Source organism: Lactuca serriola, chromosome 8 (genome assembly GCF_051521515.1).
Source record: "Lactuca serriola cultivar US96UC23 chromosome 8, Lser_US96UC23_V15, whole genome shotgun sequence".
Classification (NCBI taxonomy): domain Eukaryota; kingdom Viridiplantae; phylum Streptophyta; class Magnoliopsida; order Asterales; family Asteraceae; genus Lactuca; species Lactuca serriola.
In genome coordinates this window covers 144,520,558-144,592,646 of record NC_136415.1, presented here as the reverse complement: position 1 = coordinate 144,592,646, position 72,089 = coordinate 144,520,558, and the positions used below count along the sequence as shown (strand labels likewise).

General features: G+C 36.7%; 2 protein-coding genes, 1 long non-coding RNA gene and 8 other non-coding genes across 12 annotated transcripts; 10 read left to right on the top strand and 1 right to left on the bottom strand.

The window, feature by feature from the left end:
- Positions 1 to 34,238: 34,238 nt before the first annotated feature.
- Positions 34,239 to 35,675, top strand: LOC145070432 (uncharacterized). Its single transcript, XR_013689946.1, has 2 exons — positions 34,239 to 34,393; positions 35,391 to 35,675. It is a non-coding gene; the product is annotated as an uncharacterized LOC145070432 (long non-coding RNA).
- LOC145071747 (small nucleolar RNA Z43) lies at positions 34,504 to 34,604 on the top strand. Its single transcript, XR_013690756.1, has one exon. It is a non-coding gene; the product is annotated as a small nucleolar RNA Z43 (small nucleolar RNA).
- Positions 34,832 to 34,910, top strand: LOC145071769 (small nucleolar RNA U83). Its single transcript, XR_013690776.1, has one exon. It is a non-coding gene; the product is annotated as a small nucleolar RNA U83 (small nucleolar RNA).
- On the top strand, positions 34,947 to 35,033 carry LOC145071741 (small nucleolar RNA snR60/Z15/Z230/Z193/J17). The gene has a single exon (XR_013690749.1). It is a non-coding gene; the product is annotated as a small nucleolar RNA snR60/Z15/Z230/Z193/J17 (small nucleolar RNA).
- On the top strand, positions 35,083 to 35,184 carry LOC145071745 (small nucleolar RNA Z43). The gene has a single exon (XR_013690753.1). It is a non-coding gene; the product is annotated as a small nucleolar RNA Z43 (small nucleolar RNA).
- An 18,277-nt stretch (positions 35,676 to 53,952) lies between the features above and the next one.
- LOC145071746 (small nucleolar RNA Z43) lies at positions 53,953 to 54,053 on the top strand. Its single transcript, XR_013690755.1, has one exon. It is a non-coding gene; the product is annotated as a small nucleolar RNA Z43 (small nucleolar RNA).
- Positions 54,054 to 54,280: 227 nt separating this feature from the next.
- On the top strand, positions 54,281 to 54,359 carry LOC145071768 (small nucleolar RNA U83). The gene has a single exon (XR_013690775.1). It is a non-coding gene; the product is annotated as a small nucleolar RNA U83 (small nucleolar RNA).
- A 36-nt stretch (positions 54,360 to 54,395) lies between these two features.
- Positions 54,396 to 54,482, top strand: LOC145071739 (small nucleolar RNA snR60/Z15/Z230/Z193/J17). The gene has a single exon (XR_013690748.1). It is a non-coding gene; the product is annotated as a small nucleolar RNA snR60/Z15/Z230/Z193/J17 (small nucleolar RNA).
- A 49-nt stretch (positions 54,483 to 54,531) lies between these two features.
- Positions 54,532 to 54,633, top strand: LOC145071744 (small nucleolar RNA Z43). Its single transcript, XR_013690752.1, has one exon. It is a non-coding gene; the product is annotated as a small nucleolar RNA Z43 (small nucleolar RNA).
- A 517-nt stretch (positions 54,634 to 55,150) lies between these two features.
- LOC145069046 (uncharacterized) lies at positions 55,151 to 58,803 on the bottom strand. 2 transcript variants are annotated; one of them, XM_079016015.1, is made up of 4 exons: positions 58,649 to 58,803; positions 57,838 to 58,003; positions 56,729 to 57,646; positions 55,151 to 56,105 (listed from the first exon to the last, which is right to left on the bottom strand). In XM_079016015.1, the coding sequence occupies exons 2-4, from the start codon at positions 57,937 to 57,939 to the stop codon at positions 55,308 to 55,310; spliced, it is 1,818 nt and encodes a 605-aa protein (XP_078872141.1). In that variant the 5' UTR covers positions 57,940 to 58,003; positions 58,649 to 58,803; the 3' UTR covers positions 55,151 to 55,307. The 2 variants fall into 2 exon arrangements, with proteins under 2 accessions (XP_078872141.1, XP_078872142.1); XM_079016016.1 differs by having other exon boundaries at positions 56,729 to 57,625.
- A 259-nt stretch (positions 58,804 to 59,062) lies between these two features.
- LOC145069047 (uncharacterized) lies at positions 59,063 to 60,380 on the top strand. The gene is made up of 2 exons (XM_079016017.1): positions 59,063 to 59,470; positions 60,026 to 60,380. Exons 1-2 carry the CDS (start codon positions 59,228 to 59,230, stop codon positions 60,203 to 60,205), a joined length of 423 nt encoding a protein of 140 aa, XP_078872143.1. The 5' UTR covers positions 59,063 to 59,227; the 3' UTR covers positions 60,206 to 60,380.
- Positions 60,381 to 72,089: the final 11,709 nt, after the last annotated feature.

Here is a 72,089-nt window from a genome sequence, read left to right as displayed (position 1 = left end):
GAAGTGGGTAATTTTTTTGAATTTTGGTAAATTGGGTACACTCTTTCCCATCCTCTAGCCGTTATCAAGAAGGACCGAAGAGCTCAGCATGCTAAACTCACGGCCCGAGGTGCGTCGAGTCCACTTCAGCAATGTTGATGCCAAATTCCATAGCCCAAATGAATAACTTGATATCATCAAACATTTGATCATGTACATTAAGTACAAAGTTGCAATATAAAAAAGATATTTTGTCTTCAAATCGACCTTTGTTTAAAGACAATCAAACAAAGGTAATGTTTGATTATGTAAACTGGATGGAGAAAGAGCAAAAAGTTCTATGTTTTGTTATTTGATAAATTACAAATAATAAAATTGAAAAACGTGTAAATAAAACAAAACAAATAAATAATCAAGTTTTTTGGTAATTCGAGATCGTTTAAGGTCTAATAAAGATATTCATGTACTTTTAGTTTTTATGAAAAATTTGCATGCATCCATGATAATACAGTGGTGAAAACATGTCTTAAAAAACCTCCAAAACTTTGAAAAAAATATATGAAATGATTTTTATACTATATGAAAATCATTTTTTTCTAGGTTTCCTATCCGCTTTCAGCCAGCCAGTTCCAACCTTCCATATGCAGTCGACTTCAAATCAAATTGGTTTCTAACCCCCAAACAGTTTTTATGCATCTTTATATATAAGTGTTTATTAGGTCAACAATGGCCTTTGGTCTATTTACTTCAAATAAGTTTTAATCGACTTGTTATTTAAATGTCACTTGCATAACGCATACAATCTCAATATACTTTGTTACAAGTAACACCACATTTTGCCTTGCAGTATAAATGAATAATTACGTAAATAGACTTTCGATAGAGGACTATTTAGGATAGATAGCCTTTAGGATAGATAGCCTTGATAAAATTTATAATAGCTGTAAAGGCAAACTCGTACATACATAGAACGCCAAAATCTGACTTCGTATAAGAAAGTTATGATTTTTAGAAGTTTCAGCGTAGCAGTGTGCGACACACAAATTGAATTTAAGATCGGTTGATTGTTAACCAAAACAATCTAAACGAGAGTCGAAGATCTCGTGGATACCAATCTATCGATATAAGGAACATCGAGAACATTGTTCGTATGAAAAAGCTATGAATTTCGCAAGAATTCTAACAACCTAAACCGGTCTAAATATGGATGTTAGTTAGAGTAAGAATTAGTTGTTGAGACCTAAAGGAAAGTTGTAGATCTCGTCAAGAAGATTATGTGGATATAAAGAACGTAAAAAAACGTAGCTCGTATGCGAAAGTTATGGTTGTCCGACGATCTGCGAGAAATCGCCTATGTTGATGACGTGGCAGCACCGAAGTGTGCCATATGGCAAGGCCAGCCACTTGCTCCTCCAAGAGACAAGTCAGCATAGAAAGATACGGGTGTGACATGTGGCTCCATAAGAGTGTGACACGTGTCACATTCTAGAAGAAGGGGATGTTGGCTTATCGGATTGTGACATGTGGCGGCGTCTAAGTCGAGCCAACATAGCGGGGATGCATGACACACCTCTTACCATGTGTGGCACATACTGGGTGCAGGGCTATAAATAGTTTTCGAATCCCACTTTGTTTCTCACCCAAATTCCTCCAAAACACTCTCGAACCTCCAGATTTCTTTAGGTCCAATTTTAGGGGTTTTTATTGGTCGGTAGCGGGGTTCTAGTACGTCAGAGGGTCCGATGTGACATCCCCATTTTCTCTGCCAGAAAAGACCATTTTATGCTTATTTTAAAATCATAGTTTTTATTTGTAAATGCGGAATTCGTCCTATAAAATATTCCCGAATGAATGCTTCTCATTGATTTTTTAAAAACTCTGGACGTCACAACTAATACAAGAAGCATAAGCATAAACGAAGAATTATAACAAATATGGTTCCTCAAATGTCTCATTAGATCCAGGCATCATCAATAGTGTACTTTATTACTATTTCTTGTGATACAAAGATACTGAGTGGGTCAAGTTGGGAAACCTATGAGATACACAAGGTTTTCAACCCACAATAATACAATTAATATGTTTAATTATCAAACGATTAACCCAATTACCCAATCCATTTTTATGATCTATTCTTCCATAAGGTTTTATCCTAAGGGTTGTCTTAGTCTTTGTTACTGACAATATTGTTTATAGGGATTTATTTGCTACACGTATCAGTAGGTTATAGTACATTAAATGGACATGAAGTCCATCGTTGTCGGTGTGTATAGGCATGAAGTCCATAGCTGCCAGTGATTATCTAATAGGCACTAAGTCCATAGATGTCAGTGATTATCTAATAGTCACTAAGTCTATAGTTGTCACCAATTATCTAATATGCATGAAGTCCATCGCTACTAATGATTACCTAATAGGCACTAAGTCTATAGCTGCCAGTGATTACCTAGTAGGCACTAAGTCCATAGCTGTCAGTGATTACCTAATAGGCATTAAGTCCATAGCTGTCAGTGATTACCTAATAGGCATTAAGTCCATAGCTGCCAGTGATTACCTAATAGGCACTAAGTCCATAATTTCCAATTCATCTCAATTTATCATCACCTACTTGTCTTTACTTATCTATCATCATCTATTTATCATCTCTTATCTACCCTCTCCTGTCACTATCCAATGTATATTTATAAGCATATAATACTTATATGACTAAATCAATTTAAATATCATCTCCTATTATTTTGTCTAACACATGACATTCTCAACACAAATAATAAGCACATAAGCATGTAATTATCTGGATACTTCATATATATGTGTAAGATGAAAGTAACTATACACTCACTTGACTTAGGTAGGTGACTGGTGATCTGGGCAGAGTTTCGCCTAACACCTTAGATATTTCCCTTGAACGTCACACAAATGTGACTAAGACAAAGTTTTAGTCTAACAATCTTGGTGACTAACAATAGTCTAAATCCTCACTAATCCCAATTTCTACATCAAGATCTATCAAGTAAGTATAAACCATGCAAGACAGTTGGGAGGCAGAATCATTCCGGCATATAGTTTTTCTGAAATCTAACAACCAAGCCAAAGTGACCATTCTAGACACATCTCCCGTAAGTACATCAATCACTATAATGACATGGAATTATTGATAAATCTTATTTATAGGTTCATAATAACGAATATGACTTATAAATATAAATTACACTAAAATAAGGATGAGTGTAATTTAACTTACAGAGATTTCCTAGACAAAAGTTTGAAAACTGCACCGGCAAAGCTTCTACTTACTAAATACTACTACTTTAGGGATAGTTGGGCTTCGCCGCAGACTAGAACTAAGGGAAAATAAGGTAAAATCGAAAGCAACTCGAGAGAGAAGAACTTGGGAGGCGTGGGAAGATAATAAGCCAATATAGGCTATTTATAGGCGATTTTTTTGGGTGTGTGTTAGATGCATTTTATATGCATCTTTTAGCATAATTTCCTACGTATCTCATTATAAAAATCTAACTAATTCCCGATTATTCTTATGTATTTCGTGTTTCATGATTATTATGTAGAATGCTCATACTGCTCACGTTTGTTATGACTTTTCAGGGCTATTTGGAACACATGGATGATTGTGCAAGTTCGGGATGCGTTTGTGGATGCTTAGGAGCGTAATTGGAGTCTAGACCAAGGAAGGATGCCGGGAAATGATCGAGATCTACTTGGAAGGAGGAACGACAAACAAAAAGAGCCAAAAAGCCTCATTTGTGATCGCATGTTTGACCTTACGATTGCAGGTTGGGTCGTAGGTTGCCATCGAGGTTCCAACGAGTCACAAAATTCATCATATGAGAAAAAAGAGAACCTGTGATCGCAGGTTGGTCAAATTGCCTCAAAATAGCAACATACTTCATTAAAGAGTCTCGTGACACATTTTTGGTGATACATGCGATCGCATGTATACCCCTTTGCGATCGTAGGTACATCGTTTTGACAGCTAGACGTATAAATACTGCCCCATACTCTTCCAGTAACCCTAATTGGCGATTCCTGGTGATTCAGAGGCGATTTTCAGAGGTTTTCAAGTGAAGAACGCAGATCTAAAGGAGACGATTCGATTCAAATCCATAGTTTAGTAAGATTTATTGTTTAGATACTATTTCCACTATTTGTAATCCGTTTTTAGCCATGTCAGGCTAAAAACTCAGATTTCAATTTCGCAAGACGTAACTTTTTCATATGATTAATCATTAGGCACTATGTTTGACTATGATTACTGTTTAGTTTGATAAGTTTTGTGTTAAATTGAATGTTTGATGTTGATTTCAGTTTCTGTTGGCCACTTAAATTGTTTGTGATTTATTCTAGTCATCTAATTGTTTAGATCCGTAATTGTCTAGATTAATTAGTAAAAAGTGACAAGTATTAGATTAATTATGAGTTTAGGGCTAACTCTAATATGAACTGATCAAACAAGTTTTAACGCCTCCGAACTTATGAGAGGTATTGAACTTTACTGGGAATTACATTGTGTCTAATGCAACTTTTCTTTGTTAATCAAGAGCCTGTTTGGTTAATTTAGTAAAAAGTTAGGTTTAACTCAAAGATCTTATTTTGATTAAACAATTTTTGTAATATAGGTCATTAGAGCTTGTTAATGAACCTAAGTACCAGTTTGAACAAGTGCATAGTTAAATATTGTGTTGAGGGTTAATTATATGATTAGGGGTGTCAACGCGAAACTAGAATTCTTTTCTTTATTTGAATTTATGTCACTTTAATTTTAGTCATTTTCTTGTCATTTTCGATTTCTAATAGTTTAATTTTCCTAAACAATTCCCCCTTTTATGTTTATCGCATTCATCAAGAATTAGATCACATCTTACGCAAAGAGGTGTAAACATTAGGACGTGTCCCTGAGGATCTGACCCTGCTTACATGTACTACCTGTTAGTGCAATAAAGCAGTTTATTTATTATTTTTATTTGTTTAAATCGTGTACGACAACGGTATTAACAAAGTGGCGTCGTTGTCGGGGACACGGTAAAACACTAATAGTTTTATGCCAAGATCTTCACGTACATGTAATCTGATTTTTGATCCAGAGATTGAGAAGACTGTTAGGAAGCTAAAGAAGGAAGCAAAACTTCGAAAGCAACAAACAGGAACCTCAACCTCACCCATACCACAAGACACTCCCTTTGTGGAACGAACCTGAACACTCATTTCAACCTTTTCCGAAAGCACCACCTACCTCACCCGTTAACAGCCCGTTCAAAACATACTCATCATCATCTTCAAAAAAACCCGAACTCACAGATTCTTTTGAAACCGAATCAGAATTCATCATGAGCAAAAACGGAGATGAAGCTGAAAAAACTCTCCGTGAGTGGGCAACATAAGAGGTTACCCAGCAACCCTTGTGTATCACCTTTCCAGAAGCTCGAAATTTTAAGCTCAAATCCGGTTTAATCCATATGCTATCCCTATTTTGAGGCCTTGAGAATGAAGATCCTCATAAATTTCTCAAGGAATTCCATGTTGTCTGCTCTGGAATGAAACCCCATGGAGTTACTGAAGACCAGATCAAACTCAGGGTGTTTCCCTTCTCAGTTCAAGATGCAGCAAATGAGTGGTTATATGACCTTCCATATGGCTCAATAACAAGCTGGAATGAACTCGCCAAGCTCTTCCTAGAAAAATATTTTCCTGAGGTGAAAGTGTCAAATCTACGCAGAGAGATTTTTGGTATAAAGCAAGGCAAAAGAGAAGCTCTCCATACTTATTGGGAGCGATTCAAGAAGTTGTTAGTCCGATGCCCACAACATGGCATTGGTGATTATCAGTTGTATCAGTGTTTATGTGAAGGATTGATACCTATGGAGAGGCGACTAATAAATGCATCTAGTGGAGGGTCACTTTCACACATGACACCAACAGAGATCAGGGAATTAATAAAGAAGTTGGCCAATGAGTCAAAACATTCAACAACTGAGGAAGAGTGGTACCCAGACCATCCAAGAGGAGTCAAGGAGATGAGTAATGCCCACCTGAAATCTCAGATTTTAGAATTGACTAAAGTTGTCCTTTTGTTGACAAAAGAAAAATGTGTAGAGCCAAAGGTCAAACCTTGCGGGATCTGCAGCAAAACCGGTCACCCAACTGATATGTGCCCAATACTTCAAGAAGATAATGAATCTGTGCAAGCTATGTAAGGATTTCAGCAAAGGCCATTTGACCAACATCGCAAAAACCAAACTTGGGGAGGGACTCAAAATAACAATTTCCAGCCAAGAACTCAACAGAATTTTCAGCAAAGAAACCAATATCAAGCTCCACCCGGGTTTCAGCAATCTTTTCAGCAAAATCAGCACCAGAGTAATTTTCAACAACCACTTGTTCAGTCACAAGCTAGTAGTTCCGTCATGTCTGTAGAAGACATAGTTAAAAGTCTTGCTACCAGTACCCAAGCTTTCCAGAATGAAACAAAGTCCAACATCAAAAATCTGGAACAACAAGTATCACAACTCGCGAACTCCATGAGCAAACTAGAAGCACAAACCCAAGGAAAATTCCCATCTCAGACTGAGAAAAACTCAAAGCACAATGCTTGTGTTGTCACCCTTAGAAGTGATAAAAACTACAAAGGACCAGGTCAGCAAGAAGATGAGGAAGAAGAGATCGTAGTTGAGCAAGAATCTGAGGCAACTGAAGAGGTGCAAAAAAAAGATGGACCTGTTGAACCTGAAGTAAAAATTACCCCTCCTCCTTTTCCCTCAAGACTGAAAAACACGAAAAGGAAGATAAAGATATTATGGATTTCTTTAGAAAGGTTGAGGTAAATATTCCCCTTCTTGATGCAATTAAGCAACTACCTCGATATGCTAATTTTTTAAAAGATTTGTGTACTTCAAAAATCAAATTAAAAGGAAACGAAACAGTTAAAGTAAGCGAGAATGTTTCAGCTGTTTTACAAAAAAAGGCTACCCCCAAAATGTAAGGATCCAGGAGTATTTACTGTTTCTTGCAAGTTGGGGAACCTTTAAGTGCCAAGAGCTATGTTGGATTTAGGAGTTTCTATAAATGTTTTACCATATTCAATTTTCAAAACTATCGAGGTAGGGCCTTTAAAAAGAACAGGAGTCATCATTCAGTTAGCTGATCGCTCTCTGCTATACCCAAAAGGTGTACTGGAAGACGTTTTGGTTCAAGTGAATGAACTCATATTCCCAGCTGATTTATATGTTTTGGATATGGGAGATGACGACTCACCAAACTCAGGTTCCATTCTTTTGGGGAGACCATTTTTAAAAACTGTTAGAACCAAAATAAATGTTTATGATGGAACCCTTTCAATGGAATTTGATGGTGAAGTTATCAACTTCAATATTTATGATGTCATACGTTACTAGATGATGTTTCAGCCCTTAATTTCATCGATGTAATTGAACCATTATCTGCAAAATATTTTGAGATTGCTAACCGTGAGTCACTATCATTAGTGCTCCACAGAAATTTGCCTATTAATGCAGCTCATGTTATATCAGAAAATTATGTGGTTGGTAGAGAAGTTCAAGAGATGGCAACTCATATGGACCAGCAGAGAAAGTTGAGGTATGGTACCCAAACTCTTAAATTACCAATTTCTAACTCCAAAATTTTTCCTTCTGTAGTGCAAGCCCCCATCTTGGAGCTAAAGACACTTCCAGAGCACCTAAAATATGCATATCTTGGGGAAAAAGAAACATTACCAGTTATCATATCCAACAAACTGTCAGAAAAAGAAGAGTTAGAGCTGATTAAAATGCTGAAGGAGTATAAAATCGCAATTGGGTGAACTATTGCAGACATTAAAGGACTCAGCCCATCTCTATGCATGCACAAAATTCGGATGGAAGAAGATTATAAGTCATCGTGAGAAGCCCAACGCAGATAAAACCCACCAATGATGGAGGTGGTTAAAAAAGAAGTTATGAAGTTACTGGATGCTGGGATGATATACCCAATTTCTAACAGCAAATGGGTCAGCCCAGTTCAAGTTGTTTCTAAGAAGGCTGGAGTGACAGTGGTAGAGAACAAAGAAGGAGAGTTGGTTCCAACTCGGGTTCAGAACGGATGGCGCGTGTGTATTGACTACATAAAATTAAACGCAGCCACCCAGAAAGATCATTTTCCTCTCCCATTCATAGATCAGATGCTAGAGAGGCTTGCTGGAAAATCCCACTACTGCTGCTTGGATGGATTTTCAGGCTTCCATCAGATTCCAGTTTGTGACAACCTGAAATTTATTCTGTCACTGTAACCCATTTCCGCTAATAAAATAATTTTTTATTATTTTCGTTAACAATTGGGTTAGGCAAATAAATTAATATTTTATTTTGTTTCATAAGTGTTGAAAGGAAATAAAAACACGTGTAGCACCCTCAAAATTATTTGGGAAAAATTTTAGTTTACGACTAAGCCGAGTTACGACCATTTAATCGGGTAAAATTTTAAACTCCGTTTAACGTCGGTATGGGGTGGATCCCCACCTGGCCGCAACTCAAGCCCTATATAAGGGTTGAGTGCCTTTCAGTTGAACCTTTTCTCACTCCTAGAAGCTTTCTCTCTCTACTCTCTCTCTCTCTCTACAAGTGGGTTTTGGCAAAGAAACACCTCATTCAAGCTCCAAAACCGTAAGTAATCCTTCCTAGCTTGTTGTTTAGCTTTGCATCCATGAAAATTCGGGATTTAATCACCCAAATACCTTAAAAACTCGAGTTTACGGTTGGGGAACACCTCCCAAAACCGTGAACTCCCATAAGGGGGTTTTGAAGCCCCAAAATTCCTCCAAAACCTTTCTAATACTTATCTATGACTTAGGAACTTGCATGCATGAAATAAGAAACCCAAAATCGTGTCTTTAAGGGAGTAAACATGAGTTTATGGTCCATGAACATTCATGAACCATAAACACCAAAACCGTAAACACCATAAAGGGTGTTTTGGTGTCCCTAACTCCTTCCTTAGCATGTTTAATGGACTAGAAACTTATATGAATGAGCCTAGGACCACAAAATACAAAGGAAATGTTGTGCCCAAGGGTTTACGGCCGTAAACCCTAGTGTTTACGACCGTAAACTCCCAAGGAGTGGTCCAAGGACCGCAAACTCCAAGGGAGTACCCTTTTGAACCCTAATCACTTCCCAATACCTTTGTTTTGACCTTAGAGCCCTTCCTAGTGATGCAAGAGACCTTTAAACACACAAACTAACCATTCCCATGAGTTTACGACCGTAAACTCATGGGGGAGGTGGTCTCTTAACCGCAAACTCATGTTAGGATAGTCACTTGAAGTGTAAACTCCATAGTGAGGCCATACACTCTATGAAAGCAACCCCTAGCACTCCTTGCACTTGTAGCAAAGTGTTCTCATGCACTAAAGGGCTTTTACTTACTAAATTGATGATAAAATGACTAATTAGACACCATCATGTACCACTATATGTTACATAGGATTCGTGGGCGTGTTCAAGTCCTCACTTGACACCTAGCATCCTACCCGACATTCCATCCACTCCACTTGCTGCAGGTGAGTTCATACCCCTTAATTAACCTTTCAAATGTTTCAAAATGCTTTTATGGGGGGAATACAAGTGGAATCCAACAATTTATAGTATCAATCACACGTGATTTGTAGCTTACAATCATAAAGGATATGTATACTTTTAACCGTTTTGCCATCAAAACTGCTTTCAATGTTTTCAAATTCATTTACATGATAATTTGTTATAAAAACTATTTTCAAATTCTTTGAAAACTTCTTATGTTTCTAAAACATATTCACACCAATATATTTATATAAGTAAGACTTGAAGGACTCAGGACTGATAGCTCACCTTATTTCCTGTTCTTGTTTGATTGGGGTCTTAGGGTAATTTGTTATCTGTCCGACTGTCGTTGAATTCTTAGTTATATATTGTACGTATTTGTGTTGGATATGAATACCTTCACTCAGTTCAATACTTATGAGTATCCAAGAATGACTGCAACATGCTAGTTAACTATAATAGGTATAGTTAAGGTTTACCACTCCTCACTACCATTGCTATGATACTTACCACGGTTAGTGCTATTATGAGTCGCTACATGTTAAGTACTATACAGGAAGAATACTATATGTTATACAAAAGAACACTAAATACATTATACTGAGTAGCACACTATACACTAATACAAGAGAACATACTAAAACAGAATGTGAGACACTATCTCTCTATACGACACTTTACTGCGCCTTCACCGTGTAACCTTAGTCTCCTGGAGGGAGAGCGGGCTCTACGTGTATAGATCTATACAGGGCGGACACTCACACATCCCGACTTCTAGCTACAGTCTGAGCCGACTAGGCCCAGGGATGATAACATGCTACCACACTACGTATGACCTGGAGGGTCATGATACATTCAATCGCCTGTCCGCCTGGTTACATACAGATTCACATTCGGAACCCTAAATTAACAAATTATGAATTAAAGGTAAAGTAGACTCCCCGGGGTGTATTAAATACATATTGCTTCCTAGAGTCTGCGGTTAATTACCATCCAGTCGGCAGTAACACTGCTGGAATAATACATTATTTCCCCATTTACTTTGTTCTAACGAAGTCCAACTATATTCTTATAGTAATTAAGAGTCTAATTGGGAAAACTTTTACATACTCAAAGGATCAAACCTAAAAGTAACCAAGTCTTGGTAGAAGACTACATTTATTAGAAAATATAGGATTTTCTAGAGATTCACACTATTTTCAAACATGATAACAACTTTCATGTTACATGATTGTAAACACTTTTATAAAAGAAATGACACTAAGTCCTTATGAACTCACCAGCTTTATGTTGATACTCGTTTTCAAAATAACTTGTATTCTCAGACCAGCAATAGACAGGTACAGATACAGCTTTTGAGAAGACGGAGCGCATACAAGACTCCTCTTTATTTTTTATTATACTTTTTGGTGTCTACAAACTGCACAGAACACGCTTGTATTACAATTACTATATTAATGAAGTGGATGTTGTTGCTTGTTCTTACTATTATGCATTGTTATGATACTGTACATGACGTCCTCCACCCCAGAACGTATTCCGCCGTTCTCGGTTTTGGGGTGTGACAAATTGGTATCAAAGCATTGTTTATAGTGAATCAAGTATATCAACCCATAAAAGATATACGAACTATAAACACTCCGGGACTAAAACACTTTGACCAAGAACATATACTTTTAAATACTAAAATATTTAACTAAGTATATATATATATATATATATATATATATATATATACATATCCATTAATACAAAGGATCAATATCATACTAGAACAGAACAAAAGTATTAAGATTGTTGGACAACACAATTAGGCTTAGAGACATAGAATCACATCAGGGCAGATGTAGCCTGATCAACTACATTTTCCTAGGAGTGACTAGCATGTGCCTAAGAGTGATTGTGATGTTGCAACAAGTCTAAAAACTTACCCACACTACCACAAGAACGTTAGAACAAGAATACTATAGGAGTATTCTGCATTCTATTAACTGCATACGTGAGAACTAAAAGGGTCGTTACTAGTAGGGCAATAGTTGCTAAGTGGGTACACCATGGTTAGATGTGACTAAGGCGCTATAGACTTAGAATTTGTGATCTTTGCTCCATTTCCTGTTCTTGTTTGATTGTGGACTTAGAGTTAGGGTCACTTATTCGAAGGTCTATCCTGCTACGGTTACATGTAATTGGTATGCACTATGCAAGTATTGGGTCGGCTAATAACGATCATCTTATAAGTAATCTAGATTAGTACGTCTATTAACCTTTCTTTCCCCCATTCTCGCGTAAATAGCATGGTTGGCTTCCACCATCCCGACGATCCATACTATCCAAACCAAGGCATTAGAGGATGGCTCGAGGAAGAGTTAGAAGATGATCACCCGATCCCTTTGGATGATCACTGTGCAGAAGGCTTTCCGGATAGCTTCGACTCCGAACCAGAAGTCAGCAACCTGCTCCCAATAGCTCCGAACCCTAACCCCCGTCCAGCATTTCGAGGTCCCACTCCCATGTGGGCAATAACCTTGAACCGATGGAGCGATGAACAGGGTCAGCCTTTACCTTTCAACGGAGACCGAAGCTTCTACAACATAAGAGATGGAGGTTCGGCGGACCGAGTCTTGCCCATCATGGTCTGAAGAATTGCCAGGAACATCGAGCAAGGTCAAGCAGCCATTGGCAGAGTTGTGGAGGTTGATGCCTACTCTAACCTTAACACTATCCGTATCCGACAGCTGGAAGAAGCTATAGATAGGACTAGAATGACCAATGAGGCTCTGCAACAGCAGCTAGCTGCATCCCAAGCCGAAGTCAGGGAACTCCGGGCGCGTCAGAGAGCACAGGAATGACATCTTCAAGAAGTTGTGCACCAACTGGCTGATCTGAGGGTTCGCCCCATGGATACCCGTCGCCAGTAAAAGATGTCCACTTATCTTCCTCTTTTGTTTGAGGAATAGCATTTTCTTTTCTATGCTCGGTAGAGCACTTGTCTGTAAACATTTCTAACTCTGAAAGTACTTTACATAGACTCCTAGACTGCCAACATTTTCCCTTATGGTTTGATGTAAGACCTACTGCTAGGTCACTTTTCCCGAACTCATATTACATCATTAATACCAGTAATATTGGCAGTTACCTACTCTGTTGCTATGACTCTACCTGATGGTTGGACTATGTCGATTTAGTCCATGAAACACTCTCATCATGTTTTGCAATTGATTCTTATTATTGTCATCATCTCTATAAACTTTCAGTAAAAGATGCCTCCCCGCAAGCACCCGAACAGAGGCAGACCTGCGACTCAAACTCCACCTCCACCACTTCCTCCTCCGCAGTTTGATCCGGTGCTGTTTCAGACAGCTGTGACAGCAGCTATGGCCCAAATGAATTCTGGCGATGCAAGTGGAGCCGGAATGGGCACCAACTCTAAACATGGTGAAATCCACGCACGTACGCAGGGGTGCACATATAAGGATTTCATGAACTGCAAACCGGTATTCTTTAATGGAACCGGAGGAATCCTTGCTTTGTCCCAATGGATCGAAATAACTGAAGCCGTCTTCGAAATGTGCTCATGCCCCGAAGAAAGTAACATAATTTCGCTGTTGCCACTTTCACTGAAAGGGCCCTGACATGGTGGAATGGCCATGTCAATTCACTCTCTTTAGTAACAGCCAACGCCACGGGCTGGGATACACTGAAGGACCTGCTGAGAAGGGAGTACTGCCTTAGAGGTGAGGTTCAGAAACTCGAAGAGGAACTATGGAACCTCAAGATGAAAGGGACAGACATAGTGACTTATACGGCCAGGTTTTGCGACCTGGTAGCTATGTGCCCTAACATGATCCCTTCTGAGAGCAAGAAAATTGAACGATACATCTGGGGTTTAGTGCCCCCGTATCAAGGAAACGTTGTATCTTCACATCCTACAACCTTTGACAGCGCCAAGGAATTGGCCCACAGGTTGATTGATCATGAATTTCCTTCCACTCCATCAACAGCAACAACAACTGCCAATGCACCGACCAAGACATCCGACAACAAGAGGAAGTCGTGGGACAAAAAGAAGGACAAGAAAACTCAATCCTCTTCCAAAAACAACAGATTGTGGCTGTCCATGCTGCCACCACTCCTGCTACCCCTGTACCAGCAAAATCCTATGTTGGAAACCTGCCTAAGTGCCCAAAGTGCCCCTTCCATCATAACGGCCCCTGCCGTGAAATGCACTGCACTAATTGCGACCGGAAGGGCCATACAACCCGGTTTTACAGATCTCCACCCAAACCCATTTCTCATGTCGCCGGCTCGGGAGTAAGCCAGGCCTGTTATGGCTATGGCGAAGTAGGGCATTTCAAGAAAAACTGCCCAAAGGCTGGGAATGCGGGAGGAACAGGGAGACTACTTGTTATTGGCCACAATGAAGCGGTAGCAGACCCCACAGTAGTCACAGGTACGTTCCTTCTTGATAACTCTTATGCTTGTATCCTATTCGATAGTGGAGCAGAAAGAAGTTTCGTGAACCATAACTTTAGACAATTACTTAAGCAATCCCCACAACCACTAAAAGAAACATTCGTCGTAGAAATAGCTAATGTAAAGACAGAGAGTTCTAATGAGATCTACATAGGTTGTACCCTCACGCTAGATAATCATTCGTTTCCAATCGACCTTATACCCGTATCGATCAAGAGTTTCGATGTCATTGTGGGCATGGACTGGTTGAGTCTCCATCGTACTGATATCATGTGCTTCGAAAAATCCATTCGCCTAAACCTACCGAATAACGAAACTTTGTTAATCTACGGAGACAAACCCAGTGCGAGTCTTCGTATCATCTCGAGTATTCAAGCCCAGAAGTACTTACATAAAGAATATCATGCGTTCCTTGCACACGTTGTCGACACGAGCCAGAAAACGAAAGATCTAAAAGACTTCCCCGCAGTATGCGACTTCCCCGACGTTTTTCTAGAAGAATTACCAGGCTTACCTCCGCAACGTCAGGTCGAGTTCAGGATCGACTTAATTCCAGGAGCTACCCCTGTAGCTAAATCGCCCTATCGTCTAGCGCTTGCTGAGATGCAAGAACTATCTGGTCAACTTAACGAGCTGCTCAATAAGGGTATTATAAGACCAAGCTTCTCACCCTGGGGAGCGCCGGTCTTGTTCGTAAAGAAGAAAGACGGATCGTTTCGTATGTGCATCGATTATAGGGAGCTCAACAAACTCACGGTCAAAAATCGCTACCCTCTTCCTCGCATAGACGACCTATTCGACCAACTGCAAGGGGCGAGTTACTTTTCCAAGATTGATCTAAGGTTCGAGTATCATCAATTATGAGTGCTTGAGGAGGATGTTCCAAAAACAGCTTTCCGAACTCGTTACGGACACTACGAGTTCGTAGTGATGCCCTTCGGACTGACCAACGCACCCGCAATATTCATGGATTTAATGAATAGGGTGTGTCGTCCTTACTTGGATCAGTTCGTCATCGTCTTCATTGATGACATACTTGTCTACTCTCGGTGTAAGGAGGAGCATAGAGATCATCTACGACGAGTCCTATAAACCCTACGATCGGAGAAGTTATATGCGAAGTTCTGTAAGTGCGAATTCTGGATCCGAAGAGTTGAATTCTTAGGACAAGTGGTTAGCGAGGAAGGAATCCATGTGGACCCATCCAATATTAAAACTATTGAGAACTGGTCAGCACCAAAGACGCCTACAGAAATTCGTCAATTTCTAGGCCTCGTTGGCTACTACCGTAGATTCATTCAGAACTTCTCTAGGATCGCGAAACCCCTTACCACATTGACCCAGAAAGGCGTGACCTTTGACTGGGGAAGGAAACAGGAGAAGGCATTCCAGACCTTGAAACGAACCTTATGCACCGCACCAATACTATCCCTCCCCGAGGGAATAGAATATTTTGTAGTATACTGTGATGCGTCCAATCAGGGGCTCGGTTGTGTCCTGATGCAACGAGGTAAGGTCATCGCCTATGCCTCGAGACAGCTAAAGACACATGAAGTTAACTATACCACGCACAACCTCAAATTATGAGCGGTTGTATTCGCTTTAAAGATCTGGAGACACTACCTGTATGGTACAAAGAGCATGATATACATTGACCATAAAAGCCTCCAACACATACTGAACCAGAAGGAGCTCAATATGAGACAACGACGGTGGGTCGAGCTACTCAATGATTACGACTGCGAGATTCGTTATCGCCCGGGAAAAGCCAATGTAGTAGCAGACGCCCTAAGTCGAAAGGAATATTCTGGTCGAAGAGTCAAGTCATTAACAATGACTATCCATTCGCATTTATCCGCACAGATTAAGGAGGCTCAACTCGAAGCTTTGAAACCTGAGAATGTGGCGGGAGAATCCCTACGAGGAATGGATAAGAACTTGGAGGTCAAGGGTGACGGAGCCTTATATCTCATGGAACGAATCTGGACACCGCGACAGGGTGGCTTCAGAGACTTGGTCATGAAGGAAGCACACAACACCCGATATTCCGTTCACCCAGGTTCAGATAAGATGTATCTGGACCTCAAGAAGTCATATTGGTGGCCTAACATGAAAGCAGAGATTGCTACCTTCATAAGCAAATGCCTTACTTGCACCAAGGTCAAGGTCGAATACTAGAAGCCATCAGGTCTACTCTAGCAACCGGAGATACCTGAATGGAAGTGGGAGCGGATCACTATGGATTTCATAACCAAGCTACCCAAGACAACAGATGGGCTTGATACCATATGGGTCATCGTCGATAGATTAACCAAGTTCGCGCACTTCCTACCCATCAAGGAAACTGATAAGATGGAGAAACTCACAAAGACATACATTAAGGAAATTGTACGACTGCATGGTGTCCCCATATCTATTATCTCCGATAGAGATAGTAGGTTTACTTCAAGATTTTGGCAATCACTGCAAAACGCCCTAGGGACGAGGCTGGACATGAGTACAGCCTACCATCCACAGACCGACAGACAAAGTGAGAGGACTATCCAAACCCTGGAAGATATGTTGTGAGCCTATGTGATCGACTTTGGTAAGGCATGGGATACCCACTTACCCCTTGTCGAGTTTTCCTACAACAACAGCTATCACACGAGCATCAAAGCAGCTCCATTCGAAGCCCTCTACGGTCGAAAGTGCAGATCCCTTCTGTGCTGGGTCGAGGTGGGTGACACTCAGTTTCTCCATCTTATCAGTTTCCTTGATGTATGTCCTTGGGGTTTTTAGTGTCATACATCTTGTTTTCAAAATATTTTAAACATCAGAGTATCCCCCAGCACCATATCACATAAATCATAAAACATGAGGAGCGGTACGATCACGCTTTCACCTTGCCACGATCCCCTGAAGTACCTGAAACAAAACACTGAATTATAAGCCCGAAAGCTTAGTGAGTTACCCCTAAAATACCAACCACACATCAACATACTCATAACATATCACAAATAGAACATCCATGCACATCGGTTCTACTGTGTGACTGGTCCGCCCGCACCGGGCCTTCAGTCCACCTGGTCCACCCTCCGAGTCTAGCCATGTACATCGAGTCTACAGTATAGCTGGTCTGCCCACACCGGGCCTTCAGTCGGCCTGGTCCATTCTCTGAGCCTCGGCACGTCTAGGCCGCCCTCTTGGGGCCTTCAACATATCTGGACCGCTCGTTGGGCCTTCGGAATATCCGGTCTGCCCTGGGTATGTTGGCCTACAGCACAAAGCAGGACCCGCCGCAACCCAAACCCCGTCAAACAACCATGTGCACATAAAACAATTAATTACATAACAAATCCTTAACCAGACAAACAGTATAACAGATCACATAGCATATCAACATCCTAACCAAGATACCGACCTAACCGGCCACTAACATAGCATCATCCTATATACCAGGATACCGGCCTAAACCAGGTCATTAACGTAATATTGTCCTAATTACCAGGACGCCGATCTAAACAGATCAATAAGCACATCAAACAGTACACGTAGCAGATATCAGATATAACTATCTCACAAATCATCGATCATAGTAATCTCTCATAACCAATACACCGACCTAACCAGGTCACTAACATACCAATCCCAACGGATCATAAGAGCATGACAACATACTGTATATCCGGATACTGATCTAACAAATCATAACCACATGTAGCATATTGTAACCATGATAACAACTAAAAGGGCCGGCCTTAGTGCCTTAGACCCTATTGATATAGTGAGGATAACTCACCTTGCAACTGCCGAACCGAATCACGAGAGAACAATCCCAAAGCACCGCATCAAACTCCAACACCTATATCCATCAATAACCATTGACATAAATATCCAAACTACCATAATACCCCTGAAGGTCAAAGTCAAAGTCCTCAGTCAAAGTCAACGTTCCTGTTGATTCTACTCGCCGAGTCAACCCGTCGACTCGTCGAGTTCCTATACACAGAACCTCCCACAACACGACTCAACTCGCCGAGTTACCCAAAGACTCATCGAGTCCAACGATCTCCGAGTCTCATCCTGATCAACTCACAGAGTCGTCCCTCGACTCGCCGATCCAAAGCTTTAACCAAAAGAGGTTAGGGTTCCATGACCAGACTCGCCGAGTCCAAGGAAATCTTCAACAGACTCGCCGAGTTGTTCTTCCAACTCGTCGAGTCCATGCACGTGTTCATACAACTCGTCGAGTACACCCATGTGACTCGACGAGTCTCTCCAATTCTTAATCCATTCAGAGGCTTTTAGAGCCATGGTGAGGCTCCAATTCGTAGATCTACCCTTCTACAATTTATCCCTCACATAAAGTTGCAAACTTTACGTGAAACCAAAGAGATATAGGCCTAAAACACACTAGGGATTGGGTTTTGGACAAAAGGGCTTCACCCACAATTCAAAAACTGATGCTTTATGACTTTCTGGACCAATACAAGTCTAGATCTGAAGTAGCCACCTTAGATCTGGACTCCAAACCCGAAGTGGATCCCAATCATACCAAAATGGCCCAAAATCTCATTCAAGAATAAATCTAGGAGCAACAAAGGAAATGTAACAGCTCATTACCTACAAGATGTGCCCAAAACTGCAGTAGATTCTGGATCTACACTGCTTTCTTGATGCAAACCCTTTTGATCTTCAAGTTTCTTCCACTAGAACACCTCTCAAAGCTTCAATCTCCTTCCAATGGTCTTATACACACGAGCTAGGGTTTACTGGATCTCAAAGGAGGCTAAGGGAGCTAAGGGGATGACATTAAGTCCTTTAAATAGGGTGCAAACCCTAAGATTAGGGTTTTTCTCATCCCAGCACCAACTCGTCGAGTCCAGCTTCCGACTCGGCGAGTTGGTCACTTAATTCGCGACCCAAACCCGCTCCGACTCGGCGAGTAAGCTTACATACTCGTCGAGTCCCTTCTTCGAAATTAAACTTTAAACTCTTAAGTCGTACTCCTAAAATTAGGGATGTTACAACTCTCCCCAACTTAAATTAGGCTTCCTCCTCGAAGCCTGCGACAACACAAAATTTCGGATGATATTCCCACAAAGCATCCACTGATCTCAAACCGACCCAGATTCCTTCAAACACTGCTATCGAATCCCTAAAATCCATTTCTTCCCTTGCAGGGTCCTGATAACTGCTTCCATTCGGCCACCGACTTCCTTTTTCTGATAACAACACTCATCCCTAAGTGCCACCAGAAGACACTACCTTACTTCCGTCTTATGCCTTCATTCGCCACCTGCGAAAACTGGATACCATTCTAAACCACCGGGTATTGACCCATTATTATCCCACTATCTCTCGCCCATTTGGCGACACCTCTATTAACTTGCATCGATGAAAACTCATCCCGCTCAACCCGCAGAAATATAACGAGTACAGGTCATCTTCCTGCTCCCAGATAACTGTATCCTTCTGCTCATCAGATTATGCACCAATAACAAGTCCCGGTCCTAGAAGGATCGTCCATCTCCTCTCCCTGCCGTCGTTACAACTGCAAAAGTTGCCGCGACAACCGTCTCCGCAATGTCTACATGACGCTCGACAAAATACTCAACCATAGCAGTCTTTGAAAGACCCAACCATCTTCGAAATTTATCCCCGAACAATCTCGATCGTCTCCTCCCAGAGGATCTCCCTGACACTATCCTCTGACAATGCTAGCCTATCTTGGCTGCCAGCTCCCGATCCTAACCTGGATCCAGTCACAAGACGTCTCGTGACCACCATTCTGGAAATACACCAAAAGATCTCTAATAACATTTATAATGACAGGGAAACAACCCCAAAACCCAACCCTAGGGGTTGTGACTTCCTTGCTACGCGTATGGGTCCTGTGCTTTCAGTAGTACGGGCCCATACTACCTTACACACCTACCTATATTTATCTCAAGTATCATCACAACAACCTAACAATATACATAAATATAGCAAGCGCTTAAATCCTCACTCCTAGAGGAATGCTAAACATCTCATAACTGGCATCCCGGCCTCTCACTACCCACCCAATCCATGAAACTTCCACCAACCCTGCAGTATTAGTGTATATTAGCCACACATAACGTTGGACCCGATAGACTTTCAGATATCCAATTCTACCCTAAGGTCGAATCAGACATTCTCAGGCTATAAGATCTTGATTATGCACAACCGTGATGCATACACTAAACAACTACAGTGAGGATGTCAATTTCATATAAGGAAACTCCTAGGCTAATAGGCACCATGAAACCAGGCAATTCTATCATGCAATTCCTGAAGATCCCTAGCCTAGTACTAGCATGTTTTTCTAACATATCAGATAATCAAATAACTTGTGTGGTATTTTGAGGCCTACTTACTGGCTCTGGCTGATCGTACCCTCTGCATCCTTCTTTACTTATTTCGAAAACCTTTTGAAATTCATTTTGTAAATCCCTCCTTGATTTGAGACTGGATTCACACGAATGTTCCTCCAATTCACTCAAACCAAGGCTCTGATACCAACTTGTAACCGTCATAAAATTTTAGCCAAATTAAAACATTTTAATTCATTCAAAAATCATTAAGTTCATACATCTTGTTTTCAAAATAGTTTAAACATCAGAGTATCCCCCAGCACCATATCACATAAATCATAAAACATGAGGAGCGGTACGATCACGCCTCCACCTTGCCACGATCTCCTGAAGTACCTGAAACAAAACACTGAACTGTAAGCCCGAAAGCTTAGTGAGTTACCCCCAAAATACCAACCACACATCAACATACTCATAACATATCACAAACAGAACAGCCAGGCACATCGGGTCTACTGTGTGACTGGTCCGCCCGCACCGGGCCTTCAGTCCACCTGGTCCACCCTCCGAGTCTAGCCATGTACATCAAGTCTACAGTATGACTGGTCCGCCTACACCGGGCCTTCAGTCGGCCTGGTCCACTCTCCGAGCCTCGGCACGTCTGGTCCGCCCTCTTGGGGCCTTCAGCATATCCGGACCGCTCGCTGGGCCTTTGGAATATCCGGTCCGCCCTGGGTATGTTGGCCTACAGCACAAAGCATGACCCGCCGCAACCCAACCCCCGTCAAACAACCATGTGCACATAAAACAACTAATCACATAACAAATCCTTAACCAGACAAACAGTCTACCAGATCACATAGCATATCAACATCTTAACCAGGATACCGACCTAACCGGCCACTAACATAGCATCATCCTATATACCAAGATACCGGCCTAAACCAGGTCACTAACGTAATATTGTCCTAATTACCAGGACGCCGATCTAAACAGATCAATAAGCACATCAAACAATACATGTACAGATATCAGATATAACTATCTCACAAATCATCGATCATAGTAATCTCTCATAACCAAAACACCGACCTAACCAATTCACTAACATACCAATCCTAACAGATCATAAGAGCATGACAACATACTGTCTATCCGGATACCGATCTAACATATCATAACCACATGTAGCATACTGTAACCATGATAACAACTAAAAGGGCCGACCTTGGTGCCTTAGACCCTATTGATATAGTGAGGATAACTCACCTTGCAACTGCTGAATCGAATCACGAGAGAATAATCCCAAAGCACTGCATCAAACTCCAACACCTATATCCATCAATAACCATTGACATAAATATCCAAACTACCATAATACCCCTGAAGGTCAAAGTCAAAGTCCTCAGTCAAAGTCAACGTTCCTATTGATTCTACTCGCCGAGTCAACCCGTCAACTCGTCGAGTTCCTATACACAGAACCTCCCATAACACGACTCAACTCGCCGAGTCACCCCAAGACTCATCGAGTCCAACGATCTCCGAGTCTCATCCTGCTCAACTTACAGAGTCGTCCCTCGACTCGCCGATCCAAAGCTTTAACCAAAAGAGGTTAGGGTTCCACGACCAGACTCGTCGCGTCCAAGAACAGACTCGCCGAGTCCAAGGAAATCTTCAACAAACTCGCCGAGTTGTTCTTCCAACTCGTCGAGTCCATGCACATGTTCATCCAACTCATCGAGTACACCCATGTGACTCGCTGAGTCTATCCAGTTCTCAATCCATTCAGAGGCTTTTCGAGCCATGCTGAGGCTCCAATCCGTAGATCCACCCTTCTACAATCTACCCCTCACATAAAGTTACAAACTTTACGTGAAACCAAAGAGATATAGGCCCAAAACACACCAGGGCTTGATTTTTGGACAAAAGGGCTTCACCCACAATTCAATAACTGATGCTTTATGACTTTCTAGACCAATACAAGTCTATATCTGAAGTAGCAACCTCAGATCTGGACTCCAAACCTGAAGTGGATCCCAATCATACCAAAATGGCCCCAAATCTCATTCAAGAATAAATCTAGGAGCAACAAAGGAAAGGTAACAACTCATTACCTCCAAGATGTGCCCAAAATTGCTGTATATTCTGGATCTACACTACTTTCTTGATGCAAACCCTTTCGATCTTCAAGTTTCTTCCACTAGAACACCTCACAAAGCTTCAATTTCCCTCCAATGGCCTTATACACACGAGCTAGGGTTTCAATTTCCCTCCAATGGCCTTATACACACGAGCTAGGGTTTACTGGATCTTAAAGGGGGCTAAGGGTGCTGAGGGGAGGACATTAAGTCCTTTAAATACGGTGCAAACCCTAAGATTAGGGTTTTTCTCATCCCAACACCAACTCGTCGAGTCCAGCTTCCGACTCGGTGAGTTGGTCACTTAATTCGCGACCCAAACCCGCTCCGACTCAGTGAGTAAGCGTATCTACACGTCGAGTCCTTTCTTTGAAATTACACTTTAAACTCGTAAGTCGTACTCCTAAAATTTGGGATGTTACACTAAACCATTAAGACTTTCATGAAGTATTATTATACAAAAATAGACGAACTACTTTTGAACACATTGATGGGTTTTAGGCATAAGAACAATCCTATGTGCTCATACAAACCCTAATGCTTGGATCTAGGTTTCTCTATTGTACATGCTTTGAATCCAAGACTAATAAACTTAGATCTAACATATTATAAACTGAATTAGGGTTTAGAGAATTACCTTTGATTGTTATTTAGCAATAACAATCAATTCCTTGCTTGGATTGGCCTTAGAAAGCTTAGTGCCTCAAGTGCTGCACCTCTAATGGAGTCACAAACACCATATACAACTTGGATGAAGAGGAGAAGAAGAGAGGCTGCCCAAAAACGGCTGGAAACCCTAATGGAAGTGTTGTCCACGTTTTTGGGGCATAGGGGCCCTTTATATACATGTAGGCTATTAGGGTTTACAACTAGGAAACCCTAATTTGACTGCTTAGGCCCTAAGCAGCCCATGGACTCCTTAATCATATCCCTTGGACGATTTCTAATGGGCTTCCCATAGAATTCGTCCAACCTATATATTATTAGGTGATCCATAGCCCAATTATAATTATCTTATAATTACAACTTCAGTCCCCTAAGTTTAATTAATCTCTTTTAGCCACAAAATTAATTAACAATTAATTCTTGACTAATATTAATTAAACAATATGATTTCTCCTTTAATATATTATTCTCATAATATATTAATAAATCATATTTTAAACCTTTCTCTCCTTAATTCATCCTACATATTGCTATGGTGAAGGCAACCCAAAAGGACCATGCTCATAATCGGGTCAAGTACATACCAAAATAGTTATGGACTTAGACACTAATCCAACAGTCTCCCACTTGGATAAGTCTAATAACTATTTTCCGTATGACTTCAGAACCTGATCAGCAATCGTAGCTTTCAAAAGCCGCTGTCAACTCTGATCTTATCAAATAGCGTGTCCTCTAGATAAGGGATTATATATTCCTCCATTCTCAAGATATCGTATAGACAAAAGACATGAATTTCAATCATTCTCTCTATACTGTTTCCCGACATCCGATTTATGACGACTGACAACAGACTACAATTGAACACATCAACTTAGTCCCGGCTTGGCCAAGCGCTTAGGTGTCATCACTAAATCATCGAGAGGCCCATAGATATCGCTTTTATCCTACTTTGGGTAAAAGGAATGGATAAACTTCGACTCATATGCTCGCTTGCATTTATTAATCGAATCACACACAACAATAAGTTTTATAACACCAAGTTACTGGTGCGTTTACTTATTATCAATGTGCAACCGACCAACAAATAACAACTCACATGTCTCGGTTTCAAGAATATACAATATTATCGTCTCACTAATCACTCGTGATAAATCCATGAAGTGATCCAAGTGAGCGTGGGTTTAATCCAATATTCTAATCTTATCAAAGCACTCATGAACTCCGCAGCAAACTTGTGCCATGTCTAAACACTTCAGACAATCTACAGACAGATTCATGACAGTCTTCCTTCATACTTACTTCCAACGTATGACCGACTGTGGATGTTTGAATAACCTAGTTATTCTGGAAGTCAAAACATGCAAATTTAAACATAACAATAAAACTTAATCCTATATGGCCCCAAACTTGTGAGAGTAAATAAAACACTTCTATTTATCCACCATATTGATTACTCATTATTTATTATTTAATGTTTCGGATAATCAACTCATTACTTGAATTACAGCAACAATTGTCCCATGCTCTAAGCATGCACACTTTGTTTCCTATGGTCCATGCTTTGTGAAATAGAACAATCGTAAACTTTTCCAATGATTCTTATTTCACAATTCCTCAATCCCCATGGTTAGTGTAAGAACACAAGGTTCTTTGCTACTATTAGAATATGCTAGATTCTAACATTTTACGCAACGATCCTTTCGTAAAGTCACAGCACAAAAGTCACCAAGACTTGGCTAATGAAATTACAAGGTACTCTATCGGAAATTGTTACAAGACAATTCCATAGACGTGAAGTCTCACATTCAAAGTACATTCCTTTGAACATCCTTCTTGCATAAAAGTTTCTAATCTAGACATAGATTCTTAATATCCAACTCCCAATATGGAAACATTTCCACATTTTCCATATGACAACTCATTCTTGATAGAATCTTATCTATTCATAATAATGTCGATATGGTCCATCCAATACCATACTTCCAACTACTCACAAGCGACCAATCCTCAGCGAACTTTGGATCGTCCTTTGATAGTTGTTTAATAATTTTAGTCAAAATCCATTCTAGTCTTTTTCCCTCTTAATGCGCTAGACATTTGAAAAATTTTAGTATGGTAAATTATTATAGCATTTGCAATCGATCCTATACCCGAAGTGTATGGGACACGATGCATAATGTCTTACATAAAGATATGATACTTTACCAAACTTTTGCCATAATATTTTATGTGTCATGTTCTCACAATTCGAACTATGAAGAGGGATGTCGTAATCATAATCGAAATTTTGAGAACACACAATGTATCTTTTGACTGAAAATATTAAAATTTCTTAATCTAAGCTTTAGATTTTGAAACGAAGTATAATATTCTCTCCCTTAATTATAGCAAAACAACTTTTCAACCCATGCAACTTTGCAAATGGAATCTTTGCTTTTCTATAATTAATATTGCTAACTTGCAATACTTGCTATAATAATCATACAATCATAACACTTATGCTCCCACTATCATGATGATTATCATATAAGCACAACACTTATGCTCCCACTAGCCTTGACATGTATTCAGAAAACAAATGAACTTCCAGAAAACAATGCCTATTGAATTTCTGAAATTCATATTTCTAATACCAGATGCTTCGATAAGCCTTTATCTAAGCTTCTTAAACTTATACACCTTTGCCTTAGATAGTTCATATGTGTGTTTAAACAATCTAGAACTTATGTTACTAAGTTCCAAATGTTCAAACTAATTGCCAAATCTCACAATTTGAACTATGGAAAGGGATGCCGTAACCATAATCGAATGTGAGAATACAATTTTCACAATCACTATCTTTTTAAAACCTCTCTTAGTGAAAGCATTTCCTCACAGTCATTTTCATGAAGGAGGGAATCTTATGACACTTAGATTTTATGGTGTATGAGTTCCTATCCATGTGAATTTGCCAAACCAAGGTTTGCGACAAATCCAAACTCATATGGACTGAACTTTCTTAATCTTGATTTCTTGCCTTATGGTAACACGAGTGCCCACCATGTCTTCCAAGTAGTTTAGTAACTTGTCCTTACATATCAATGTACTTTCCATCGACTAAGACTCTAGTATGCATTCAAATGAGAACTCATAGAACTCACATACGCAATTAACTTAATTGGAATGGCACAGAAAACAAGATAATGTCAGTGCGACAAGTTGTAAACCTCAAGTCGTGTGCTAGTGATGATCGATAAGGTTTATTCTTGATTTGTTCTTGAAATTTTTTTTTTTAAGACCATTAAGACTCCCACTGACTCCTTGTCATATAAGATTCTCTTGTCAAGAAACATTTCTTGACAAAGCAAATATTCAAGAGTTAGTGTAGTTCTTATCAAGACAAAACACTTCACACAATTGGTCCTAGTTGGTCTTTGTCTTATCCAAGACATCACAACTTACTAATTTTAAATGTGAAAGAATGAGAAAACTTTTTTCTAAATTCCACATTTGATGAGTGTTATAAACCTACTTAAGACTTTTCACTCAATGTCACAATCTTGACTTTAAGACTTGATATTGGAACGAAGTATGATTGACTTATTGATTTAACCATTTCTACAATTCTTGATTCCTCTTCTTAGACATGCAATTGCACTAAGACTCACTTAGAGGATCAATTGAGACATGATTCTTAATCATTAAGACTTATCATAAAACACAATAAAAGGTACTCTCCCTTCTTCTTAGAATGGAGAAACTTTTATCTTTCTGCCTTCTTGATTCTTCTTATTCATTCTGCTATTGATTGAAACTATTTCAGTTAACTCAGAATTATACTCAATCTTATAAGTATAACCATATTTACTAAACTTTAGTAAATCATGATGAATATCTTTGTCACTCTTGTGGTAGACTTGATCAACATACAACCTAGTGTACTCGATCTCCTAGTCCTTCAATTGACACTTTGCCAAAGAATTAGTCTAAGTTTCCCAAATGTGAAAGTTTTTCATTCATCATGCAATACACATTGCATGATTCCAAGTTTCTGTCCAATTGAAACTTGGGCGATGAGAAACTCTCCCTATTTGTTAAACTTTTGACATTTCCACAAATAACACAATTAAGAATCAAATCCATTATTGCTAATAATAGAAACATTCAAACATCAATTTTTCATACATGCCATCACAAGGATAAATAAATAAGATAAAATCAAAATTCATTTTATTGCGGAAAAAATTTGTCCTTACAATGCAATTCAATTGAAAAACAATGTTATTACATATTTCTTAACAATCTATTCTAACTCCAAGTAGTAGCTCAAGAATCCATTCTTCAAGTAATGCGATCGAAATCCATTTCTTCATGATTAGATTCAGCTCACTTCTTCCCTCAAGCTTCCTCTCTTTTCTTCGATCCTACAAAACATCAAAATGTAATCTTATCACATCATGTATTAAGAATCTAGAATAGGAACTCAAAAGAGTTAGATAATGGATTTTACCTGAAGCAGAGCCATACATCTTGACTCTCCCATCTCTTAGATCTCTCAGGTAGTTAGGGCAACTTCGTCTCCAATGCCCTTTCTTTTGGCAATAAAAGCAAATGGACTCCTTTGGCACAGCACATCGGACAATCACAGACTTAGTTCTTTCTGGACTTCCAATGTTGCCAGTGTCCATTGAAGTTTGAGAGTTTGATTCACCAGACAATTTTGCTTGATTAGCACGCCAAATCATAGCTGATTCAGCAGCTATAAGCAAATAGGTGAGATCAATAAGGGTCACGTCGTGATCCATCATATAGTACTCTCTAACGAACTCACTATATGATTCAGGAAGTGACTGAAGAACCCAGTCAACAGCCAACTCACTTGAAATCTCGACACCCAACATGTTTAACCTATCAATGTGTGTTTTCATCTCTAAGACGTGCGCACACACAGGTTTCCCATCTTCGTGTTTACTCGCCAAAAGGGCTTGAGTGAGCTTGAACTTTTCAAGCCTTTGAACTTGTGGGTCAGGGAGAACAATTGGAGGAGGTGGAGGAAGTGAAGCATGACTCTCATTTCCTTGATCGTATCTCGGAACGTCATCTTCATTTGGAAAGCTTGTTCCATGGGATTTGGGAAGACCATTGTAAGATTCAGACATCTACAAAACGGGAGAAAATTCAAGTTATGTTGATTAGAATTCTTGATGTAACACCCAAATGAAACATCAAGCTAGGATCCAACACAATACTCTACAACCTAGAAGAGGGATGCCGTAATCTAGTTGCAGAATATTTGAAGGTAGGTAAATGACGATTTACCAATTTCCACCATGAAAAACGAAAAAGAAGATTAAGTTTTAAATGAATTGAAACTCCTAGATCTTTTGAGATTCATTGAACTTTTCAATGGCATGTTTAATCTCGATTATGCCCTACTATTTGTGACTGGGATGCCGAGGATCACAAACAAGGTGTGAATAACCATACGAATCACGTGGTGCACCCAATGCTACAATCACCTAATCAATGTGCCGGTTAGCCACACACGCTCCATTGATGTATGACAACAATCGAGTCACCCTTCGCTACCAATGTCATCCCCAAATTAGTGTGCCGGTTAACCACACACGCTCCACTAACGTTTGACAAGGGTACGAAGTGTAATTCCATGGGTTAGCATACAATTTCACATTTTTTCTAAAGTAACTATGATTTGGGAATTTGAAAAAGCATTTAGTTACTTTGTACTTCATTATACTTATAATGGAAGGTTTCTGTCCTATCCTACCCGTTCGGCTAACGACCCTCCACTAGTCAAGAGTGCGGTGGGTAAGAGTGGATACCCATTCAATCGCCATTTTATAGGCAATTTCCTTAAACACCCCTTATAGACTAGCTTCGTGAATGAGGCCTACTAACGGTAAGACTGAATTTTTAGTTATACATATATAATATTAAACTTTTAATGTTATATATAGTATAAGGGTGTATTTTACACTTTTAAAATACTAGGTGGTTTAAATTATACTTTTAATTAACCACAATCATTATGGATTTATTAAATCTCTTTTAGTTATACACTTAATTAATTTAATAAAACCATAAGGGTTTAATTTGAACTTTTCAAAATCAGGGTTTTGGATTTTAGACTTTCAAAATTAACTTTTAATCAACAATTTAAATTCCAAAACTTGAGGGCAAGTTTTGAAACTCTTCAAAACAATTAGGTTTTAATCTCACTTAAAATTTTGAATTTGAGACATTTAAATTAAAATTTTAAATATTAAAACTGTTGATTTAATAATTAGCATAAATTAAACAATTAATTTAAATTATTAAATCACAAGGGATTATCTAGATCATGAGGATAATTACCAATTATACATCTAAGATATCCAAATCCCTTGAATCCCTCTCTAAATCTCGAAAATAAGGGATGGGATAATTCAAGATCTTTAATTACCATATTTAACAATTAAAAGATAATTACAAGATATGGGATTATCCAAATCCCTAAAATTTAGGATCTAACCTTGGGGAAGGAGGTAATTTCGAAATCCAAGGGTTGGAAAACCCTAGATTTCAAAATCTTTGAGGCTAAGGAAAGGATTTGGGAAACCCTAGCAAAAATCGCCATCTAGGGTTTAGCAACCCTAATTGCGAAAAACACCATGCCTTAGGGTTTACATGCCATAAACCCTAATTTGTCAAATTCATAAAACATATAAGCATCAAATACAACTGAAACTAATCAAGGCTCTGATACCACTGATGGGTTTTAGGCATAAGAACAATCTTATGTGCTCATACAAACCCTAATGCTTGGATCTAGGTTTCTCTATTGTACATGCTTTGAATCCAAGACTAATAAACTTAGATCTAACATATTATAAACTGAATTAGGGTTTAGAGAATTACCTTTGATTGTTATTTAGCAATAACAATCAATTCCTTGCTTGGATTGGCCTTAGAAAGCTTAGTGCCTCAAGTGCTGCACCTCTAATGGAGTCACAAACACCATATACAACTTGGATGAAGAGGAGAAGAAGAGAGGCTGCCCAAAAACGGCTGGAAACCCTAATGGAAGTGTTGTCCACGTTTTTGGGGCATAGGGGCCCTTTATATACATGTAGGCTATTAGGGTTTACAACTAGGAAACCCTAATTTGACTGCTTAGGCCCTAAGCAGCCCATGGACTCCTTAATCATATCCCTTGGACGATTTCTAATGGGCTTCCCATAGAATTCGTCCAACCTATATATTATTAGGTGATCCATAGCCCAATTATAATTATCTTATAATTACAACTTCAGTCCCCTAAGTTTAATTAATCTCTTTTAGCCACAAAATTAATTAACAATTAATTCTTGACTAATATTAATTAAACAATATGATTTCTCCTTTAATATATTATTCTCATAATATATTAATAAATCATATTTTAAACCTTTCTCTCCTTAATTCATCCTACATATTGCTATGGTGAAGGCAACCCAAAAGGACCATGCTCATAATCGGGTCAAGTACATACCAAAATAGTTATGGACTTAGACACTAATCCAACACACATAACATTATCAACAACCAACAACATTACAAGTCAACAACCTTTGTTTGATGAAAATTAAAACATTCACTTTAGAAACATAACTTTATGAATTATGAGTTCGATTCACAAATATATAATCAATTTTATAATTCAATTCATAAAGATAACTGAATAGGTAATTCCTTTAGTACTTGTTTTCGTGCTTATAGATGCAAAAACATACATCTATAAGATTATTTTACCTCATTTTAGCACCTCAGAAAAAAATATGAAAACAGAACACCGAAAGAATGAAATATATTTACAACAAATCTGATAAAAAAAATTCACAAAAAACTTGATATGTGAGAAATCAGAAGTCTCAACTAATTACTAAACATAACTACATACTAGCAACCACAAATTATATGTGAGAAGTGTAGATTACCGAAGGTGGGGTCATGGAGATGAAATTAGGGTGTCGACAGGTGGATTAAGACAAGTGGAAGGCGGAAAGGCAGGTGGTAAAGGCAGACGACGACAGGCGGAAGTCAGTTGTGGTCTTGTCGCCATTCGATTGCTAGAACCTAGAGAGGGGTGTAAACTGTGATTAATGAAGACAAATAGAAGGGCATTGGCAGGTTGAAGGCAACTAGTGGCCGGTGAATGTGTCGTCGACGAAGCTGATGAAGGGAATGGTCGACGTTGAGTCTTGGCATCTTAGGTTAGTTAGGTGGTACTATGAGAGAACTGAGAAGTTGATGTGAAGGCTGAAGTTGTATGTATGAAGTGAGATTGAGGAAGGAAAGTAGGAAACCCCAAAATTACATAATCTACTCTCTCTCTCTCTCTCTCTCTCTATATATATATATATATATATATATATATATATATATATATATATATATATATATAACTTGTTTATATTAATATACAAAGGGGGCCCTCGCTGGAATACGGGATGGAAATGCCCACTCCTGACTCCGATCACGAAAGTAAATGGGGTTTAATCTCGCCCCTGCCTCTGCTCTCTCTCCCTATTTTTTTTAAATTAGTCCCGTACGGTATCATAGTCTCACAGGAATGGGGTCCCATGGGGGTTTTTGACATCCTAGCTAAAATGATCATCTAATACACATAACTCGAATGAAAAGGTAATAAAGACTAAAACTTTAACATGATAGGGTGATAATTCATCAAACACAATAAAAGCCAATTAAAATTATCATAAAAGCATGAAATCAACAAATAGGTTTATGGTTCATGATCCCTAACAGAAGTTTAGGGTGATTAACCTATAACTAAAACAGAAGCAAACAAGAAATCAAATGTAAGTAGAATAGACATGATACAAATCTAGCAAACTAAATGAATTGATGATGTTTTGTTTTCAATTCTCTCCAAAACTTGAATGCAAATCTTAAACATAATAAATACCTTTTGTTCTATAATGAGCATAAAATATTAAAATATGATGTAATATATATATATATATATATATATATATATATATATATATATATATATCACTCCCCATTATCATTTCGGTAAAGTGCTAGAGCTTTTTGCAAGATTGTTTCATCGTTTGCACCATTTTTGCCATTGCTGCATCAAGCTCGCAAATATCGTGTTAAACTCCATGACAACTTTGTTGGTGTTCCTCCACTTTGAGTAAATTTGATTTTATTTTTGTAGTCTTCAAGCTTCGTTTTCGAGAGAAAACATCTAGTAACTTTCCTGTAAAAAGTTGGCTCATCTTGGTAGTTCCCGACCTTTGTGTGTTTTGAAACATCTACCAACGCACGAGCCAACGCCGCTTTTCCTCCGGTGTCCAACTCTTGGAAGGTGTCTTTTTTTTTTTCTTGGGTTATGGTTGATGTCGAATATCTTCCAGCACGAAATCCTTTTCGGGTACGACCTCAGGTTGAGAGTTAGTTTCAAATTTGGTTTAGGATTTGAATTGAAATCGCAAGTCGGGAAGTTTGTTAAATGGGTTGAACTCATTTTTCGGTTGAGATTGTACTTAAGATTAAAATTGAAATTGTAGTTGAGATTAAGATTGAGATTGAAATTGTGGTTGGTTATGAATAGGATATAGAGTGTACTATGCACTAGGATAATGGTAGTTTAGGAGGTGCATCACTTTGATTTTGAATGAAGGTAGGTGACGAAGGTGAGTTTCGAATTTGGTTTGTGTTTTGGATATTTTTCTTGCTCGTTCTTGAAGTTTTTGAGTTGGATGGAGAATCTTTTTTTTTTCTTCACAAAATATGGAGATTGTTTGAGTGAAAAGTTGACGGTTGTGTGTTATAAAATAAGATAATTGTTGGTATTTATAAAGATTGTAAAAATGTGAAAAAACAACAATATTTTAGAAAAACAGGTATAAAGTTTGAAATTTCAAAATTATACACTCCCTCTCATCGGTAAGCAACTATCGAGTAGGCCTCCGAACTCGGCATGCTGACTTTGAGGTGCAGTGTTTGCTGAGTCCAACTCGAAATTTGCCAAGTGGGTGTTTAGTCTACTCCTTACAACCTAATAAGCTTAAAAAGTGTTCGACAAACTAATAAACAATTTTAGAAACTTTTTTTTTTTGTTACCTTTCAAAAAATCATTTTGTTGAATAAGTTAAATTGTAACTTTTCAAAAATAACTTATATACCTAAAATAGCTATAAGATAATTATAAATTACTTGAAATATTTGTTGAAAAAAGATTTATCAATTTATAACTATTTAACACCACATAATCTAATCCAAGTATTTTTTTTTAAAAAACTCGTACTATTACTATATAAACTAATAAATATGTTTATAAAAAAATATTTATTAAGTTAAAAATCTAATCCCAAACACCCCTTTAAAAGATTTCTTCGCCATATCCTTAAAAAACAATAGCGGGTTTGAAAAACCAAAATGATTCAAGTCATCTCAAGTTTCAGTACTTCACACATTTGGTCCCTATAATTAGGTTTTAGCCTAGATCCACCCAGTATGGTTTATTTCTCACACCAGGTTTTTTAATTTATGCATTAAACCCCCCACAATATCCTAAACACGAAATTAAGGTTTAAAATAAGAGAAAAGACAATAGTTAAATATTACCTACCTTAATTTCACTCATTGGAAAAATTTTCCAACACTTTAGATATGTCCAATACTTAAATAAGCTAACACTATCACCAAGTTCTAATAGATCTTCCATCTTATAAGTTTCGATCTTGAGATTTTAGCGAATAGACTTACATTAACTTAAATATTTCCCCAAATGGTTAACTTTTAATTCAATATATACTCCCAATGAAATTCGGTAATCACATAATATAACCAAAAGTCACCCTTTATAACAATTAAGGTATTAAGTACAAAATATCAATGTACACTATAAATTTCCAACATACATTAGTTCTTTACTTCTCTTATATTGTGAAACATTGATAAGAGAGATATCTAGATCGAACTATTATTATCATTCATATATTAATCAACAAAATAATAACAATAAGTTTGTAAAATATGTAAAATAAAGTAGTTGTAGTTGGACTAGATAAAACGGGCTAGAGCATCCCAACAATCCATTCGGGGGCCCGATTCGAGTTCTTAGCTGCAACCAAACCCTAGAATCATTCTATAAGTAGAAACGCATAATCAATCAAATCTCATCGCTCTTCTCTGTTTACTATAACATCTAGGGTTTATTGATTAGGTTTTCTGATCGAAGGTTAGATCATTCTGTTATGGTTTTTCCCCATTTTTAATTTTCGATTTGGTTTTGTTCTTATCCAATTTGATCGAATCGTTTTTACTAGGTTTTCAGTTTTTTCATTAAAAGGGCTATGACGACTCCATGTGATAAGGTCTCGTTCGTCGTAATGGTGATGCAAATCACCTTGCCGACCAAACTGTTATATCACCACCCATAAACTGAGTCCACTGTTTTCCTTCTTCCATGAAAGTTTTGCGCAAATCTTTTTCTTTGATTATCATCTGCTTCTTATTCTATGTTCTTAGTGATTTCAGTTTTTATTTTTTTCCCTGAAATTGGCCGATGATTAAATTCTAAATCAAAGACAAGCATATGTCTGAACTAAACCATGTTGTTAAATCTAATCTTCTCTATGAGGCCATTAAATTTTTAACCTTTAATTGTTTTTTCACCAGCCAATGATGATTGTATTGATGTTTGCGTAAGAATGATAAATCACGATTACACAAAATACTGCCTTCCTTCTGAGGCGTTTTGAATTTTTTTTTAATCTGTTTGTGGAAATTGAGAGGTTCAAGTGATGATTTTGCATAGTTCAAATGATACTCTGTGATTAAACATCTTTTTAGTCTTTCGCTCCTATCTGATGAACCCTAAAATTCGTTCCTTTTTATTTATTTATAAGTTTTAAATCGATTGAAAAGGGATAATGACGACTACATGTGATAAGGTCTCGTTCGTCGTAATGGTGATGAATAATCACCTTGCCGACCACTCTGTTATATCACCACCCATAAACTGAATCCCAATTTACTGTTTTTTTATGCTTTTTTATCTGTTTGTTCAATTTCATTTTTTCTTGGCAAGTGATTAAGAAAATCTTACACAATGACAAGCATATGTCTGAATTTATTCATGTTGTAATTCTTATCTATGATGCCTTGTATTCTTATTAGTTTTTCTTGGTATAATGTTTTATTTACATCTTATTTATTTTGTTACTATTTTATAGGTGTTGCATTTTAGGATTGTATTTATGTGAATAATGCAATTATGGTCGTAGTACATATTCAAGACGCCGATGTTAGAAGGTCTTTGTGCTAAGCTTATCATCAGATCTGATATTCAAGACATGTTTTTATATTTATTCTGTAAATCTATTGTGAATAGCTAATGTATTTTTTTGAACCTTTTGTTTTAATATGTATGAAACTACTGCAGTTCTATATGAAACTTTCGCATTATATATGTATATTTAAAATTTTGAATGTCAACAAAGATCCAACATATAGTCACAGTATGGGATTTAGATTACAAATACCTTGATGCATGTTAATTATCCATTTGGTGTAGTGGGGTACTAGTCTTTAATTAGTGTACTTTTTCTATATTCAAACCTCTACATGTGTCTGGTGTTTTGTCTTGATTATTATTTTCTGGATACAGAAAGACAATAGTAAGATCAATGTATTGGTGGAAAGACATGTTATATATTCAATACGTGCATTGTATTTATTTCAAATTGTAACAAGTTTTAAAACTTTGAATTTCATGTATTTGTATGATAATGTTAATTTATGAGATGTTATTGATGATGTCCATGGAACACTTCACAGTTCATTAACTATTTTAGACGATAGACACTATGGTCAATGGATAATGCTATTAGCAGTTGATAACTTCTGTCGTTTCGTGGAGTGCATAGCGTTAAAGTAGATATCGATTGGGCACCTCTATGTCATTAGGCTTGGTTGAATTAGTTACATTGAATAAAAATGTATGAAAATGTATCATTTTTCATAACACATAACACAAGGTAAATAAATATATTTTGGTTTGGTATTATATTTTATTTTATTTTTTTAATATATGTGGATTTATATAAAACTACGGGTGAGCATTTAGACTGGATGAGACCGAACCTGACTCTTGAACCGTACCGTTTCTTGAGAATTTTGTGAACCGTGGACTGGACTGGATGAGTCGTGTCCGTGTTCGGGTCCATGTCCGGGTTTTCCGGTTCTTGGACCCGTTCGTACTCGTTCAAACAAATATGTTGTTGAGTTTGATATTCGTTTTATGCATAACTTGCAAATTTAATTTTCCAAATAAAAGCAGTACAAACTTCATAAACTTATAATCTAATCTTGCATTGGTCTCTTTCTCATATCGTTGTCATCCATATCTAACATGTTTAAAGCTTGTGCAATCTCTATATAAACACTAATGAAAATGTTGTTAGTATTTAAAAAAAAAGTAACAATTGTATAAAAAAATAACAAAAATTGTAATTTTTTTACCCAAAGCTATATCATCATCGTTCAAGATGTTATCAATATTATCAATTATTGGATTTGTAAACTTTCTCACCCAATCTTAGGTGCATAACAAAGCTTCAACTATCAAAGTCGATAAACTAGTCCGATAATTATTTACAACTCTACCTCATGTGCTAAACGCCATGTAACATCCCAAGTTCAGGAATATAAGTTTGGGGTCTTATGTGGAGATAAAGGAATTGACTCGGCGAGTAGGTATCTTGACTCGTCGAGTTAGGGCGGGTTTTTTTGGCCACGTGTTAAGTGACCAACTCGCCGAGTCAGCGGCGTAACTCGACGAGTTGGTGTTGGAAAGAGAAAACCCTAAAATTTAGGGTTTGCACCCTATTTAAAGGATCTTATGTTCTCACCTCATCCTCTTTGTTACCCCTTGAGAGTCAGTAACCCTAAATCGTGTGTGAGCCATTGGTGAGGGTTTTGAGCTTTGGAAGGTGATTCTAGTGAAGGAAGCTTGTAGATCAAGAGGCTAGCATCAAGGAATTCGTGTAGATCCAAAATCTACTTCATCTTGGGCACATTTTGGAGGTAACAAGTCGTTGCCTTGAGCTCTTCCCTTCTAAATCTATTCTTGGATGATGAGTTGGGACTATTTAGCATGTTTGGAATCCATTTCGGGTTTTGGGACTAGATCTGGGGTTGCAACTTCAGATCTAGACTTATCTTGGTCCATGAAGGCATAAAGTATCAACCCTTTAGCTTGTTTGTGAGCATTCTTGCCTTGAACCTTCTCTCTAGCTTATATTGAGCCAAAATCACCTTGCATACATGTAAAGTTGGAAACTTTACGTGTAAAACTAGCCCTAGGAGTCTAGATCTATGAGTTGGAAGCAGTGGGATGGAATGAAATCGTCTGAATGAGGATGACTTAAGTGAACTTGGCGAGTCTGTTCTTGGACTCGACGAGTCGGGTCGCAAACCCTAACCCATCTTGAGTGGTGACTCAGTGAGTTAGACAGGCTAGGACTTGAGGATTGATGAACTCAACGAGTCATGGGGTGACTCGACGAGTTGAGTCGTGATATGAGGTTTTTCTGAGCTTAGGAACTCGGTGAGTCAGTGGGTTGACTCGGCGAGTAGGGTCAATCAAGAAGGCTGACTTTGACCAGGACTTTGACTTTGACCAAGAGTTGACCAGTTCGACTTCCAAGGGTATTCTGGTAATTTGGGCACTTGCAGATATGGTTTCATCAAAATGTTTGGTGGTGGAGTTCGTGGCTGTGATCGGGGGATTTGAACCCACCTCTTCAGTTCTACATTTCAAGGTGAGTTATCCTCACTCTATCAACAGGGTCTAAGACACCAAGGCCGTCCGTTTTTCGGATTTTGTACTTGTACTTGTTTGATGTGGTTATGATCTGTTAGATCAGTATCAGGATAGACAATATGTTGTTATGCTTTTATGATCCGTTAGGATGATGCTATGTCAGTGACCTGGTTTAGGTTGGTATCCTGGTATATAGGATGATACTATGTCAATGACGTGGTTTAGGTCGGTATCCTGGTATATAGGATGATGCTATGTCGGTGACCTGGTTTAGGTCGGTATCCAGGTATATAGGATGATGCTATGTCGGTGACCTGGTTTATGTCGGTATCCTGGTATATAGGATGATGCTATGTCGGTGACCTGGTTTAGGTCGGTATCCTGGTATATAGGATGATGCTATGTCAGTGACCTGGTTTAGGTCGGTATCCTGGTATATAGGATGATGCTATGTTAGTGACCGGTTAGGTCGGTATCCTGGTTAGGATGTTGCTATACTATATGATCTGCTAGATCGATTTGTTTGTCTATGGACTGTTATGTGATTATCTGTTATATGTGCACATGGTTATTTGCTTGATGTTGGGTTGAGGCGGTCCTGCTGTGTGCTGAAGGCCAGCATACCCTACGAGCGGTTCGGATAGACTGTAGGCCCGTATGGCGGTCCAGTCATACCGAAGGCTCGGGATAGATCCAGATAGACTGAAGGCCCAGTGCGGGTGGTCCAGTCATACTGTAGACTCAGAGAGTGGACCAAGTGGACTGAAGGCCTGATGCGGGCGGACCATTCACACTGTAGACCCGAGATGCATGGTTGTTCTATATTTGTTGAAACGATATGATTATGGTTATATGAGGTTGGTATTTTGGGGGTAACTCACTAAGTTTTCGGGCTTACAGTTTTAGTTTATTGTTTCAGGTTCAGCGGATGGTCGCAGGTAAGCGAAGGCGTGACCATACACTTCCTCGATTGACGATTATGATTTTTGGGAACTCTAATGTATAAACTATTTTGAAAACAAATTGTAATAATTGAATGGTTCCAACGACTTAAAAGTTTTAAATTGACTCGAATTTTATGGCTGTTACACGCTAATTCGGACGCCACACTTGAGATTTGTATCGCCAATATGTCTAACAAAAAAAATTAATTTGTAACAACATTAATTTATAAAGAAACTATGAAAGACTAAAAAAGTAATCACCTTTCGCCATCCGAGCAACTGCCGGGAACCTAATCGTGTTTAGTCTCTACCACCCAAGAATTGAAAAATCTTTTTTTATAATTAACTATATTCTCTTTCAAATAAGTTCGAAACTCGTTATCTGTTGGATCCGAGTTGCTACCTCCCGTACAAAGAATATCACCGAAAAAATCGTTATCATCATCAACATCAATGACTTTTTGACTTGCTTCTTGTTGAGTAGTGGCGTAGTCAAAATTTTATTTTACGGTAGGCTAAATAATTTACAATGTATAAATGAGATATATGATCTAAAGTTTTGAATTAGGGTAGGCCAGATAATTTATAAATTATGAACGAGAAATGTGATCTAAAGTTTTGAATGGGACGAATTAATTCATTATATATATATATATATATATATATATATATATATATATATATATATATATGGAAAAGTGAATATACCCTTAAGGGTATATAGGTATATAGCTTACATACCCGATGCTTAAAACGACATCGGATCGCTAATTTGCGTAGTCCTTTGGTTATTTGCGTATCTGACTTTTGTTCCAATCTGATTCCTTAAAACATGAGAAGTGTCGAATCCTTGCTGATAACACTCAGGTTCAAGCGTTTGATTTTTGTTGATTCACCATTGAAGGCTCCATCGTTTGATTTTTTCTGATTCACTATCGATTTACACCAGAGATTGCGTGATTTTGGCTTCGTGATTTTTGCGTCAGTTCTCGTAAGTCGTATGCATTGATTTTCGATTTTCCTTGATTTCATGATTGTATTCGATTTTCGTTGATTTTGTTTATGCACGAATTTTCGAATCTTATTTAGAATCGAGGTATCTTCTTATATCTTCTTTGATTTTTTTTCTGCCTAATCAGGTCACAGGATGAGGCTTCTTTATTTCATCTTCTTCAGTTTGTTCTTGGTGTGCCTTTTGTTCTGAATTTGCCTTAGGTAAAATTAAACTAGATTTATAGTAATTTCCTTACACTAAAATTTGTGAAATACCAGGTGAATTCTTTGGTAATTTTTGTCTTTTATTCTTTTCAAATATAAATTTGTTGATAATGTACACCAAGTGTTTGTTTAAATGCTTGAGTGAAGTTTTGTTCACATAAATATCAATTTTAGTAGCCAAGCGACCAGTGATCAACAAGGGTATAGATTCACACTTTTACCCCTGTTGGGTTTATACAATTCCTTCTTGGATTTTGAGTTGTGTTGATTTCACTCATAGAATCCGGTATCTAGTTTGTGGTTACATACCATGTGTTGTTCACAATTTTTTTTATGTCCAACAGGTGTTCAATTATCATTTTTTATCAGACACAAAGAACAGGACTAATAAGTTCTTTTGACCCAATTGTATACTTGAAGCTACAGTTAGCCTTTCCTTTTTTGTTTTAAAGTGCCCTCTACCATTTGAATGGATTTATTATTTATCATGTACACCTTCATACCAAAAACCTCATAATGTTAATATGCTTGATTATTCTCCTAGCGAATTTAAACCACAAGCCTTCGGTCCCTCATTTTTGTTATCATGTGAGCACTTGTTTTTTTTCCTAACAATTTAATAAATAAATAAATAATGATTCAATTTTTAATATATATGTTTGTAATGTGAGTGCAGGTCAGCTTTTGGTCAACACCAAAAAAGTTGCTTCACATCAAATCATAAGAGAAAAGTTTTTGGCATTGAATGGTTTGTTGTTATTTATTATAGCATGCCTAAATGTTGAATGGTTTGTTGTTGCTATTTTTGGTGGAGGTTCTTATAATTACCCTGTTACATCACCCAATTCTTGTAAATTTGATAGGTTATTGTGCAGATATAGATCAACGCCTCCAAGTTTATGAGTTTCTGACTTTGGGATCACTTGAAGATCATTTACACGGTTAGATATATGTCAGTATTCTTTAACCATTTTTTTTGAAATCCATAAATGTTAGTACCTTTATCAAGTGTTTCCTTTTGGGCTTTCGTATTAGGTTGAATGGATAAAAAATGAAAATTACACTAAGGGTTTGGAATGTTGATCATATTTTAGCTTTTGTACAACCATTCTTTATTCTTTATACCAATTTATTTTATGCAGATGATTACCATTGAAAGATCTTGGGTTGCACGTGGATACCAAAGAAGCTGAAGAGTGTGTTAAATGATGTAATCATGTATTAGTTAGGACATAACTTTTATAGTTTTTAGACGAAATTTATATGTTGACAGAAAGTGTATAGAAAATAGTATTGTTTTTGGTGGATTGACTTGAAATAACAACCTACTTTTCTTATTTATTCAAAATACCAATGTACTTATCATATTTTCGTTTTTACCCCCACAATAGCGCCATAATTTCGTTTTTAACCCACAATAGCATCATAATTTTGTTTTTCACCTACAATAGCATCATATTTTCGTTTTTCACTCACAATAACATCATAATTTCGTCTTGACACATATTTTCAGTTTTGACCCATTATGGTCACATACTTTCAGTTTTACCCAAAAATACCCTCATACTTCCGTTTTTTCACAAAATATCGTCATAGTTTCGTTTTTTTTCACAAAATACCCTCATACTTTAGTTTTTTCACAAAATACCATCGTAATTTCGTTTTTTTTCACAAAATACCCTCATACTTTTGTTTTTTCACAAATTACCATCGTACTTTCATTTTTTCACAAAATACCCTCATACTTTCGCTTTTTTCACAAAATACCATCGTACTTCCGTTTTTTTTTTCACAAAATACCATCATACTTTCGTTTTTCACCAAATATCATCGTACTTCTGTTTTTTTTCACAAAATACCCTCATACTTTCGTTTGAAACACATAGTGGCAACCAAATTTCAATTATAATCACACAAATCATAAACAATCAACAAATTTCATTCGAAAACATTAAAATTGTTAAGAAGTATCAATAACTTCTAGATTATTCATACACTGTTTGTGTCTAAACATGAAAAAGGTGCAGTTAACCAAAAAAATGTCAAGAAGCAACTAGTTTTTCTTTTGCTCACAGAAATAAAGACATCTCATCGTTATGTCTCTTGCAACGATTCATCCGCCTGATACATGAAAAAAAATAAAAAAGTGTTAATATAATTATTAGAGTTGTCAATCAATAAAATTAAGTTATTTATATAATTACCTTTCTTTTTGAACAACTAGTAGCATAATGACCCAATCTTTGACAGTAAGAGCATGTTTGTTTTTTAGGGGCTTCCAAAGAAGACTTGATTCTACTTGCAAGTTTAGGACACCCTTTTGTAGTAGTTGGACCAAGAGGATCACAGACAGATAACTGTGGTATCATATCTACTTGTGAAACTCCCATACAAAAACTTTGAGATGCATTCTCCAAAGACACAGATTTCTTTCGGTTTGCTTGATCATCTAAAAGATTTATCAACATCGAATTGAGTTTTTGTATCTCCGAAGGGGAGTCCCTTGATTGTTTAATTAGTTTAGTAAAATTTGAACGCACACAAAATAATGTGTAGGCACTAACTCCATTTTCATTATTAATTTCTCCAAGTCTGATACTAACACTACCTAATTTGTATCTAGCACCAAGGGTCCATCGCGGTAAAATATAATGACTCGGCAGTTCTTGAACATACTTCTTCTTCATCACGTATAAGCTATGCTTGCATAAAATCTCATTTGTCTCATACATAGAACAAGAACATGTGACACTGACTTGATTTAAAGAACGAAAGGTAACAATACGCCAATATTTTTTATCAACGTCCAATTGCCCAACTTTATATGTGCTTTCTTCTATAGTTTTTGTTAGAGTATTGTGACTCAAATTGGTAATAGCTTCGGTCCATTCTTTTTTGAAAGTATCAAACATCTTTCTAGTATAACATTGACCAGCTTTTGCTTCGATTGGATGCACCGAAGAAAGAACCGGCATTGAGTTCATAGTCTTAAAGTCTTCATCTTCTTCGGCAGCCCTTCGTGACTCAACTGCTTTGTCGTATTGTACAACAAAATCATTTAGCATGGTCCTCGAGTTAACAAATCCATCAAAAAATGAATTGATACTCTCACTTCGTCCGGTTGTGGTCATACCAGCAAAGAAAATATCCTTCAAGAAGGGTTTAGCCCAATGTATACGTTGGTTATACATGTCACTAATCCAACAATTGCTTTCTAGTTCATACTTAATACGCATATCTTCCCATGTTGCTTCAAATTGTTCAATGGTGTCACTATTTACCCATTTTCTATGCGTTTCTTGAAAATCACTGTAACGGGAAACATACGATCGAAGGTGCTCAGTTTCATGCTTCCTGATACGTCATGAACAAAAGCGATGTCGAGTATTTGGAAACAATTTTTTATTGCATTACCCATAGCTTTGTCTTGATCGGTAATAATTGCATTCGGTTACTTGCCAAACATACATTTGAGGTAATGTTCAAATAACCATTCAAATGTCTCTTCCTTTTCATTTTCAAGAAATGCTCCACCAAAAAGGATAGACTGTCCATGATGATTCAACCCAGAAAAGGGAGCAAAGGGCATCTTGAATTTGTTAGTCATATAAGTGACATCAAACACAATAACATCTCTGAATTTTGTATATGCATCTCTTGATCTACCATCAACCCAAAAGATATTTCTAGGATACCCATCATCAGACAAATCCACGACAAAATACTGGTCACTGTCAACTAATGTTTTATCTTGAAAATGTTTTATAACTCCATAGAACTCCTTTCCTCTATGTTGTTTTCGATGCTCAGATAAGACATCAACACATTGCTTTGAAGTAACATCAGATATATTTGAGGTTTTCATTGTATTAACTGCCTTTTTAATCTGAGAAGGTTTCAACCCTGCTTGACCAAATTGCACCATAAGAGATTTACCTTCTATTGAACGGTGGAAATTGCTATGAGATCGATGCTTGATTACCTTCATTGGTGTCATGGTCAATTCATGATTGTGTGTGTCATTAAATAAGTCCACCAACCATTTTCCATCCTCCTGTCTTGTAATTCGAAGCTTTGCTTGACATCCAGTTCTAACATCTCTACGACGTTTTTTCTCATTTCCACTTGAATCATTGTTGTCTACCCATTTGAAACCTTCTTTGCAGCATACATAATACTTCCGATAAGGCTCATTTGTTCTTGTGCTTTTAACCATATCATCTTTACGTATACCAAAACCATGTAAAAAGGAATAATCGTTATAAAATGTATATGCTTCATCGGGCGTATCGAAAACCTTTCCCAGTATCCTTTCAACATTATCTTCATCTTCGTCAAATTCAATGTTCACATCGAAATCGTTACATTCTTCAGATTCACATGTTTCTTCAATGAAATCATTTGTGTCGACATTTTTATTTATATACGGTTCTATAGTCAGATCAGTTGCTTCGGTTTCAAACATCATGGCCTTCTCCATTCTTTCTTGCTGCAAAGCATATAAATAAAACAATGTGTTATTCATCACACATAACCAATTTTATTATTTTTTTAAGTTAATATATGGATCCAAATAATTTGTGGATACATGTGCATATAATGTATCAATGATAAGTTTAAAAAAATGTTTGTATGTTTAATTTATAGGACCTTCTAATTGTTTAAAAAATAATAATAAAGTTGTCATCAAATGTAATATTACACAGAAACTGTCATCGACTTCTCCTTGTTTTTTTTTTCATTGATTTAATTCATTAGTAGGAATAGGAATAGTACAGATACATTTAAATGGTCAAATAAAAAATGAAAAAATGCTAAAAGCAAGCAGCTAGCACTAACGAAAGCACAATGTAACAAGAGAAAGTTACAGATAAACAAAACTTGAACAATACATAAACTATGAAAACAGAAACAGAATGGTGACAACTACTATGAATTTTTCCATAATACCTGAATAGTCAAGCCTACGATTCATCACTTTTAGGTATAAAACCATTATTTTTTATTTCTTTTGTCATAATGGAGATGGATATTTAATTGATTATTTATATGATTTGCAACTAAGGAATCTGGTGTATTCTAACTCAAAACATGATGTATATCTCACATCTAACTACTCTGTTATGCATTGGTGATCATATCTTACAATCTAACTGAGATTCTTTGATGGACTATGCATAAACCTTAAAACTTTGTTGACTGGAAATCAATATCTAAACTGATATGTGAATTTACCTTCTTTGGTTTTTCTATGAACTCTGATTGCTTTGAATTCCAATTTATTTGATTTCTTTTTTTGTGATCGTATGACAAAACGTTTTTGTTTCACAACCAGGCTATCATTGAACGAAATCGATCATGGAACAGGATGAGCTAGCACAACAATGTTTGCACGAAACCAGTTAATTGAATTGAAACTTCTTTTTATGCGAATTGCGATTTCTATGAAATCGTGTTTTGGTTTAGTCGAAATTGCGATTATATGAAATCTTTTTTTGTTATTGTTGATTTTTTTCACAGCGATTATTATCTAATCATTTGAAAAAAAGGAGAATCGATTTCTATTTTATCAGGAATAAGGAAACGTAGAATTTTGGTGGGGTGGGCCAAGGCCCACCATTGCCTCTATGTGGTTACGCCACTATTGTTGAGATGATCCACCATTGTCAAATCGTTTCAAGTAGGTCATAAATAAATTCTCCATCCTATTCTTAATCTCTCGGACCATTTGACGTGCTTTTATGTCTATATCCGTGGGGGTCAATGGCGGTTCCATCACTTCCATGTACGCGATCAATTTTTTAAAGGCATGTAACAAAAAAGGTGATTTGGTGGTAGGATCAAGTAAAACTGCAAAGTACATAAAATCGTTCATCTTGTTGTATGCACCCCAATACTTGTCGTATTTCTTCTTCATGTCTTTTACCATTTCGAGAAACATTGGTTTGGTTGACCAGTTTCTTAAATGTATGTCCACATCTAAGACTTCTCGGATAAAAAGATTTACCAAAGGTTTTGATGTAGCCGAAACAAGCTCTGTTTTTGTCTTGAATCTTTCAAAGAACTTCACCATTTCGGTTACAACTTCAAAGTCATAATTTTCCGGTACTCTACTGATATTCCTTTCATACGATTTATTTGTCAAAGATACATAAAATTCAGAATTATAGTATAAAATAATATCTAAAAAGATGAAAATTTTCAGCTTTGATAGCTCAACTTTGAAAGACAATAACTCATTGAATATAATACCAAAATTAACAAAATTATAGTCTAAATTCATCTACAAACTGTAAAATAAATGTTGGAAAAAAACGTGTGTCAATCCAACTTAAAACGAATGAGTTATAGTTGTTTAAATAATCCCACAAATTACAAAATATTTAAAATGTTGCTGAAAAGCTAAAATATAACTTAAAAATAAATATTACCTCTTATGCCAAATTCCATAAATGCCTCTCGTAACTGGTATGCGGACTTCAATAACTCGAAAGTCGAGTTCCATCGGGTAGGGGTGTAACCATATAGAAACTTCTTCGTTTGTAAGCCACAATCTTTCACTGCCTTCTTGAACTTGTTTATTCTTTGTGGTGACAATCTAATATATCATACCCCCTTTTGGATACACTCAACATGATAGTTTTGGTATATTAGTCCATCCTTTACGATAAGGTTTAAAATGTGGCCATACACCTAACATGGAAATGTTTTCCACCATCGTAAAGATTGGGTAACTTTTTGACTAAAAAGTCAATTGCCTTGTCGTTTGTAGCAGTGTTGTCCAAGGTAATGGTCATGACATTTTTCATTGCCCATCTACGAATACAATCGAGTAATTCTCGGCCCATATCCTCTCCCTTATGGCTATCTATCTCCCTAAAGTTTATAATTCTCTTGTACATTATCCAATTCTCATATATGAAGTGAGCCGTGACCACCATGTAAGTAGTCATTTGATAAGAAGATGTCCAAGTGTCTGTTGTCAATTGTATAGCGGTGTTTGGGTTACTTAAAAATTGAACCGTTTTGGTTCTTTCTTCTATGTAAAACTTGGAAACATTTTGGGATATCGTATGTCTAGATGGCAACACGACCTTAGCATTAAGTGTGTTGGTGTATTCCACAAAAGCCTCGTTTTCAACGAACTTGAAAGGTAGTTCGCCTACCACAAAAATGTTAAGTAATGCTTTTTTGAACCTAGCGTCGCTGTGTTTCCATGTTTTAATACTAGTATCCCCATTTGACTCCTTCTATAGATTCAATTTGGTTTGAGTTTGATCTTGTAGTTTATCTGAGTTTTTTTGACACCTACCTACGTGTTTGAGTAAATTAGAAGTTCCGTTTCTTTCCACATCCGCCTTTAGTAGTCTTTCACACCAATGACATTTTCCATATCCTCTTTTGACACCACCATCCTCTTCTATCATAACTTTATCAAATGTATCCCAACAAGAGGATGTTTCTTTGCCACTTGTTTTTTTTTTGCGACTTGTTTTCGTTTTCCCATTTGTTCTTTTTTGTTTGTTAAAATTTGGTTGATCATCTTTTGCCGAATCGTCAACTAAATTAATTTGTGGTGTATTCTCAATAAATTCATCTTCATCAACATTCGTAACCTAGTTTACATATAGTCACAACAAAAATATTTTCACAATTAATCAACAAAATATAGCAACATAGTTTATAACGTTCAACAAAAATTAACCAACTTCAACCAAAAGTCTTAACCCTAGTTTACATACAAGCACAAAAAAAACTTTTTGACAACAAATAACCTAAATATAACAACATACTATATGATATTCAACAAAAAAAAAATTAACAAAAATCAATAAAAAAATCGTAACCCTAGTTTACATATAGTCACAACAATAACTTTTTCACAATTAATCAACAAAATATAGCAACATACTTTGTAACTTTCAACAAAAATTAACAAAATTCAACCAAAAATCATAACCCTAGTTTACATACAATTACAAAAAAAAAAAAAAAAAAAAAAAAAAAAAAAAAAAACTTTTTGACAACAAATAACCTAAATATAACAACATACTATATGACATTCAACAAAAATTAACAAAAATCAACAAAAAATCATAACCCTAGTTTACATATAGTAACAGTAATTTTTTTTTTTGACAAGAATTCAACTAAATATAACAACATTCTTTGTTAATTAAAAAAAATACCAAAAAAGAACCAAAAATCATTACCCTTACTTGAGTTTCATCATCATCATCTCCAATCCAATTAGCATTCCGACTTTTTGATTCCATTACTTCTAAATTGACACTTGAGTAGTTGAGTTTCACAAAAATCGATTTTCACTTGAGAGAGGGAGAAGCGATCGTTGAGACTTGAGAGAAGTAGGAAGGAATAAAATCTATAAAATTGAGACTTGCCACCTGCGAGATTGGATTGAGACTTGGAGAAGGGTTACGCACTTGCGTCCGAGCTAAGATTTTGATGATCGAATTGAGTGATCTTTCTTTCATTCTTTGCGTCATACGTTGTTATGGGAAAGGAATCGTCGACGCCTCAAAGCCAAAGCCTACTAAATTGATTTTTTAATCGTGTCTAACCGGTTCTAAACCCGGTAAAAACCGGACCAAACCGGGAAAAAAACAGACCGATTTTAATCTTAGAACCGAGAACCGGCTCGGGGGTCCGAAAACCGGTCCGGTTCACCGGTGCGGTCCGGTCCAATTGTCCAAATGCTCACCCTTATATAAAACTTATGGTTGTGTTTTTTTAATGTATTTGGAATGATTCTATAAGTTGTTTTATGTATACTTTTAATGTTTGAAAGTATGGACGTCAAATTCTTGATTTATGTAGTATGTATATGTGTGTTTATGTGTGTAAGAAAATACGAAAAAAATACATAAATCGGTTGGCCTGGCGGTCGAACCGGGAACCGGTCACTATGTCGGCTCAACTAAAAAATTGATTTTTTAAACATTGGTAGAGGCATTTGTATGTGTTTGTTTCAAATGTATTGATTTTATTTTCCAACGATGTTTAAAACTTATTGTAAATTATATTGTTTTCAAACACTATGATTGTCATTGTCTTTAACTTTTGCAATGAGACTCTTTGTACTGTCGTACATCGTGTTTCTGTTTTAGCGGGGTGTGACACTTTGTGTTCATGCACAAGTTTTGGGCAATATTAAGGACTTAATGGAATTACGTTTGTAGATCTGGCTGTGGGATAGAGTCCTACTGGATAGAGTTGGAAACTTTATCCATTAAGTCATTGTAGAGAACTAGATCTAAAGTTGTGGTTTTAGATCTGTAAGGATTAAACACGTAATGAAGATTTTTTACATTCTGCTAGAAACCAAGATGTGGCCAAGGGTTTGCCATGACGTGGTGGTTCTCAAATGATCGACTATTTTGTCAGTGAATTGCACCCTTCTTACCTTCCTCTCTAATATCCACTACTATTTCCATATGGGGATGATGGTTATAGTGTTGAAATTCTTCATAGAGGTGTTACATTTACAAACAATAGAAAGTGGGCGAAATGTACAATGAGAGATTTTTTTCTTATAGAATTCAAGACAGGGATCATTCATTCTTACTGATTCTTAATTCAAAAAGGTCGTTTCAACAATTTTTGGTAGATGCGTATACTATGATTGAAACTGATAAATTACATTACACAACATGTTCTTAGATGCGAGTCTTATGATAATTTACGTAACTAAAAAGCTCAAGGAACTACAAATATCTCTAACGTCGGACAATGTGTGATATACCTCCATCCTTTACTAGTTGTGCATATTATATACTGCATAAATATTTGGATGCCTTGTCGCTATTTAATGGTTTGGATATTCTGATTTCTTCATAACCTTTACGTGTAATCTCAAATGGCCCACTTCAACCAAAAGACAAACCTGATATACTATGTAGGTTGTTTAAGATCAAACGTGATGCATTTATTAAAGACCTAAGGGAGAATCACATTTTCGGCATAGTTCAAGCAGGTATTTCAAAATTATGTTTTTTCATAATTTATAAAATTTTATATTTTTTATATTTTTTGCTTACGGTCTAACAATATTTTATTTTGTGCAGTATATTTTGCAGTTGTTTATACAATTGAATTTCTTAAAAGAGGTATTCCACATAGTCATATATGTCTATTCATGCATTCTGACTATAAGCTACCCAATGTTGAATTTATCGATCCGATATTTCTGTCGAGGTACCAAAGCGGGTGTGAAATTGGATAATAGAAACGTTGTCCCTTATAACAAATATCTATTTAAAATATATCATGCACATATTAATGGTGAATGGTGCAATCAGGGCTCTTCTATAAAGTATTTATTTAAATACATAAACAAGGGACCTGATAGAGCTACGATTGTCGTTGTACAAAGCAACAATGACTGTGATAATAATGATGCGGTCAATGAAATAAATGAATATTATGACTGTAGATATTTATCTGCATGTGAAGCATCATGACACATTTTTAAATATGATGTTCATTAAAAGTATCATTTTGTGGTTAGACTACCTTTCCATCTTCCTAGTCAACAACAAATTGTATATGGGGAAGACGTTGATATTGATAATGTGCTGGACAAACCTTTTGTTGCTGCTTCAATGTTCACAACTTGGATGGAGTGTAATGCAATTTATCGTCTTGAACGAAAACTCATGTATGTTAAATTTCATACAAAGTTTGTTTGGAAACGTGGTGATAGGATTTGGAAGCCAAGTGAAGTAGGAAAGTGCGTTGGTAGAATTCATTCGGTTTCACTTAATTTTGGAGAAGCTTATTTCTTAAGCATTATGTTAAATAAAGTGAAAGGTCCGAAATCATTTGAATAAATTCGCATAGTAAATTGTGAAGCATATTCTTCTTTTTGAGATGCTTGTCATGCTCTTGGGCTCTTGGATGATGACAATGAATACATCGATGCAATTAAAGAAGCAAGTCATTATGGATATGGTTTTTATCTACGATTCTTATTTGCTACATTGTTGATGTGCAACAGTTTGTCTAAACCGAAGGCTGTTTGGGGAAATATATGAGAATATTTGGTGGATGAAATTCTTTGCAACCAACAACAGAGAATCAAGTCTCTAGGTATTATCATTTATTATTATTATTATTATTATCATTATTATTATTATTATTATTATTTATTTAAAAAGTAAATTATTTATTTTTAAACATGCATGAAATAATATTATAATTATAAATGAATGTGGTTAATAATATTTCTAACAAATTTCATATTTGTCCTCCAAACTTATTACTAAATGAAGATCAACTTAAGAACTTAACTTTGTTCGAGATAAAACAAATTTTACTTCGAAACAACTCTAGTCTCAAAAAATATACAAAGATGCCTTTCACGGACGTTGATTCTGTGTCTTCTTCAAATAATCGACTTATCACCGAGAGCTAGATTATGACATTCCCATTATAAAGACTCAGTTTTATCGTATGTTTCTTGCATTGTGTAACATACTGATGGTGATGTACTCCTAATTTCAGCTTATAATTTAATTATGTTGCATTCCAGTCCCTAAGTAGAAGAATGTGTCCATTGGAATCCCTAGTGGTGAAATTGTAAATTGAGAAGACTGAGAGTACGCCATGCGTACGTGTGTACACTTAGTGTACGAGGGCATGCTCTAGTAAGCTAGGCGTCAGCGTACGTGGGGCGTACTCGCCAGGTTTGGAAACCCTAAATTTTAGGGTTGAGCTCATATATAACCATCCTTATATCTTAATTGTCGCTCACCTCTTCAACCTCCACTCCCCTTGAGATGTTTTCACAAACCTAATCCTTTGAGTGTGTGTTTTGAGCTTAAGTGCATGTTCTTAGTGTGTCGAACGAAGAAAGAAGATATATTGAGGAGCCTTGGTGTGGAAGCAAGCTTATGGGTCTAGGATCTTTGCCTCCTTGGGAAGCTCTAGAAGGTATAAAGCTTTGATCTTGACTTGTATTTCCTTAAGACTTTGCCATTAGAAGTTTTATGAGTTTTTAGTCCCTTTTATTGGACTTAATGAGTATGAGCTACTCTAAGACCAAAGGAGTTGTCCTTTCAGAAGATTTGATAATTTGAGATGAAGCACATATGATCCATAAGCATGCATTTGAAACTTTAGATCGAAGTTGGAAAGATATATTAAGGTCTGAAAATTCTATCAACATATATATTCCGTTTGGAGGGAAATTTATTGTTTTTTGGAGGAGACTTCAAGCAAATTCTACCTGCTTGGTGGGAGTCAATAGAACATTGTTAATGCTTCTTTAAGTTCTTCATATTTATGGAAACAGTCCAAAATCCATAAAGTAACAAAAAAACACGAGGCTAACTGTTGGAAGGGATCATTTTGCTATATAAAAAATTAGAGATTTTGCAAAGTGGCTGTTGGATATAAGAGAATACAAACTTGGTGGTATGAACGACGACGATATAGTTATTGATATTTTGGATGATATTCTCATTAATGATCCACATGATCATATAAGTTCATCAATCGAGTTTGTATACCTTTGATTTTGGAAAAGTACAACACTACAAGCTATTTTCAAGAAAGAACAATACTTGCTCCAAAGAATGAAGTGGTTTAGGAAATAAACGACCGTTTGCTATCGAAGTTTCCACGAGATGAGATTGAATATTTAAGTTCGGATAGTATATATCAATTTGAATTTGTCCATGATCAGTTTGATGCAAATTATATTCACCTGATGTTTTAAATGGTCTGAAAGTATCGGGTTTACCAAACCATAAGTTTGTTTTAAAAATCGGTGTTCCAGTTGTGTTGCTGAGAAATATTAATCAGCAAAATAGCCTATGTAATGGGACAAGACTGCAGGTGATATCATTAGGCAAACGTGTTATCGAGACACGTATCATATCTAGAACTAATATTGGAAACCGCTATTTTATTCCAATAATGTCTTTAACTCCATTAGAAAAGAAAAATCTCTTTCAATTCCAAAGAAGACAATTTTCATTGACTGTATGTTTTGCAATGACCATTAAGAGTCATTGACTGTATGTTTTGCAATAACCATTAAGAGTCAGAGACATTTGTTATCCAAGATTGGTTTATTTATCAAAGATCCCGTTTTTTCACATGACCAATTGTATGTTGCCTTAGAGTTCAAAACAGAGATAGATTAAAATTGTTAATTTTAGATAAGGATAATAGTTTCACAAATAAAACTTTTAATGTTATTTATAAGAAAGTTTTGGGGAATCTTTAAACAATTATTTTGTAGCATCTATTATTTAATATTTGTAAATCACATTTCATCCATCATTTTAATTAATTGATTTGTAATATTTTTATTGTTTTTGATTTATTTATGTTAATTACAAAATCACTATTCTTAATTTTTCCTAAACTTTGATATCTTATTTTATCAAAGTAGACAATTATAAATCTATTTAAATTTATCTACCGCCGTACGGGTTTAAACCTAATTGTAAACAATAAGATAAAGTAGTTGGACAAGATAAAACGGGCCAGAAAGCCCAAACAGTCCTCTCGGGGCCCCGATTCGGATCCTTTAATTGCAACGAAACCGTAGGATCCTTCTATAAGTAGAAACCCATAATCAATCAGATTTCATAGCCAATCTCCATTCTCTTTTTCAACGACTAGGGTTTATCGATTAGGGTTTTTATGGAAGGTTAGATCTTTCTGTTAATGTACCTACTCTTTTCTAGTCTTCCAGAAACACCATTTTTCTGTCTAAAACTTCTTATCGGTTTTCCCCCATTTGTAATTTTTACTAGGTTTTCAGTTTTTTCATTAAAAGGGCTATGACGACTCCATGTGATAAGGTCTCGTTCGTCGTAATGGTGATGCAAATCACCTTGCCGACCAAACTGTTATATCACCACCCATAAACTGAGTCCACTGTTTTCCTTCTTCCATGAAAGTTTTGCGCAAATCTTTTTCTTTGATTATCATCTGCTTCTTATTCTATGTTCTTAGTGATTTCAGTTTTTATTTTTTTCCCTGAAATTGGCCGATGATTAAATTCTAAATCAAAGACAAGCATATGTCTGAACTAAACCATGTTGTTAAATCTAATCTTCTCTATGAGGCCATTAAATTTTTAACCTTTAATTGTTTTTTCACCAGCCAATGATGATTGTATTGATGTTTGCGTAAGAATGATAAATCACGATTACACAAAATACTGCCTTCCTTCTGAGGCGTTTTGAATTTTTTTTTAATCTGTTTGTGGAAATTGAGAGGTTCAAGTGATGATTTTGCATAGTTCAAATGATACTCTGTGATTAAACATCTTTTTAGTCTTTCGCTCCTATCTGATGAACCCTAAAATTCGTTCCTTTTTATTTATTTATAAGTTTTAAATCGATTGAAAAGGGATAATGACGACTACATGTGATAAGGTCTCGTTCGTCGTAATGGTGATGAATAATCACCTTGCCGACCACTCTGTTATATCACCACCCATAAACTGAATCCCAATTTACTGTTTTTTTATGCTTTTTTATCTGTTTGTTCAATTTCATTTTTTCTTGGCAAGTGATTAAGAAAATCTTACACAATGACAAGCATATGTCTGAATTTATTCATGTTGTAATTCTTATCTATGATGCCTTATTCTCTTGATTATTCTCAGTATACGGTTTTGTTTACATATGTTCATTGTGTTATTGTTTGGTGTTTGTTGCATCTCAAGAGGGTATTTGCGTGAAGAAAGCAATTGATATTCAAGACACCTATGTAAGAAAGTGTTCGTGTTAATCATATCTTCAGCTTTCTTGTGAAAGCTGTTGATATGGATTTTGTTTCATTAATTACAATTACCCTTGTATTGTGAATTTTGAACCCTTTTGTAACTTGTTTGTCATTGGGGCAAATGTCTTCTAAAAGGTTTATATAGGCATATGGTAAAGAATTATTTTTGTACATGTGCTTTGACTTCTCTATGTATAAAGTAAACAAATTTAATATTTTGATTCAACTTTAGAAGAGACTATAGATCAAAGAACATGTACATAACTTCTTGTGTTGAGATGGGAATACAATGTGTATGAATCTAGGCATTCTTTATACAGAAATTACACAATTCTTGATTACAAATTCTTCATAATCAATTCAAGAGGCTTTCTACTCATATCCATAGTTTACTAACCTCAAAACACCAATTTGTAAGTGCTCATGTGTCCATAAATTGCAACTTGCACTTTAACTTGAACCTTATTGTTAAACATTGTCATGGCTTTCACCCCAAATCGACATCTATGTGCAATCAAAATCGACTTTCTTGTCAAACTACTCAAGCTTTCAGTTGAAAACCTTGACCTTTTGACCACAATTCCGCTTCTTGATTTCATACCCGAATCAATTATTTCATCATCATTTTCGTTATATTCATCATCATCGTCTTCTTCAACATGATCCATTATCCTTTGAACTTCATTATTAACACCAATAGCACGCCATGAATCTGCAACAAGCTCAATAGTGTTCTTCTGTGGAACAATCCCTTTTTCCTCCATGATCTGCAACAACTCTTCTGCTTTCCATGGTTGTCTTGCTTCTCCATACCCCCAAATCAAAGTTTCAAAAGTTTTCAAATTAGGTGAAATACCCATTTTGCCCATTTCATTGAAAACCCTGATAGCATAATCCATCTTTCCTGCACTACACCATCCACTAATGATAGTAGTGAAGATGACAACATTTGGGCTTACATTTGATTCTTTCATAACTTGCAAAAGTGATTCGGCTTTCTTGGGTTCTCCAGCTCGAACATAGCCTTTAGCTAAGATACTGAATGCATGAATGTCTGGCTCTATTCCAGCTTTCATCATGTCATCAAAGATATCTTGACATTTTTCCATTAATCCTACTGAACTCCATGCATTCATAATCGTGCTGAATGTAATCACATCTGGTTTCACCCCGAATTCCTCCATCAACTTTAGTGCCTAAAAGATTTCATGTAAAACATAATCAGTTTCAAGAACACATTTTTAGATTTCTTAAATTCAAGATTCATGTGAACATAATCAGTTTTTGATGATCTTTAAGAACATATTTTTAAATTTCTTAAATTCAAGATTCTTGAAAGCTCAAAAGTAAAAAGGCATAGATTTCTTAAATTTTGAAAATTGAAGAACACATTTTTAGATTTCTTAAATTCAAGATTCTAGAAAGCTCAAGTTAAAAGGGAAAATTACATAATAGATTTCTTAAATTCAAGAACCCATTTTTAGATTGCTTAAAAAGATACTTGAAAGCTCAAAAGTAAAAGGGCAAATTACATGAAGGTTTCTTAAATTCAAGATTCTTGACTTTTCAAGAACCCATTTTTAGATTTTCTTAAATTCAAGATTCTTGAAACCTCAAAATTAAAAGGGCAGATTACATAATAGATTTCTTAAATTCAAGATTCTTGATTTGAAAAATAAAGTATAAGCGATCATATCCAAAAGTTGCCCAAAATAGTTTTCTCAAACTAAAAAATATAGTTCTTCGTATCTTGTTTAGTTCACACGTGTAAACATGCATACACATACATACATACATACACATATACATACATGCATACCTCATCAACTCCATCAGAATCTGAAGTATCAAGAAACCCTTTGATGAGCGAATTGAAGACAACATCATTTGGAGGCACTCCAAGATTCTTCATTCTATAAACAAATCTCATAGCATCCATCATATTACCTTCTCTACAATACCCATTAACTATAATCCCACACGTTCGTTTATTTGGCGCTACTTTATGATACTGCATCTGAAAAATCATCTCTTCAGCTCTATACGTATCTCCATTCATAGCATAAGCTTTCGCAATCGTATTATACGTCACAACATCAGGTTTTATACCAAAAACAACCATCTTATCCACAACATTCCAAGCTTCTATAATATTCCCCTTACTACACCAAGCTTGAGCGATAATATTAAACGTTCTATCATTCGGCTTCACTTTCTCTTCAGTTGTCATTATTTCCAATAACTTCAAACATTCTTCGGGTTTCCCAATGATTCCAAGTCCTTTAACTAAAGTGTTTAAAGTACTTGTTGTTGGCTTACATCCACTATCCTTCATTTTCTTGTACATTTTCATGGCTTCTTTCATGTTTCCGGATTCAGAAAAGGCGTTGATGATGGCGTTGAAGAAGATGGAATCGGGTTTTAATCCGTTGGATTCGACTTTTGAAAGGAGAGATGGAATGGAATTGAAACGCTTTTGGAGTGTTAAAGCTGCGAGGAGAGTTGTGTATGTGACTAAAGTTGGAATGTGTCCATCTTCGATTAAATCTTTCATGATTGATTGGACTTCTTGTGGCTTTTTTCTTTCTATCAAGATCTTCATTAGTTTTGTTCTTGATCGAACTATTTGGCAACTGTTGTTTTTTTCTTCCATGCAGATGTTGCAACGTGATTGAGTTCTTGAACTTACAACTGCTGAAACTGTTCCCGAATGGATCTTTTCATCAAGATGTGTTTCCTACAATGTATACATATCATCAAACTTAACAAGACACAACTTTTTGATAGTTTTTTTTTAGGTTTACAATAAAAGATATAGTATTATGGAGTTCATTCATTTTCTCTCACTAGACATTTCTTGATCTTGCTTTGATATCATGTTAGATAAAAGGAGAAAGATAACAAGATGGATTTTAAGTTTTGATGTACCATGGTAGTTGATGCTTGAATCTTTGACTTGCTTGTGATTGGTCCATTTCGGCGCTTCTTGATGATGACAGAATGTAACCTTTCTTTACCATTTTCTCCCATTTCACACAATTTTATGAAACAAACTTTCACCTCAAATTCATGATCTTATTCTTCTTGGGACATCCTAAAGAGAATCAGTAAGAAAGTAAGTGAAACAGGACATGAAAATGCAAGATTCTATGAATATAATGTTCAAGAATACCCCATTCAGGATATGACATGCTCGTTTGTGTAAAAGACTAGAATGCCCTAATTGTCAACTTCATCAAATAGCCCTAGAAAGATTTTTACAAACATAAAGACTCTTTGCTTGTTCAGAAATACCCAATTTCTCAACTCTAGGTTCAATTATTCTTCATTTCCAAGAATGATGGAAATTGAACTATAATCATCGCACCCTACTTCAAGATTTCGTTTTTAAACGTGAAATGAAACAAATAAACCCAAAATTCTTATTGGAAATGAATGAAAACCTTCAAAGAACAGAGCTTTAATCATCAAAGAACAAAATATCAAGCAAAATGTGCTAATTGACACTTAATTTGCTAAAATAGGTCCACTCTTCTTCATTTCCAAGAATCATGGAAACAGAACTCTAATCATCCAATCCTAATCCAAGATTTCATTTTCAATTTTGAAATGAAGCAAATAAACCTAAAATGCTTATTGAAATTGAATCAAAACCCTCAAAGAACAAAGCTTTCTACATCAAAGAATCAAATATCGAGCAAAATGTGCAGATTGAAACTTGATTGTAGAGAGAGAATACCTGTTTGAGTGAAGCAGGATGCAAGGGAGACTGGGTATGCATGATGGAAGATGAATATATGTTTTTTGCATGTAAGAAATCGTTGTCTACTCTCATTTAGGTGAAATCTTATCCACAAATATTATCAAGAAAATTTAAAATTAGTTTTGAATTTTCTTGAGGTTGCTAATGAAATGAACAAATAAATACCCTGTTTCTTTTTCATATTTTCTGGAGCTTATTTGGCCACGTCTTGCTTTTTACCCTTCAGAAAAGTGTTCAAGATTGAAATCCCACGCCATTAATTTACAAAAACAGTCCTTAGATTACTTAAAAAGTGAAACTTTTTGTTCGGAGCCGAAAATGTAAATAAACCAATAGTTTAGGACCATTCATGTAATTCACTCTTATCACTTCTTGAAAAAAACTCAAACTTTACCCCTGTGGATAGAGTAGTTGCTAACGGAGATTTATCTCTCTTAAACCTCCGTAGAAAGGCAGTTGGTGGCGGTGGTTTGCGGCGGCGGTAGTTGTGGTAGGTGTGGGTTCGTACTTCTGATTATCTTTTCAGTTGCATTGTTTTGCAAGAAGAGTTGAGATATGGCGGCGATTTACACCTCCGTGCGTTCCTTCACACCTTGTTTGACTTCGGTATCTCCGCCATCTTCATCGCTAGTTACAGGAACTTCAAGACTATCTTCATCATCATACATCGCTCCTTCATCAATTTCGAGGTTTCCTAGATGTGCTTCCACTCATCGGACGGCGTCGGCGGCGATGGTTGTTTGTATGGCCCCAGACGAAGAGAAATTGACTCGTCGGAACCCTCTTGATTTCCCTGTGGTATGTTTCTTTTTCCCTCTTTCTATCTGTATATGTGTAGAAATTTAGGGTTCTAATTATTTGTCTACATCTTCTTCGTAGTTCTTCATCAATTGATTTGTGAAAGCAGAAAGCATAACCTTAGATTGGGATTGTTTAATTGAAAGTATCCAATTCAAGCTTGTATGATGTTAGAAGCTGAATTTACTCATTTCTAAGAAGATAGTTTTTGCATAATACTGGTTTTCTTGAAGCAACATGTTGAGGATGAACACTAATTCTACCATAAATCCCCATTTTCAGCTTTATCTCAAAAACCCTAATGTTATCCCACACCCAACAATTCTGTTCTTGAACAAAAACACAGTTATTCTTTCATTTTCTTGAATAATAGCATAAAAAGCAACCACATTTATCATCCTAGGTCCCTAAACCCTAAATTTAACCACAATAAAGATTTGTTCAAGTTGCGCTTAGAATCGTTTCTTGAACTTTGTATATTAAAATGAGATGCATAAAGCATTGTGTGCTTTGGATTTGAATAGTATGAATGAAACATGTAGTGAATTGTGGCAGGAATGGGAAAGGCCAAAACCAGGAAGAAGACCTGATATATTTCCACAGTTTAGTCCAATGAAAACTCCATTGCCACCACCATCACCATATGACCCTCCTGCAGAAGATGAGGAAGAAGATGAGGAAGAGAACAAGGAAGAAGAGGAAGAGGATCCTGATAAAGAACAATCAGACAAGTAAACTAAACATGGTCTTAGATTCGTTCATCCATTTTTGTGCTCTTTAAATTGTGAGATAGATAGGTTGAAATTTGAAAAGAAGTTAATGGTCGTTAGGAGACGTTGTAATGGACTAATGGCTAAACGATGATTCTTGGTTTTTGTTATGGAAAAATTCTTAAAAATGCAACTGGAAACATACTGGTTGAGGTGCATAATACTAAAAATTCTGGGGTTTAGCTAATTCAAAAATACTTGGTGGTCGGCTATGTACATGAAACATGATAGACAAATGAAAATCTATTGGTTGAGATGCAGAATTACACGATTCGTCCATCGTTTAAGTGTATATATTGATTCGTCCATCGTTTAAGTGTTAAAATATATGTTTAGTTTCTATTTTTAAAAATTAACTCAGGTTGTCTCTCTTATGTTTAAAACTTACACGTTTTGCCCCTACTTGACCAGAAATGATAATACTCTTCTTCGCCATTTATTTTTTGATTTCTTTTTAGTTTGTTTATTATTTTTAATATAAAAAAATATATATGGACCACCACACCCCAATGACTCTGCCTTCAACCTGTCCATATTCTCTTCCTATGTTAACTATGTTCTTGAGTTTCGACCAACATAAAAATAAGAACGTCCACATAGATAACCAATTTCTGAAACGATTTCTCAAACTGGAGGCCACTAATTTTATGCAATCTGAAACCTATAGATTTCTATTTCAGAGAAGAAGATGTAGGATTCGTGTTTCAATTTTTCTAGGATTTCGATTGTTTGGGATTTTTGCATCTGGGATTTCAGGTTCACATTAGCAGATAGAGGTGAAGGAGGTAGGAGGCAGGGTCTACATTCGTCTCTAAGAGAGGTGAAAGAAGGTAGGTGGGGGCCATTGCCAAAATAACACCACCACTACCAGAGGTGATGGTGGAAACGATTTCCAGAACATTGCCACTGTCATTGTCGCCTGCACCTCACTGTCTTCGCACAATCGCTGCAAGCTCCCTCCCACCCCAATCTTCGCCGCCTGCACATCACTGCCTTCGCACAATCGCTGCAAGCTCCCTCCCACCCCGATCTTCCGACATAGATTTGAACTTCGTCAACAATTGGATCGTCTCAGATCTATATTGCCATCATTTCTTACCCCGTTGTTAATGTCGTGATTTTCGATGCAACAAAAATAGGGTTGTCGATGCATCATCATCATCTCTTTCTTTCTCTCTCTCTCTCTCTCTCGCTCACCTGTCCCCATCAGGTGTGAGAGAGAGAGAGAGAGAGAGAGAGAGAGTTTGATGGTGTCAGTGGTCTGCTCAAGAGGGTGATAGTATGTGGCGGTCATAATGTTCCCGATTTCCGGTGATGGTTCCAAACTTCTTTTCTGTGAGAGAGAGAGAGTTGATGTTAATGGGCCCTTTTTTAATTTTTATATTATAAATAATAAACAAACCAAAAAAATAAAAGAAAGGGCAATATAGTCATTTCAGGTCTATCAGAGACTAAGCGTGTAACATTTAAACTTATAATGGACGGTCTGAGTTGATTTTTAAAAAATATGAACTAAACGTGCAATTTAAAACTCGCATCAGTGACCAACTTTGTAATTTACTCAAAAAAAATATGAAAAATTAAATATTCTTCTACATTTTGTTCTTACACATCTTTCTACTTAGAGCATCACAATGATGAGTTCAATGAGAGAGTTGAATGAGGTGACAAGTCTATGTGTCATTCAATGGGTAAAACCCATCATTGTGAGATGCCGCGTTGACATTCAATAGATTTGGAGTTCAATGACCATTAAACTCTTCAATGGGAAAAATGAAAGTTTTTAATTCTTAAATATTTACTATAAATTACACTTTGTAACATTCTATTGATATTGAACTTTGTAGAGTTGAATGCATTGTAGGAAAAAAATGATAAATTTGTATGGATTGTAAAAAGATGATGTGACAATTTATTGAACTATATGGAGTTCAATGCATTGTTGTGGGTGCCCTTATATATAATAATAATATGTGGACAATACACCACTAATTTACTCTTAATCACATCTTTCAAATTTGACACTTGTCTTTATAGAAATAAAAAATAAGGAATATTTGATTTCTGAAAAAATATTGTTGGTGGCCTGCGATATAAATATGAAGCATGATAACCCTAAGACAAATTTCACTTTGATAGTTGTATAAAGGGCTATGGTTTAACCATTTTTACCACGATTTCCGCCGATTAAATATTAACAAAGTTTAAATGTATAGCCTTTCAACAACTTACATATTTTAAGAAAATCTATCTAGGTAGGTAGCATGGGTGTCACAAACTAAACATATTGTTTACTTGTTTAATTATTTTGTTTATATGATTTTTTTGCTTAATTTGGTTATTTTATCTGTTAAATTAGAGGGTGTTTGCTATAGCTTTTGAGAGACCAAAAATCCTTTTATGAAAAGATCAAATGTAAAAGATGTTTGACAAAACATTTTAAAAAGCTACTTTTGAATTTTGAATAAAAGGAAAATCAACTTTTTGGAAAAGTCAGGAAAACCGACTTTTGCAACTTTTCCAAAAAAAGACTTTTAGCTTTTAAAAACCAAACACCCCTTAGTAAATAAACAGTATATTATATTTAATTTATATTCATAAACCCAAATCTGAAATTAATAATATTTAATTTTATATAATCAACAAATAAAACGTCATCGACCCCACACAATGATGAATGAAAATAATTTTACTAAGTGAGAAGTTATGAGTTATGACTATGACAAAAGAAAAAGCCCAAGAAGAAAATTTCCAAATACTAGTTGGCTTGATTGGCTCATGGGTCATGGTCTAGGGCCTAGTTCATTTTATTTTTATTTTTTGGGAATGGCGATGAACTTTGAAGTTTGAAGTTTGAACTATTAAATTGTAAATTTGTAATTGTTAAATTAGTGGATGAAGTGTGAACTATTAATTGTAATTGTTAAATTTCAGTTTCTTATTTCAGGGTGGCATATACCCTTTAAAAATAGTCAGAATATATAAATTGGTAAAATATAAATTCATTAAACTGAAGTTAAACAAATGAGTTAAGATAATAAATTAACTTTTTAGTTTTTAGATGACTGAATAATATCCCTTCATATTTTGAGCAATTTTGTCTTCCTCTGAAAAAATATATTATATTTTGATTTTTCGAAGAGACATTGGAGTTGGTTTTTCGTAATATTTAGTGGTTAGAGGCTTAGAGCTTTGGAATATAGATCATCCAATCGAGTTGCTTGTCTTTATGTTTAAAATTTAGGGATTTGGTTTGGAGCTTCCACTAGAGTTGTTTTTTTTATACTTGGACTTACATTACGCCTTGAAGTTGAACTACTGCATAAATGAGCTTTTTGTTTTTATTTCATTAGTCAATATAATGTGATTTGATATTGGTGTCTGTATTACATTAAACAAATCGGTTGTTGTATTTCGGAACGAGACCAAATGATACACTTCCATGGTATAATCAATATATGTGGGAGAGAATAGTAGGGGAAGCATGGAGGCAAAGTTTAAAATTCTATAGAGTTTAACATGTTTAACATCTCTTTACAAACGATATTTGGGTAAAAAAACATATATTTTTTTTATTGGAATAGGACCATAATGGACGAATATCGGTCAAATTGACTCGCTGATCGCCGATCGCCGATCATGGACATGAAATGGGATGCGTCGAACTTGGTTTCATGCCTCAACCTTGGCCTCTTGCTTCAACACTTTAGACCTCCGATCTAATTTTTTTTTTTTTGTCTTCAAGCACATTTTGTTTTAGACTTTCTAGCTTCAAACATCACACATTTGTCTAAGGTCCCAACTTCAAACTTTAAGTGTTTGTCTAACAATTTGAAACTTCAAACTATTTAATGAATGCAATCTTATATAATCTTCAACCAAGAATATTGGCATGCATTAGTCCAAATCATAAAAGAAATCTTGTCATGATTTGTCATACAACGGTGGATCATGGTAGTAGGCGTGCGAATAAATTGAGCATCGAGCTGGTTATAAATAAATGAAGTTTTCTCCTGTTTCCTTACACATTTTTTTTTGTTCCTCCAACATTACCTTATCATTTCCTTAATACATCTATCGGTAGAAGAATATTGCCAACGAGAATGTAACCAGTGAGGGTATGAGTGAGTTCATTCAACCATGACTCCTCACTCCTCAGAAATTAGATATGATCATAAGGAAATTTTTGGGCTTGTGCCTCATGGTTGGGGCCATTATGCCTAAGCTGACTCAATGAAGGAAACATTTCATGGGTACGGTTGGTATGTATTCTATATTTTTGGAAGCATGACTTTATCTTCATACTTAAGATCTTCTATGCGATTTGTTAGCTCATTATGGAACTCACTTAATCCTACTGGAACTTAATGTAGTGTCTCGAATATATACTTTCAATCTCTTGTGTAAAGCCAAGATAATTGACCCCACCATTAACCTCTTTCAGGTATTTTATAGAATTTATGTAAGTGGAGATTGATACACATTTAATAGGCCTAAGGGTGTTAATAATATTGTTTTTGACTTAATAACAATGTTGTAAAGTGTAACACTTGCGTTCACATTGTTTAAACTTAATTGTAGCAATGACCTATGATGGAATTTTGAAGGAAAGTCTATGCCATGACCTGACCAAGGAAGGCCACGACGTTGCAGCTGATCAGGCCCAATCCCATGACTATTTTACGGTTTCCTTCATAAATAACCCCCTCTAAATCGATTATAGGGTTCATTTCTCGGCCTCTATCCCCCTTAACCTCAGAAAAACCCTAATCATTTCCCTCCTGGTGGTTTTGGTGCTTTTGAAAGGAAGTGGGGAAGAATTGGTGCAATGATTAAGCAAGCAACGCCTTATCATCTTGGTTATCACCTTCTGCACCATTTGTAAGGATCCAAGTCTCTACCTTTTGAGTTATTCTCTTAGATCTAGGTTGTTTTGGTTCCTTTTCGGTTTATATAGTTGATTTGAGTGAATGTATGGAATAAAGTTGGCATCTTTATTGCTCTCTAGTGTCCCTTGAGCATCATATCTTATGGATATGAAGTTTGGTTGTGATTTGTGAATCTTGCATGAGTTTTAGGTCATTTTCTTGCCATTTGACCTAAGTTGAGTTAAGGATATACATGGGGCATGCATGTCCATCAAGTAATCATTTTTATGGATCTTTGTTACCCCTTTTAGCTTCTGGAAGAGTTGGGGTTAAGGAAATTTTCAGATTAAGGACTTAATGGTTAAGACATTATGGATTTTGGCTTTTTTTGGACCTAGGGTTTGAGATATTGATCCCTTTAGGTGTCTTAATGGATAAAGTTGAAAATTTTATTCATTTAGACCATAGTTTGGAATAGACCTGAGCTTTGGAGCTCTTGGAATCAAGGAAATTAGCTTAATCCATTAAGCTGCTGGAAACCCAATACCTACGACGCGGCCATAGGTCGCACAACATGACGACTGGGAATTTTCGGTATGTTTGGCTGGGTTAAGGCCACGACGTAGCCAAGGAAGGCCACGACATGGCAGTCAGCTAAAGCCAACTCTGGACGTTGACTTTGACCATTGACTTTTGGCATGGGTTGACTTTTTGGTCAAGCTCTATTTTTAAAATGTAAACTTAGGTTTGCCTTGTGTGGATTGTTCGTAGGTGTTTTGCATCCATCTTTTAACAGTGAGAGCTATTGGTTGTGATCAGTGCGACGTTGCACGAGGCTTTTAGTTAAGATCGTGATTCAGGTGAGCCTCCTCACTGTACTCGTGGGTCTAAGGCACCAATATCGGCCCACTAGGATTTGTTATATGTTAGTTGTCTTTATGACTCTCGCATGGTATGTCGAGCTAGGCCCATTGTATGTTGGACTGGGCCCATGGATCAGGAAGGGCTAGGTACAATGTATGTTACATGCTAGTTGTCTTTGTATCCTCATGTTGTTCCCAAATTAGAGGAACAACCCAATTGGATGAGACTAAAAAGAGGGTTCTATGACCCTCTAGTTAACCTAAACTATTTTATTTTGGATTGGGATTGGAGTTGGTGCAGAAGCTTGAATCGGTCTCTTTTTAGTACCCTTTGGAGTGCTTGTTTGGCTCTACGCCTTTCAGCTTGATCTTACACAAAGGTGTTACTTTGTTTTTTTATCCCCCTTTTTTCCATCATCAGGATGATATTAGAAAATAAGGTAGTAGAAACAAAATTAGATGATCACTAGATTTCTTCAAGGATTGTGTTGGTTCACTTTCCGAATCGATATTTCTCTCATATACTTGGATTATGAGAAATTCGAACTAAGCTAATCCTTAAAGGAACAATCGATGTTATAGGCATAGAAGATCGATCAAAACAAGAGAGAATCTGATGAGTATATTTTTGTATGTCTAAAAAACGAGAGAGAAAATATGATATCTCTCAGAATTCAAACTGCTTTTGGATAAGGCGGTTAAGGGTTGATAATAACACGGAATTGCATTGAAACCCCCAAAATTCAATAACTTCTATTAAGATCCCTCTAGTAATTTAGTAATTTTTCCTAACATTGACCCTTGGAACCCCACAAGGGAGCGCAACCCCCTTGACCCCCCCCCCCTTGGTCGTACCGAGATCAATTTAGATAATACAAGTGTGCACTCCACACCTCCAAAGTTGTATTCAAACTAAGACACGATCCCCTTTGAGACATGTATAAACCGCATTACATAAAATGAATTGATGACATTAAAATCACTACCAAATGAGAGAGGCACATAGACAATACTTTTTAGTAGCTTAGTATTTAGTAGAGTTCTATCATGAGTTTGAAGAGAAGTAAATTAATACTTGGAAGGTTATATAGACTTGACCTGAGTGGAGAAGACATAAAAGATGCAAAATTCATGCCTTTAAGGATATAAAAGACATCATCAAGGTGTTTGGAAGAGATTTAAAGGTGGATTCAAGTATCCTAATATTCATAAAAAAGAAAATACGTGAATAATAAATACTCAATGTAGGTGGAATTTTTTTAAATTAGAAATGAGAGATTTATAATTTTCCGAGATTATTATCAATACTTCATCGTTAGCCTAACTTCCACCTTATAGAAGTTTTTATGTCGTCCTCCAATCTAAGCAACCAACCCTTATGATTTTTAGACCCTAAGTAACTGAAACTCTCATTTAGGGGTGAAACGTGATCCATGATAAAAACTACACTACTTCATTGTTCTGTTTCCAACTAAAATTGTACTAAAGATATTTATGTTATAATTATGTTCAAATGTAACCCTTTCTCTTCTAGCATCGTCCTCCAATTATCCAACCTACTATTCAATATACTCATCGTCTTTACCATCAATATAATGTTATCGAAAAAAAACTTACACCAATACACATCTCCTTGAATCTCATGAAACATCTTATTCAAAATTAAAGTGATCATGTAGGTATAAGAGTTATTTATGATGAAGTCGGGTTTCACAAAGAAAGACTTCATATCCCTAGCTAGGGGTCGAACTATGACATCCCCATTTTCACGGCCTGAAAAGACCGATTTTGTTTATGCTTTATAAAAATCAGAGTATCTCTTTTAATAAAAAATGTTGCGGAATTTGTTCCCAGAAAAACACGATAAATACGTTATCAAAACATTTTCGAAGAACCGTATTTTATTTATGTTAAAACGTTTGGGATGTCATCGTCAATACATAAACATAAGCATAAACAGAACTTACAATTATTTACACTAGTGATCTACATCTCTTTAAATCTCTCAGTGTAATGTCACTTCATATCGTCACCTGTGATATAAATAAACTGAGTGGTTCAGGTTGGGAAACCTGGTGAGTACATAGGGTTTTCAACTCACAATAATATAATTATTATGTTCAATCATCAAACAATTAACCCAATTACCCATCCCCATTATCTTCTTTACTCTTAAGGATTTAACCTAAGATTCATCTATCCTGCATTCGTTTATTCCGAAATCCCTTACTTCCAGGGTTATAGGACTGGCACTAAATCCATAGCTGCCGATGTTCGTTCGTAAATCACTAATTCCATAGCTGATATATCCTACTCATCGGGTACTAAATCCATAGCTACCAGTGTTCAATAGGTACTAAGTCCATAGCTACCAATTCCTAACAGGTACTAAATCCATAGCTACCAGCGTCTAACTAATAGGTACTAAGTCCATAGCTACCAATTCCTAACAGGTACTAAATCCATAGCTACCAACGTCTAACAGGTACTAAGTCCATAGCTACCGGTGTTTGTCCCATAGGCACTAAGTCTATAGCTGCCAATGTATACTCACATCATCTTCTATCTCTCATCATTCATCTACCCATATCATACCCAACATATTCGTATATATAAAATACGTATACAGTTTAAATCCTTTAAAACATGTATAAAACGTTCATCCAGCATAGACAACAAGTATTCAGATAATATGCACACATAGCACGTAGTTTATATAAAATACTTCATATCTATGTGTAAGATGAAAGGGACTATGCACTCACCTGAGTAGGTGGTGACTCGGCGCTTGGACAGCACTTCATTACTCTTAACACACTTTTCCTTCGGCAAAACCTAGTATCAATGCCACTAGGGTTTAGTCTAATGATAACCGCGACTAATTAATAGTCTAGCTATTATTATTATTATATAAGCGTTAAATAACACTCAATATAAATCATAATAATAGCCCAAATAATTATTTTAAAGACCTAATAACATTACTATATTGAAACATAAGCTACGCTAAAGATAGGGTAGGTACAACTCACTTACAACGTGTTTTCTCGAAAACCGGGCTTCGCTGGAGCAGCGTTCCTGAGCCGAAAGGCTCTTTTCTCGGAGCCGTCGGGCACTCTGGGGCTTCCGCCTCGTGCTAAGGAGTTACCCTAGGCTTTGGGGGGGGGGGGGGGGTTAGGGAGGCTTAGAGAGAGAGTTTAAAGAGAGAAAGATGAGGGTTGAGGGGTGAAGAAATGAGGGAACCCGACACCTCTATTTATAGGGTGAAATCCTGACGGACTCGCCGAGCCAGTTTACTGACTCGCCGAGTCAGTGCCACGTGTCATCACCTGATGGCTTTCCTTGGGGAGAAAGCCTTGGCCCATATTCAGCCACGTCACCCTTTTTGCAGCAGCACCCTGCTGACTTCTAAACCCCGTAACTTTCGCATACGAGCTCCGTTTTTGACGTTCTTTATATCCACGCGTAGGTAAAAACAAGATCTAAAACTTTCGTTTAGACTCCGTCGACTAATTCTTGACCGATCTTAAATTTAACAGTAGGAGGCGTTTAGACTGTTAAATGACCGCGAAGAATTTGTAACTCCTTCATACGGACTCCGTTTTCATCCATCTTTTTACTTTTGAGTTCCTATTAATGAGATCTTCAACTCTCATTTAGGTCGCGTAAGCCAAAAACCGCTCGAACTAAAATTCGAGTTTCGGGTCGTGCACTGCTAAGCCGAATCTTAGAAAAATCATAACTTCCTTATACGAAGTCAGATTTTGGCATTCTTTTTATCGACGCTCTTAGTTTAACATATTCTACGACTTTCGTTTAGATTGCTAAGGCTAAATCTCGCTCTATCGTAAATTCACTATGTACGCTTCTCGGTGCCGTGCCGGTTTTGCCGTAAAACTTCGACGGGCCATAACTTCTTCGTTATAACTCGGATTTCGGCGTTCTTTATATGCACGGAAACCTTGAGACGTATTCTACAACTTGGTTAAGATTATTTATTCTAAAAGATCTTTTGTCGAAAAGTCATTTTCGACCCCTATTGCCTCTAATTTGACTAGCTCGGATTTGCGGGCGTTACAATTATCTCCCTCTTAGGATGATTACGTCCCGGAATCATCAACGAAACAGGGTCGTATAATGACTCCATATGTCATCTCTTCATCCTAGGTAATAATTATAACTTCTACATTCCTTCAAGTCTATCTCTTAAACTCATTGACTGTAAGAGTACTCGATCGTGCACCTGCTCTCTACCTCAGGCTAGACTTCCCAATTATGACCTTCAAGTCACAATCTCGATCCTTACTGGATACGAACTTGAGATGATTTCTTTTATTACTACTATGGATCGATGTGTCATATTCTAATGACTTATCATCGTATGTTGCAACACTTAGACTTAGGTCTCTTAGAGTTAAATTCTAAAACAGACTATGCCTTCCTTCATGGTCTAATGTGATATAATCACACTTTAACATTTGGCATTTCTAGCTACCAACTTCTTTAACAACGAGTGCGATATTTTGATTTCAATCGTTTGGTTTAAGTCGGACGCTACATCAAACTTGGTTCTCTGAACCACGTAACCTACTCATCGTAGTCAGACTCAATGTGATATGACCACTAGGGTCGGGATAACAAAAATCTTCCTAGTCATTACCGAAACAATGGTAACGACATACTTGAATAAAACGAAATCATTTACTAGCTTCTTGGTAACCTTGTGACTTTCCCTGATCCAAGTGTGAGTCCTGTGCTTCCGGTAGTATAGGCCTCTACTACCATTCACACCTACTCATACTCGTCCCAAGTATTGTTCCGCAGTTTCCCAAGTCACCATGCAGCAAATCACACAACAATTTAACACACCAGATAACAAAACGAAGATTTTATTATTTCTTAAAACTATTACATAGGTGTTCAAGTTCACCCTAGACTATGCCTCTAATAGGCTACATCATAAAATACTATGGCTACTACATAACTTGATCTTCCGATATGAAGTCCTCATCCTTGATTCCTCACACGGTTTTCTGCTTCGTCGAGGATCATGTGAAATGCCCTTGGACTTGGTGGCGTTTCTGGTCTTGCTGCTTTATTTTTCCTTGGGCAGTCTCTGGACATGTGCCCCTTGCCTCCACATCCGTAGCATACTTTATCATCATGTGTGCAGTCTTTGGAATAGTGACCAGTCATCCCACACTTGTAACAAGTCACTTCTTCGTTGCACTTCCCACCATGCTTCTTCTTGCATCTATCACACCATCTCGCTTCACCTCCATCTCCTCCTCCAAGCTTTGAGAATTTGCTTTCCTTGTTCGACCTCGAAGATCCTTCAAACTTCCGCTTCTCTCCTGCCTTATCTTTTTCTAGACCCTTTTCTCTTATTTGGGCCTCTACGTTCTTAGCTGCCCTAACAACTGCTTTCAAGGTAGTTGCCATTTTGACCATTGGGCCAAAGTCAGTGGGCAGTCCGTTAGCAAACCTATCAATATTGGAGAGTTCAGTAGGCACCAAGTAGGGGAATAGCTTCATCCTCTCGGTGAATGCGATGGCATACTCATCAACACTCATCTTCCCTTTCTTCAGGTTCTGAAACTCGTTGTTTAGGTCTATCGGATCTATCTCCGAGCAGTACTGCATTTTCAACTGTTCCAAAAACTCTTCCCATGACATCCTTAAGGCTTCTCCTCGTGGCATCGTATCTGCCAATAGCTTCCACCAGCTCAAGACTCCAGTTTTCAGCTGTCTTACTGCGAAGGCAGTCTTCTGTTTCTCGTTACAGCTGCAGCTCTCAAACACCATCTCCATCTCAGAGATCCAATCCATAATCTCAACCAGCTTTGGGCTTCCTGAGAGGCTTGGTGGTTTCGCACCCAAGAAATTCTTGTAAATTCGCCCATCCTTGTCGTTTCTCCTCTCCGGGCCATCCCTTTGATCACCTTGAGTCCCCACTTGACTCACTTGGCGGCTGTAGTTCCCTTCCTCAGATTGTTCGGGAATTGGATCGGTTGGCTCAACATGTATGGTAGGTTCGTCCCTATTTTACATCCCCCTGATTTCTTCCCTTTGTTCAGCTAGCATAGCCCGAATCATGGCTTGAACTCCAGCCATGGTG

Bases quoted from the DNA above. Each gene is read 5' to 3' on its own strand.
- LOC145069046 (XM_079016015.1), bottom strand. From the start codon at position 57,939: ATGGGAGAAAATGGTAAAGAAAGGTTACATTCTGTCATCATCAAGAAG. The intron at 57,647-57,837 runs GTACATCAAAAC...TATACATTGTAG, and splicing joins TTCAAGCATCAACTACCATG to GAAACACATCTTGATGAAAA. The intron at 56,106-56,728 runs GTATGCATGTAT...GAAATCTTTTAG, and splicing joins ATTCTGATGGAGTTGATGAG to GCACTAAAGTTGATGGAGGA.
- LOC145069047 (XM_079016017.1), top strand. From the start codon at position 59,228: ATGGCGGCGATTTACACCTCCGTGCGTTCCTTCACACCTTGTTTGACT. The intron at 59,471-60,025 runs GTATGTTTCTTT...GAATTGTGGCAG, and splicing joins ACCCTCTTGATTTCCCTGTG to GAATGGGAAAGGCCAAAACC.